This window comes from Polistes fuscatus, unplaced genomic scaffold, assembly GCF_010416935.1.
Source record: "Polistes fuscatus isolate 324 unplaced genomic scaffold, CU_Pfus_HIC Scaffold8, whole genome shotgun sequence".
NCBI lineage: Eukaryota > Metazoa > Arthropoda > Insecta > Hymenoptera > Vespidae > Polistes > Polistes fuscatus.
The window spans coordinates 3,050,280-3,114,792 of record NW_025113162.1 but is presented as its reverse complement, the minus strand read 5'-3'; the positions used below and the strand labels follow the sequence as shown (position 1 = coordinate 3,114,792).

At 31.0% G+C, this 64,513-nt stretch overlaps 3 protein-coding genes and 1 long non-coding RNA gene across 4 annotated transcripts in view; 2 read left to right on the top strand and 2 right to left on the bottom strand.

Annotated features, from left to right (window-relative positions):
- The window catches only part of LOC122524832 (ubiquitin-like protein 3), an 88,605-nt gene extending 67,513 nt beyond the window's left edge, over positions 1–21,092 (top strand). The window contains exons 2-4 of the mRNA XM_043647304.1: positions 18,811–18,919; positions 19,604–19,768; positions 20,802–21,092. Coding sequence (XP_043503239.1) covers positions 18,811–18,919; positions 19,604–19,768; positions 20,802–20,866 — 339 coding nt within the window. The 3' untranslated portion in view covers positions 20,867–21,092. The remainder of the gene's footprint in view (positions 1–18,810; positions 18,920–19,603; positions 19,769–20,801) is intronic.
- Positions 21,093–32,318: 11,226 nt separating this feature from the next.
- Positions 32,319–32,511, bottom strand: LOC122524831. Its single transcript, XR_006305638.1, has 2 exons — positions 32,428–32,511; positions 32,319–32,356 (listed from the first exon to the last, which is right to left on the bottom strand). It is a non-coding gene; the product is annotated as an uncharacterized LOC122524831 (long non-coding RNA).
- Positions 32,512–32,984: 473 nt separating this feature from the next.
- LOC122524829 lies at positions 32,985–49,786 on the top strand. The gene is made up of 5 exons (XM_043647303.1): positions 32,985–33,235; positions 46,311–46,414; positions 47,984–48,178; positions 48,834–49,039; positions 49,377–49,786. The coding sequence occupies exons 2-5, from the start codon at positions 46,321–46,323 to the stop codon at positions 49,533–49,535; spliced, it is 654 nt and encodes a 217-aa protein (XP_043503238.1). The 5' UTR covers positions 32,985–33,235; positions 46,311–46,320; the 3' UTR covers positions 49,536–49,786.
- A 266-nt stretch (positions 49,787–50,052) lies between these two features.
- Positions 50,053–52,023, bottom strand: LOC122525016. The gene is made up of 4 exons (XM_043647545.1): positions 51,978–52,023; positions 50,904–51,008; positions 50,435–50,771; positions 50,053–50,327 (listed from the first exon to the last, which is right to left on the bottom strand). Exons 2-4 carry the CDS (start codon positions 50,978–50,980, stop codon positions 50,118–50,120), a joined length of 624 nt encoding a protein of 207 aa, XP_043503480.1. The 5' UTR covers positions 50,981–51,008; positions 51,978–52,023; the 3' UTR covers positions 50,053–50,117.
- Positions 52,024–64,513: the final 12,490 nt, after the last annotated feature.

Sequence of the window (64,513 nt, the reverse complement as noted above, 5' to 3'; positions counted from 1 at the left end):
TTGGCAAGATCTCACCGCGTAACTTTTATTTCCTTTCCTACTTTTTTTTTTCTATTCATCGAGAAAGAACCAGGAGGATACTCTCGAATGTGTCGACTTTGGAGTCTCGAAGAAGTGGTTATCTTGGTGTGTCCCGGTGCGACGATAAACAGAAGATCGTGACGGATCCACAAGACTCGAATGAAAGAGACGAAGATCCTCTAGAGAGAGAGAGAGAGAGAAAGAAATAAAGAGAGTGAAGGAAGGAGATGGAAATAAGGGTTTCGTTCTTATCTCGAACTGTCAGTTCTTCTTTTTCTTAGCTTCCTTTCCTTTCTTTTTTCTACTTTTTATTATACTTTTTCCTCTTGACTTTCGTCTGAATAATTTTTCGTATCTCAATGACCTATCTTAGAAAATATGTAGGAGATGTGCGCGTGTGTGTGTGTCTTTGTACGTGTGTTTAGTAGTGTTCGGAGTTGTAGTAGTAGTAGTAGTAAAATTGCTGTCTCTTTCTTACGTACGTATCTTTATGTATGTAAAAGAGAAAGAGAGACAAGCCGCCATTCTGGCGTCTTCAAAACACCTTTAACTACTAAAGGAAAACGCGAGGTCACAAGTAGACAGACCTTCAACGTGTAAGCAACCTTTCCTATGTACTCCTCGACGAACCTCTCCTTTTTTTTCTTTTTTTCTTTTTTTATGAGGAAGAAGGACATTGAGATCAAATAGAATCTTTCTGAATAAACCTTTTTTGTTTGTTTGTTCGTTATAGTCAGTCTTTTCTTTTTTTTTTTAATTTATAAATATCAATCATCGTATATTATTATTATTATTATTATTATTATTATTAATTTATATTTATTATTGAGGTATATAATTAAAATTAATGATGTTTCCTTATCGTGAAATATTATCGTGTAAAATGTTATATGATTTTATAGAATTTTCACATGAGACTTTCGTTCGTGAATTAAACGAGACAATAATTACAGTTCTCTTTACAATTACCGGAAGTCCGTGTACATAAGAAGTAAAAACTTTAACGGATAGTGCAGTGCTGGCTGCAGTCAATGGCGAAAAGAAAGAGGATTTTAGAAAACGCGAATCATCCTTGAGAAACAAAAGAAAGAGGAAAAAAGAAAAATAATACGTTTTGTTTCTGGAAAGTTCAAGCCCAGCGTGGTGGAAATGCATAAAATTAATTATTCTACAATCGTAACGATCTATCTCACGCGAAAACTTGCGTAAGACGTTGGTAAACGATTATGTTCTACGGTTTACAATCAGTGAAAGTTTCTCTTTGCGTTTGTACATAAAAGGAACATGTTGCTTTTGTGAAACATTAATTTATTTTTTTTCTTTCTTTCTCTGTCTCTGTCTGTCTGTCTATCTCTCTCCTCTCTATTTTTTCTGTTTTTTTTTTGTTGAAAATTATCAGTGAAAATACTTGGATATAATCTCAAAGAACAATTGCATTTTCAACGTTATTAGAAAACGTTTGAATTTGAGATTTTTATTATATTTCAATATCTCAAAGGTAACAGAGTAAAATAAATTAAATAATATCGAATTAATATTCCGTTGATTGTTTATTTCTATTTTCGATTGATTCTAATACGATTTTCTATAGTTTAAAAGGAATACATGATCAAACAACTCGGTTTAGAGTTATTAGCAATGTATAGTATATCATTCATTCGCAAATAAAATATTGACTTGAAATAAACGGAAAACGGATCGTATTTATCGTTGTTTATTCATCATTCATTTTTCATTATCGGAATTTTTCTTTTTTTAATGAAAAATACACATTCCGATTAATTTGTTTTAATTGATATTTCTATAAAGAACATTTTGCAATGGTATTAATTCATTTTTCAATTTCCGTTCGTACCCAGAATCAGCTTATTTTATTTTTTCGCATCCTAATACTCTTTACCCGGTATAATGATATTCAACTATTGAAAAAGCTTTTGAAATTTCTTAACAAATTTGATCCGTTGGTACGTTGGAAAAATCTTTTTACCAAATATTTTTTTACCACGTTATTATCTTATGACACGTTAAAAGTTTTCACCGTTCTGTCATGCCTTTCATTCCTTTTTATCTATCCCTTTCTTTAACTCAATAACTTTTCTGCTCTTCGTTTTTTGGTTTCATATTTTTTCTCCCTTGAATTCTTCCTGATTGGATGATTCTGTCACAGGAAATATATGTGTGTATATATATATATAAGAGTAATTTTTCTGATAGGGTTGCGTCAGAAGTAATTACTCCCTCTCAGCACGAGTTATATATTTAAAAAAGAAAAAAAAACGAATAAAATTCGAGTATTTTTAACATTAACTAAATGTACGAAAATAGAGAAATATCATCTCTTAACAATTTGAAGTATATAATAAATAGAAAAAAAAGAAAGAAAACACACAAATACAAGAAGTGCATACATATGTTCATATATAACTAAATATTTATTATCATAATGTGCGTATGTTATCATCGCACGTTTAAAAATGTTTCTTTGTTCTAAAGATATGATTAAAAAATCATGTCATCTTCCTTTAATCCTTTCCCAATAGTGTAGTGTCGTCAATTTTTCATTGTCTTTCGTTTAGGCGAGCTTCGAAGTTCCCCAACGCACTTTTCTTGTGTATAATATGCAATATATATAAACGTATACACACGCATACATACACATACACGAACGGGGAAACAATGAGTCGCAATTTTGCATCGAAGTTTTGTCTTTAAACAGCTCGTATTTATGTATGTACGGTGTACGATGTCTTCCTTCGTTTTTATTCGTCGTTTACGGATGCTTGCGGCGTACTATCGACATCCGCATAGCATGTAAATAACCGCCAATAAATTCAACCGATTGATCGGTCCATCCTATGGCTACCCACCACCGTCATTGTTGCTGCTGGTTCCATCGCGATACTGATCATCGACTTCTCTTTAACGACGTTATTTATGCCCGTTTCAATCATTTATGAGCGAGCCCTCCTTCTTACGTGGCCTTGATCGGAACCCTTTTGGTAATGTCCCTGACAAAGCACGGGAAACAATTGTTATTTGCAACAACATTCTAAAGACTTTTACTTATCGTTACGATTAACTTTTACCAATCATTCGATTCTTCGCTTATCAAATTTATTCATTGTTAAATCACGTGACTCTTTCATTAGTCAACTAATTAATGTTAAAAAAAATCGAGGTATTTTTATGCACTTATATTGATATAAAAAAAAAAGAAGAAAAAGAAAAAAGAAAGTTAACAGATCTGTGCGTATATCAAAATATTTTTAAACATTTTTTTGTGAAAGTGTATATATGTATATTTATATGAATTTAGATTTAAAAAAAAATCTATTTCTTTTTCTATTTTCAAATGTAAAACTTATTATTTTTTGTCCATTTCATTTTTAGAATAGTTCGGTGTTAATAACTTACGTTTATTATTTGGGACAGGGAACACGGATTAGAAAGAGTTAGTATTTTTCGATGCAAGAAAATATTACTTTTGACGTAGGAATTTTTCTATTTTTCTTTCTTTCTTTCTTTCTTCCTTTCTTTCTTTTTCCCCTATTTTTCTTTTGCGTTCAGTAAATTTACTAGAGTTCACGTTACATTGAGACATACCGCGAAATATTTCAAAGCAATTCATGAATGTACGTACGCGTCACTTAAAATTTACCTCGTGAAATTTTATTCTTTTTCTCTCTTACACACACACTCTCTCTCTCTCTCTTTCTCTCTTTCTCTTTCGCTCTTTTCATTATTTTGTGATTATGTGACCACGTACATACTTGTTAGCGGTTTGGAATTAATGTAACATTTATTACTCTCTGTAGTCGGAATAATGGCATTAATTATATCGTAACGATATATATATATATATAAATGTATGTCTATGTAAATGTAGATTCGCGTTATTATCAATTATTTATTATTTTTTGGTTTATAAAAAATAAAATTAATATACTTTTATGTTGGTGTTTCACACACACAATATGGTAACGAATGATGAAAACTTAACGTTGATTACGTAAATTATGAACGTTAATACGAATCATCGTAGATTGTGTTATATAGTTCAAAGATAAGGTTAATTTGATGATCTCAGGAGAGAGGAAAAAAAAAGAAGTAATAGAAAATTTTAATAAATCAATTTGATGAGAGTTTGAAAATTGAAGTATATTGGTTTGGAGAAAAAGTTATTGTATCTTGAAAATGAATGAACAATGAAAAAGAAAAAATTCGATAGATTTGGAAATTTTGTTAGAAAAAAGGGAAAGAATGTGGGTCAAGTTGGTAACAAGATTTGTGATGTTTGTGAACGCGATAGCAGTATTAGTACGCGTGACATAAAGCTGGTCCAAAGGTTTTCAATTTAGAAATTTTGAATGTCAACGCGATATTCGATGCAATAGTGATGTAGGCAAGGAATTAAAAAAATCAATCACGAAACAATTGTATAATATATTTTGAGAATATGAAAAGAAAAATTTGTTTCGTTTTTGCATTAAAATAGGAGGATACTTTTTACTTTACCTAATATATATATATATATAGTTCGCGATAAAACGTACGAAAATAATCGGTAGGTAGGAACAATAGGACTCGCGTCCATCATGCAAAAATCAATTACGTTTCCCATTAAAAGGATGATTATTTTGTCGGTTCGCGAATACACGTCGACAGTTGCGAATACTACAGTTTGCTAATTTCCTTTTTAACGAGCCAAATGTATATATATATATATATGTATACATATATTTAATCGTATTTAATCGCTATACTTTATGGGCTTTATAATCATCGATACAGAGGATCAACTTGACCTGATTACGTGATATCAATTAGAATAGTTATTGAATATAATACAATTCTAAATAAAAAAAATATTACCCCTGATTCGTAATGCATTATTCTCAGTGAAAACAATGAAATATTGTTTTTAATAAACAACTCATCGATAGATTTATACTTAAGAAAAAAGAAAGAAATAAAATATAATACAATTTTACAAAATCTATAATAATAAGAAAATTTCACGAGTGGCATACAATTAAAATATGAACAAAAAGAAACGAAAATATTTAATATATTGTATTATTTCATATTATTTCTCTCTTCTCGTTTTCGAGATTAAAAGTGCAACGTCGTGCGTATAAAATATCAAACGTAATTTCAGTCAGACTACACCAACGTGTAGTCAATTTGATCCTACAATCATAATCTCAAAATTAACTACCATACATGTATTTGTCCGTAATTTTGCTCCTAAACAGCGTATAATTAAAGGCACAAAACACAAGAGTCGATCAGGACCACAAATAGCCGGTTGGTTCATTAGTATTCGCCAATTACAATCGGCCAAGCCGGTATCGCTCGTGTATCTCGACGAGACGGACATCGGACGGACGAAGATCAAAGGATTGTTCGTGTCAATTCTCTCTCTCTCTCTCTCTCTCTCTCGTGGGGAACGGGCAGAGAGAGGAGACAGGTTAAAACACGAACAAATTTGCATGGTTCGAATCGCTAGGATCATCGAATAAGTGAAACGAAACGATAGAATCAATGATCGTATATAAAAGGAACCAAACGTAAAAGTAATCGTCCATGTTCGTTCATTCTCCATACCGAATTCCTCTCTTTTTCTTCTTACACTTCCTCCTTTTTCGATTAGTTCGAAATTTATTCGAAGGGCGTTCGAAATTGCCAAAGTGGTATTTTATTTTTTCTTTTTTTAGATTCATTCGAAGGACACGAAGTAGGAAGAAAATTATTAACCGTTCGTTGTGTTGTATATATAAAATTTAAAATCGAAACGTCACACTAATCTTGATTTCATGACTTAAATTAACATAACTTTTCAAATTAGTATTAAAAGAATGATTGAATATTAGTAACAGTAATATATTAATAAATATTACTAATATATTAAAAATATTAATATATATATATATTATAAATTGAAAATTGTAGTAGTAATTTTTTCCTTTCCAATCGTACGAGAGTTAGATCCTTGGAATGAAAAACGATGCATTATTATTTTATTCGAAAATAAAATAAAGAAAAGAAATGTTATTTGTATGCGTGTAAACATGTACATACGACATGGGAATTCAAGTTCTGTGGAATTGAATTCGATTTTAGTCGCGTATACAACCTCTCTCTCTCTCTCTCTCTCTCTCTCTCTCTCTCTCTCTCTCTCTCTCTCTCTCTCTCTCTCTTTCTCTCTCGCAGAGGACGTATGGATGTAAGTGCGCACGAATGCACTCGGTTTTGCCGCCCGAATGCCCCAATGACCCGGTTAGTCGATCCCAACTCTCGTAGCCTCGACATCGTGACGCGCGTTCATGGTATCAAGGTAAAACTATCGCAAAGCTTAGCCCACTTCCGTTACATCTTTGCTTCCTTCGCCTACTCTTACTCCTTCTATCTTCCCTTTTTACGGACCACCGCTTCCGTTTTCGACGGTGGCACTAGCAATCAGTAATAAATAAAAGTTACTACGTGCTGTAAAGAATTTGTTCTCTTATTCCATTACAAAAAAAAAAAAAACACACATCCCACCAATACGATTCTTTCTTCAAACGTGTCTCTTTGTAATTCGAGGTATCGATTATGAATCATATAAAATGTATAACAATTCGAAGATGAGATCTAATACGATGTTATAATGGTTTACAATTAATTGGTAAATACTTCTCGACGTTGTCACTGTAATTTCAATTAAATCGAATATAATTCATTAATTGAACGAAACCGTAAATATAAAGAGCTCGAATGAAGATTATGAGAGAGAAAGAGAGAGAGAGAAAGAACCAAAATGTATAACTGCAAATGTACAGTGATTCACGGGAATATTCGTAACTGTCTCCACTGTAAATTTGAAATCATTTATATTTATTCGTAATGCAAACTTTCACAATTTCTATCCGCAGAAACCTATTTGAAGATTATTAAACTTTCATATTGATATCAATTTGATTTTAAAGAAATATTTTATTCTTATAATTAGAGAGAAATATAATTTTACATAATTATGCTTAGTTCTACTATTATAGAACTATTATACTTTTATTTATTATTTACTATTTTCTTTTTACATTTATCTACTTACTGTGCGTTACTACTAATATAATAATAAGTTTAATAATAATTACATAATTTTAATTTTTGTTTTGTTTTATCTATACATTACATTGTACTATACTGTAATTAATGGCCTTTAGGGAGCCTAGGCTCTAGGGTCAATAAAATATTATTAAATAAAAAAAAAAAATAAAATAAAAAAATAATGGATTCGCCACGACAACTGCTATCAGAAAATAAGTAATAAAATATGGCATTTCATTTAAAAAAAAACAAACTTGACATTTAAATCTCAGAAGTGACTACACCTAGCAGAAAAAAGAACTGACGTCATGTTATACTACCGAATTTTTAATGTAACTTTGATTCTATAAACTTTTCTGTTAACTATCATACTTTAGAAGCTAGTTTGATGGCAAGAATTAGTGAATCAGCCTGTATATAAGAACTAATTAAATACAATGAATAAAGTTATCTAATTACGAAGAAACATATTCGCATATTCACGTTCAAATCCATTGTAATAATGGGTACTTAGAATTGATCCTTTTCTCTCGTTTTCTATCTAATCTTCCTTTGTTTCGAACACTCATCGTGATAAATTACGAAAGATGTTCAAAGATCCTCGACATCTTAATCCACTTGTCTTTACGTTAAAAGACGACGACGACTTCCTCATTAAACTCGTCCGAAGATTATTCGAATTCTCGCTCGCCCGAGCGTGTTAGGAAGGGAAAATAATTTCAAATTCATTTCGAAGAGAGAACGATTCGTTACGACCTACGAACGTCACGCGTGATTACCAGTTAATTCTAATTATTAGGACATTAAGCATGAAACGTCTGATTATTCCGATTACTTTCAGTTCTAGCTCGGACATTTCATACTTAATTGTCTAATCTATTTACCTTAGTAAATCGTGAAGGAGGTCGTGTCATTTTGATTACCCAATCGAATTCTAGTCATTTTCTTAACGTTTTAAAACAGAGAAGAAAAAATGGGATAGGGGAATAGGGACACACTACTCGTCTCTTTTTCCGTGTAAATCTTATCGTTTAAATATATCTTTAGATACTGAGATATCAAATTACTATTACTACTCAGGATAAATATTCTCTTTAATTCGAGAACTCTAATCCTTTCTCCTGTAAGGTGAAAGTAGTGAAAGTATAATATGTATGAAGATATCTTGTCGTGAGATTATCGAAAGAATCGAATGTTGTTCTTCTCGCGAGATCGATTAAATAGAGAAAAGAAAAAACAAAATAATAATTATTGATATTATTATTATTATTATTATTATTATTTCATCGCCTTTCTTTAAACTTTCGCTGGTATGATCCTAATTTTTTGTCGATTGAAATTCATTAATTTATCGAAGCTTATCATTTCATATTTCGGATTGTTTCGTTAATATGACGACACGTAAAAATACTTATCGTCCATTCACTCGCCGGATGATGATGATGATGATGATAATTTATTTATAAGGAAGATTTTTTTTGAACCTAGTTATGAAAAGATAAATATATCGCTTGGACGGATAATATATACAATAACATTAATCTCGAAAAATTAATTGCAAGGAGAATGAGTTAATGAAATCATTCGTTATGGGAGAAAGAATTCTTTCTATTTCAAAGAAAATCAAGTTTTTTTGTTGTTGCTTTTTTTTCGGTATCGCTAGAAGACAAATTTTTCATCAAAATTATAATATTTTCTCCGAAATTGATTCATTTGCTGCTTACTTTTCACATGAAATATTTTTTTTCTTATCTCATTGATATGTCATATATTAAAAATTAAATTAATAACTTTGTAAATATGAAATGTATGAAAATATTTATATGGAAAATGTGATAAGACAAGTTTGATTGACGATACAAATTGTGAACAAATATTATTTTCATTTAAAGAAAAGCTACAACGATCGATGTTTCCTCTAATATTCGAAACAATATACCTTTTCAAAAAAAAAACAAAAAAAAACATTCAAATGCGTAGGTTCGCCCATCATCGTTACTTTAATTTCGAGAAGAAATAAAATATTAAACAATTCTATACGATATAAATGGAAAACAAAAACGTTTCCAATTTCGTATTAATTATTTCTCGCTTGAACAGAAAATTATCAAAATTATTCTGTCGATCAAATAATTGTATTGTTACATGCGCTTTAATCGTGACGTTGACGAGTGGTCGAATCATTTTTCCAATAATAAAAAGAAAGAGAAAGAGAGAAATAAATAAAGAAAGGAAAAATGTTGGAATGGAAAATAATTTTTTCTCGAAGGGACGTTAAATTAATGAGAAAAATCTTTATCATTATTTATATAGAAAGAGTAAAATCATAAAAGCCAAAGTGCGACAGCCTATAAGCTTTTATGTTCTATAAATGAACCGAGTTCCCTCTTCATATGAATTCTTAGAAAAGCAGCCGTTAAAGCGATCTCATTTTATTAGAGAAGACGATGATGATAACTGTGGTTTGCAACGGTGATAAGTAATCGTTAAAAAAGAAAAAAAAAGAAAATAATAGTATTCGTTTTTATTAGCGATACCGTTTAAGGCGAGTCGAGCAAATAAAATGCGATGAAATATATTTATTTCATACGAATTAATAATTTGAAAATACATTTTTTTACACAATTTATTATCTCATTTGTCCATTTGCATATTTTTAGAATAAAAACGGGTAACATTTTTATTTCGTATTTTGTATATCATATCGTACGACGATAAAATTATGAACAATTATTACTTCGAAATACTATTTTTATTTAATTTTATTTAATTGTTCTCTTTTTCTTTTTTCTTGTTTCATTTATCAAATAAATATCGATCTATCGATTTATCTTTTTATACTGTTATACATTTTCTCTACCTTATTTCGGTAGAGAAAGTCATTTTCTTCGTGAAAGATGATCGAAATATGAATTTTTCCCTTGAAGAGATCGGTTCGCGCCTACGCTTTAGCTTAGCTTGAAGCTTAAATGGAACAGCCACTTAAGCGATAGAAGAAGACGTGAAAAACCGCTTTTAGATTTACAGGAAGCGCCATCAACGTCGACTGCGATATAGCAGGAACAATGAATCGTTTCTTTGCTTTTACGATACTTCGATTTACAAAAAAAAATTAGAAAAATTTTGAAACTATTTATATATTTAGATAATGCATATCTACGAAATGGAACGCATCTCGTCAATGAACAGTTTTCATTAAAATTTTGTCTATAAATAAGAGAAATTTATAAAAGAAGAAAAAGAGAAAAGAACATAGGCTAATAAAGAAAAGAAAGTTATAATAATCAAATGTTAATACATTAATATTAATATTAATATTAGTATTATTAATAATAATAATAATAACGATGTTGATGATAACGATCATCGTGTGTGGGAAGAAGTGGAGTGTAACGTAACACGCATGTTAACAGAATTTATTTAACAATTAATCTCTATAACGGTTGCTAAGTAAATATCACGAAATCGTATGAGAAATAATTGTAATAATACAAGTGAGTTAGTCTTGTTATTCTTGTTTTATTAAATATATCAGAAACAATAGAGAATCGTATCTGTATAATATGTTCAATTAAAATTTGACGATATTCTAAGGTAAAATTTAATCAAATGAAAAATATATATTGTCGATAAATAATTGGTATATATGTATACCAATTATTTATACATATATATATGTATATATTATTAATAATTTGTTGAATGTGAGAAAATAATTATACGGAACGAGTGTTGTTTTTCTTTCTTTTTTTTTTTGGTTTCTTTTTTTTCTGATCATTTGCAATCGTCGGAATAAGAAATTTTTCAATCGAATCGATATCGACGTTGAACCTTCGGCTCATCCATACGGGATAGCACGAGATTCGATTCATTTTGCGTGCTCGGTAACTTGGCAACGCTCACCCACGCGTATACCAGCATCCATAAGCACGAGCTCGAAGTGACGATATTTGCGTACGAGAATGATCTGTCGTACGTCGCGTTCTCGAATAAACGTTTCAACGATTATTACGATTCGTCGGGAACATAGTATAGTAACAGGTGTACTTAACCTATTTGCATCGATAAACGTCTCGATGATGTGCTAGCTCTTTTAACCCTGGCCTTAATCAGAAGAATCGCCGTTGATATTAGACCCAACCAAGTTTCTTTCAGGGTGAGATTGTCCCGGAGTTTTTATCGAGATAACGCGAAACTGTTAATTAATTTGCTGATACACAAACCAATATAAAAGAAAAAAGAAAAAGAGATAGAGAGAAGAGGGGTGAGGGAGAACAAATTTTTCTTTTATACATACGAGATAGATAAGTGCTATCTATTATGAAGTGTGTTTATTTTTATAATACTATCTAATAGTTCCATTTAAATCGATAAAAAATAATGACGTTATTTATTCACGAGAGATAATTTCATGGTATAAAATGTAATAAGTTACTTAAAAGGTATTGGGGGGGGGGTGGAAATCGTTGTCCTAAATCAAAGAAGATCTGGTTAAATGGTCAATGAAGAGGGGAGGGGCAAAGAGGTGAGAAAGAGTATGTTCGCGTGTGTTTGTGTGTAACGAGCGTGTGCCTGCCGCCTCCGCGGTGCATCGAATTAATTCGTTCATTATTATATAGCAAATTTATTAGTCTAAAAAGCTTTTATACTCGTACGTAAATTCTAGTTCGCAACGACGACCATTTATCATCGGTGTTAATTAAGTTAAAGTGCGCATTGTTAAATTCGATGGAACTGTGCCAAGTATTTCTACCTAACGACCGAGACTGATCGATTCCTAGTAGAAGAGGTCAATGACTTCTTTAACTATACGATCAGTAACAAACAATGTCATTTGTCTAAAAGAAGATATCTTTAAAAGAAGTCATCCATCATTAACGTATTATAAGTAATCTCTAACACGATATTTCGTATAAAATTTGATAATCTTGTTAAATCCACAAATCTGATTTATTTGTTCAATTTAATTATATTTCATTAATTTTTTCAAACAAGAGGGATAAATCGCATTATTATCGTTTAACGAAAACGAAAGCTTTCTTCGGTCTCTATCAAATTGAAATATAGCCGAATAAAAATTGTACGACTAACACTTTTTTTCGTAGAAATGAATAATATAGAAAATATTAATCGAAATTTCGGTTAAAACCTCAAACGTGCGCTCGAAAATCCGAGGAAAACGGATTGCACGAGGAGATGATGCGAACTAGAGCAATTGGAAACGCGTTAGAGAACACATTGGGAAAAAGGGGTAGGAGGGAGAGAGGTCATATCGATCTTTTCGAATTCGGGACTTGGAACTTGGATCATGAACGAGATCGATCATTCTCGTTTGATCATTAACTATTTTATTTCTCTCTCTCTCTTTTTCTACTAAAGCTTCGTTCGTTCGTCGTTTCTCAGCGAATAGAAATGACCACCGGATACGGCATTAATTGTCGGTTTTAAATGGATTCACCCCCTAATCGTTGAATCATCAAGAGAACGGAACGCGTTGTTTTGCGTGTATTTTCGTGGTTTTGACTTCCCGAATTTGACAGATATTTCGAAAAAATTTTCTACCATTTCAAAAACCGATTTCAACGCGACAACATTAATTTACAATTTCCGATCTCAGAACCTTTTTGTCCCCCCTCTTTTTTTTTTTTTTTCTTTTTTTTCTCTTCCATCCTTCAAAATTTTTACATCGGAGATTTATTTGCGTCGATCGTCTATTGCAGCAAACGTAAATTTTGTAACATCGCTGACGCGTGAAACTTCCTTTGGTGGCGCATCAACGGATATATAAAAAGCGAGAAAGTGCTGTCGAGGTATATGTACGGTATAAACCTAATCTTCGAAATTATTATCAAAGGTTTCGCGTACTAGGGTCATCGTAAAGAGCCATATTCATAGTCAGCTTAGGGTTACCGGATGCGTTTCATGCTAATTTGAAGTTCGTCGCTTTAAACCAAAGTATCGCACCGTCACGAACAAAGCCCGTTCAAGCGAATCTACGTAAAAAGAAAAAAAAATAGTACTTGTTAACTTTTTTACGTAAATTTATTTTCACTTTTTTTTTTATTTTTACACTCGATATAACGAAAATTTATTAATACTTTACAAGAAACATTTGATATAATAATCTTTCATGAATGCAGCATACACGTAGACTTTACAACGGGGATTCTCTGGGATGATTCAAAGGTTAAGAGTAAAAAAAAAAAAAAAAAGAAAGAAAGAACCCCGTACACCCTTTTATCTCAACCCTATTGTACTTGAACGAAAGGGGGACTGACTAAATAACTAAAAAAAATATAACGACTCGAAGAAGAGGAGTTTATTATTCGGGGAAATGGGGGTAAAAGAGGAGAGACGCATTTATTTTACTACCATTCGGTTGATCTCAGTACTCAACTTTAACAAGTAGAAGGAAGAGTGCAGAAGAGAGAAAATAAAGAGTAAAAGAGTCCTGAACTCTTGGTTATCACCGAAAGGGGTAAACTCGATACGCGATGCAGGAAGCGTATAGAAGCGTTTCCAGGCCGAAAGAGTAGCTAGCTTGAAGGAAGGGTGAGAAGATAGGAGAATGAGAATGAGGCTGAAGCTGGAGCTGAAGCTGAGGTAGAGGAAAAGAGAGTTGTGTAGGAAGAGAGAGGCGGGGGAGGGATGAGAGAGTCAGAAGCAGTCAGTACCTCTTTTGAACATACGGTAGCCGACTCGAACGGAGAACACGACGATGCGTCGTGTAGTACGCGTTCGTTCAACGTGTTACTTCACTTGCCAAGAGCCATAAGAGAGGAACAGAAAGAGAGAGAAAGAGAGAGAGAGGGAGAGAAGATGGGTAGACTGATGGAGAAAAAGAAGAGTGAGAGTATCGAACGCTACCGCATGAATAAATCCCTTTGAAGTACGTGTTGGTCGACCGACTCTCCGAAAACTCTCTTTCCCTCTCTCTTTCTCTCTCTCACTCTCTCTTTCTCTTTCCCTTTCTCTCTGATTCTCTCTCTTGGACCATGAGGCAACGATACACCCTTTTCTCTTTCCACGGTTTCACGACTTCAAAACGAGAAGATAACGCGCTTCCCCGCAAACTTCGCCTTATACACGCAACATTGTACGCACGTTACCACAATTCAACGACTCTTAAGTCTCTCCGGGACTCTTGTAACCAGTACTCGTACGCACGCGTCTCATTTTTTTTTTCAAAGGAACCAAAAACAAAATTTCTATGGGAGGAACGAAGCGTGCTCGACGAGAGACAAGTGTCATAATAAGAAAATCAATTCGTTGATTTCAAGTTCGTTTATTAACTTCTTCTTCTTCTACTTCAAATTGTTTGTTTGTTTTTATTTCTTTGCTCACTATAATGGCAATTACGACAATGATATTTAAGTCACAATAATTGAAAAGTAAATTCATTTTTTATGATTTATTTTATGATTTATTTTATAATATAACGTGTCTTCTTTTTATCCTCCCTTTTTTTTTTCGAGTACGAGTCACTTCTCTACGAATATCTCACACTTATTCAATATTATCAAAGGGGTCGCGTCTTTTTACCGCCTCTGACTGGAGTCAACAGCACACGGTTTTTGTTTTCCCCGAACGTGTCACCCTTCCATTTTATTAACCGTGCCAACGTTGCTTGCCTTTGGTAATCTGACGTGTACTAGTAATCCAACGTAACCCGTTGACTAATTTATTTTATAATATAAATAATTGTAAAATATAAAATATAAAATAAACTTTTTAACTTGCATTAATACACAAGTAATAATTCACCGAGTATATATACCGAGTGTCATAAAACATAGACAACTAAACTACGAAAACCTTAATTAACATCTAAAAATAATATGTAATAAATAATACCTAAGAAAAGTTATCGAAAAGAAGAAGAAAAAAAGAAATATATATATATTACCGTGAAAGATCGAAATTGAAGACTGTCAAGATTCACGTTGTCGTTTGTCAACACACGCCAAATAAGTCGATGAAAGACTCAATATTTGAGTTCATTCTTATACATTAAATATTTCCAAAATAAACCAAGCGACCACGTGAATCTTGAAATTATCCAATTTCGATCTTTCACAGCAACGTATATACAAATGATGCTGCAAATCAACTGCAAATAAAACGTAAAAACATATGTATGTACTACGCATAACTTGGCCGTACCATAAATGTAGTTTACGAGACTACAGTTTGTCGATTTTAACAGTTAAGCTCGCAGCAAGATCGTTCAAGTATCGTCAAAGCGATCCCTCTTTATATCCTCGAAGAGCTATCGAAGGGAGGCCTGTCGACGACTAGACTTCCAAACTTTAAACATCGATCACCTTCCTCTTTCTGTCTGCCCTCTTTCCATCTCTCTCTCTAACTTACTCACTCACTCACTCACTCTTATAAATTCTCTCTCCCTTACTTTCTCATTTTCTCTTTCCCTCTCTCCCTCTCTGTTATACTCTTCTGGGCTTCCGAAGGGACGCTTTCGGTGTAACGAGCAAACGCTTAAAATTCGGCTCGTTCACGTCGAACGATAACGGTTAATCGTGAAAGCAACTCGCTTCCGTCTCCTTCAAGAGGAAACAAGCGCTCGATACTCTCGGGAGGACTTATCGTCTCTTCAGAAACGATCCTCTGTTGAAACTCTCTCTCTCTCTTTCTCTCTCTTCCTTTCTCTCTTTCTATCTTTTCTTCTCTCTCTATCTGTCCTCCTTCCTCTCGCAATCTCGATATCTCTTTCATCAGTTTACTCTCATCTCTATTCATCATTTGTAATTCCATAATTAATCCAACTAGTTTTCGCGTTCTTGAATTATTATTATTATTAATATTATTAATAATTCGTTATCATCAAAATGAACTTTTACTCGTTAATCTTTTTCTTATGTTTTTTTCGTGTTTTTTTACAAAATCCATATGTTTCGTTTCTAACTTACATACAATTACATACAGGAAAGGGGTTCTTAAACATTTACCTTATTCTCCCATTTTCTTCCTATTCCTTTCTCTCATCTTTATTCATGCAACTATATCGTTTTATCTGCACCATAAAAGAGAAATATTAGAATAAATCGAAACGTTAGTAGAAATTTCTTGTTGATTTAATATATAGACTTTGGCGTAGCGATACTTGCTGACTTTATTATTTGAATAAACGTTTCTCATGGCTTTTTATTCTTTCGTTCTCTCAACTCGATAACACTTTAACACGTATTACATGTACATATGTAATAATTTATGTAAAAATGTCCTTGACACTGAAATGACCGTTTAAGAAAAATATCCATCCATTTCTTTTTTCTTTTTTTTTTTTACTTTATCTGACTTTTGTATTATTCGAAGTAAAAAGTATGAATCAACGTTAAATGAATGATCGTGTTAAGGTGACATTATCAAATTCGTTAAAGGGTTGGCCAAGCGTTTGGCAGCATTTGCTGAGTGTGTGTGTGTGTGTGGGTGTGTGTGTGTGTGTGTGTACGCCTTTAGCATCGGCCGATAATTCGTGCGACGAGGACAATGATTTACGCTTTAGCGGCCGAACAACGGATTCTTGCGACCGCAAAGACCGCAAAGGGTCACGAGCTGGGCGTAGTAAAAGCCCTACCGCCCTCTTCCTTCTCCTCTCTACTCTCTTTCGACCTGAAGCCCCTCCAGACTACACCCTTTATCGAGTCTTCCTCTCCCTTTCCCTCTCTCTTTCCCTTTTCCACCTCCTGCTCTTCCTCCTCTTCCTCCTCCTCCTCCTCCCCTCTTTCCCCCTCTTTCTCTGTCTCTCCTACTCGACATCCGTGATTATTTATGCCGACTGCTTCTCGTTCGATAATTGAATTCGCATTCGCCAAAGTACATACCAACGAAAAACGTTCTTAATTTGAAAACTTTTCAATACGATTAAATAATAAGGAAAATAAAAAAAAATTATCCGTTGCACTAAGGATTAAGTTTTATCGATAAACATATATATGTTGTTACAAATATAAAATATAAATATGAATTAGAGAGATAAAACATTTCCTTAATATCGATCTTTATTTAATACTTTTTTGTACTTGCATTTTTTCCTCCTTTTTTTGTCTTTTTATTTTTTAGAAAAAATAATTCATAGATCAAAGGATATAAGATACAAACAAATGTAACGCGTTAATGTACATTGGATGTGACACCAGTGTTACATGCATGATTGTTTCATTGAACGGCTTGTTGTACCCTACTGGATGGTATAAACGTTTTATTCAAATCAATCATCGGTTTAATCGAAATAAAAAAAAAACAAGAAATAATAAAGTCGTCAAACGGAAGGAATGACATACGAAATACGATCCCGTCTCTCACGTGAACGCGTTAAACAACACTTTATCACAAAAGTAAAATAACCCGTTGGTTTTATTTCATCAGATATGCGCGTATGCATCATGAAATTACATATCACTTTCTTATGCCTAACACGTGATTGACCGATAAAGCATTTTTTTTTTTTTTTTTTTATAAAAAGAAATAGAAGCAAATGTCTCTTAAAATTATTAACAAGAACGTTAAACGTATTAATATATAAATATGATATCAACGGTATATAAAAGTAAATAATAAAAATCCAATTGAGAGAGAGAATCGTGTTTCAAATAGTTTTTCGACGAATTGACTTCTAGTAAGGATCATAAAGGGTTACGTGTAGAATGACGAAGAAATACGTACGAAAAAAAAAGTGTGGGATGTTGCGGGAGAAACTTCTTCCTCCACGTTGTGATCCACAAGTACACGGAGGAAGAAAAAGACTCGACGGATATGCGGTTAAGGAAAAATAAAGTCGGTTAAGAGCCCTGCGCCTTGTCCGAAAGCGCCAACTCGTTTGTCGCAGAAAAGGGATGGAAGTCATGGAAAGGGTGCTCGGGTCGATAGATTCGTGTTGAAGTGTCGCAGATAGTTGGTTAGATAGATAAACTGGTAGAGAGGCAGAAATAGAGAAAGAAAGAAAGAAAGACAGAGGGGGAGGATGGGGGAGAGAGGAGGGGGAGAGAAAGAACGTGTATATATATACTAGTAGTATACACCCTTCGGTCTTTTTATTATAGAGATCCGATCGTTCGTGAAGATTGAAAAAATTCATCCGACGTTGAAATGATATTGGGAAGGGAAAAAAGGAAAAGAAAAAAAAATATAACTTTTGCGAGATAGGTAGATATGAAATCGATAGTTTTGTTTTTTATTTTTCCGTCAAAGATTAAAAATAAAAAAAAAGGAACCGATAACAAATAAAAAAAATACAAATATTAAAGAACTTGCTTGCGTGTAGATATTAAAACCTTTGGCTACTACACGACTACCGGCATTGCTGACGCAAACGTCGGCGTTAGTTTTTATTTATGCTAATATAAAAATAAATATGTGTAAGTTATAACTTCGATTCGATTAATTTCACGTGTATATGATACGTGTTGTTTTTATTTTTTGTTATTTTTTTTTTTTTTTTTTTTTCTATAAATATCTAATAAAAATAAACAATTAATTTGATGTGTCTATCTGTTGTATCCAACATAATTAATCGAGGATATACGACAGAAAATGTTTACGGAATGGAAATTATTTAACACGTATGTCTACGTCGTACGTTAACTTAAAGAAAATATAGAAGTATACTATTTGTTAGTTTAATGTTCAAAAAATATTCCGAATTTTTGTAAGTATCCCCTTGTTGCTTTTGATATGTTACAGATAAATCTACGCCTCATCCTCGTCAGTGGTAAGACAAAAGAGTTCCTATTCAGTCCGAGCGACTCCGCGGGAGATATAGCGCACCATGTGTTTGAAAACTGGCCGGAAGGTAGGTTGTTATTGGATTTCGACATTCCGCAGATGCTTCTGTGTAGAACACACCGGATAGAGAGAACACCGGATAGGAAAGGCGGTCGTTAGTAGTCGGTTTAATTCAAACGGAACATAAGATTTATGAGACCGGGCTAAGCTACTGTCGATTATATTGCATCGAGAATCTTTCAAACAACTTCGGGGATTGAAAAATCATCGTTGATCCTCGTATATCACTAGCAAAGCAAAGAAGAAGAAGAAGAGAGTAGTAAAGCTGAAAGTCGTATGGTTTCTGAGTTTAAATATAACTCTCTTAAACGAAATGAAACCTTTTCGAAAGCTTTTCCTATCGACTATACGTAATTCTTATAATTATCAATCAATCTTCATTATAAAATTTGATAATCGGTGGTCAGATTTTAAGAGAGAGATAGAAAAAGAAAAAGAGAGCAAACAAACAAACAAGAAAACGGATCTGTAAATTCATTGAAAAGATGTTTTTCTTTTTTTTTTTTTCTAAATTAAAAGATTTTTTCTTTTTATTTTTTGAATAGTTTAGTAAGATTATCGAGTTTTTAGTCGAAGCATCTTTCAATTTCTCCATTCCACGTTTTAAAAGATTAAGTTTGTGAAAGCTCGAAAATGCGGATCACTAGAAAAAAGGTATTTCAGTGCTAAGAGGATACTTTTGTTTCTTCAGACTGGGCGGAAGAGGCTGTTGCCAAAGCGGAGATCCTGCGGCTAATCTACCAGGGTCGTTTTCTGCACAGCAATGTCACGCTCGGTGCACTTGGGCTTCCTTTCGGGAAAACCACGGTGATGCATTTGGTACCACGAGAAAATCTTCCCGAGCCTAATTCCCAAGGTAAGAGGAGAGAAATAAAAAAAAAACAAAAAAAGAAAACGACCTTGCACGTTTTTCTCGTCTCTTAATTTATTTTCCTTTTTTCCCCCTTCCTTATCCCCGAGATATATATCCTTTGTTACGTGAAATTTTAAACGTTTCATTAATAAAATTGCAATTAGTCACGATTGCAATTGTCTTTTTTTCGTCGAGAAGTATGCGTGCTCATAACTAAAAACCCCCGCGATTAATTTCGAGTAATTAAAACGTTGGTTTATAGCAGTTTAAAGCGACTAAAAAAAACATTATTCTCGTAATTTCGTCTACTATCATCTTGACTATCAAAAATAATGAGATATGTTCACAATCTCAAAGATTCTTTTCTCTTAACCTGTTGCTTCTGTTGGTCATGGAAATAGATAATTATGTTACACAATGCTAATGTTTCTTTCACGCGTTTTTAGATTACGTGCTTATTTATGGGATACATTTAAACAACGACAAACATTTCCATTCCTTGTAAGTTTCCTATCTAATGGTCAATACATGTACATCCAATCTGACTATCTTGACTATGACGACAACTAATTAAGATTATTCGATTCGATATATTATGAGTGAGTCCCAAATACCTTCCTGATTCAATCCTTCACAAATATCCTTATTCTCGTTTAAAAATATTTGAAATAATTTCTATAACATTTATTCGCGATGCAATACTGAAAATTGTGACCAATAGCAGTGACTGAATTAAAAATTCAATACATTCTGACTACTCGTTATATTTTTATTCAAACGCATTTTATTTCGGTCTTATTTATAATTTTTTATTTTATATAATATGTGTGCTGTCATTCTCGAACCGGTTTTTTGTTCCTCATTTAATATTCACGTTTATGTTCACGTAATGCGGTTTTCAATTAAAAAAATAAAAACCAACCAAAAATACAAGTGTCTAATTTATTTGTAATAACTAATATCATGTTGTATTATAAATCTAAAAAATATAAATGAAATATAAATATGAAAAATCATTTCTCCCTTTTCGTTTCAGATCAAAGGCAAAAAAGTAAAGGTGGTGGTAGCAGTTGCTGCTCAGCCTCTTGCTGCATACTTTAATCGGCTGCCCTGGATGTTCTGAGGTCGTGTTTAAATGTGAGCCCAGCACGAATAACTTCGAGCTGAGCCATGATTTCTAAGGTTTTATGCTGATGTATAAATGCTAGTGGCTGAGCTCATGAGCAATGTAGCACAAATTACTACAATTCTACTCGTTTACTTGTTGAGATCGGTAGAAGAAAATAAAATGAGGCAAAAGAAACGACAGTGAGAGGGTAAAAGGAAAGAAAAGAAATGTCAAAAAAAACATTAAAAAAGGAAAGAATTTAACATCCATAAGAAATAATTTGAAAGTGAGGAACAAGAAAATAACAAGCACATACACGTACACAAGCGTTTGACACGTTACTCGATATATAAAATTTCATGAGTTGAAAATAGAGAAGGATAGAATATAAAAAAAAGAAAGACAAATAATATTTCTTTGAATTTTAAATAATAATAAAAAAAAGACATTTTCATATGTGAAATTATTAGACGAATGAAGGTATATATGTATATATATCATATAATGATTATTGATAACAAGACAATGATTGATCTATAGCAACGAGCACGATGACATCCACCAAATAGAGGAAATTACTATTACTATTGGAAAGAGTAAGAAATACGATTCTGAAATTATAATAAATTCTATAATTTTTGTTTCCTATCGAGAACGTATATGCCATGTGTATAATTTATACAACGGGACATAGTTCATGTATACATATATATGTAAATTAATATATATACATACACACACACATCTCAAACACAAACATACACATATAAACACATACACGCGTACTCTTTGCTCGGTGTCTTTTGCACTGAATAAAAAATGCTTGTTTATAGTCTTTCGATGGAGCCAGCGTGTTGTGCTATAGCTGTTTTCGATCAGATTCTATCGATCAATGGATCATCGCGACTATGCATTGCTGTTGTGCAGTTAGAATGATCTAAAAATGTATAGATCTTGATCGTATCCTATGCTGTCGCCTTGTATGAGAAAAAGACACGAGAGAAAAAGTGAATAAGAAATAAGAAAAATGAAAAGAAAGAGAGAACTAGTTGTTCCAACACTTTCCCCCTGCAGTATGCATTTTGCGGTGAGAAACGTTTCGATCAAGATTAAAAAAAGATAGAGATAGAAATGAAGAGAAAGAGAGAGAGAAAGGGAGAGAGAAAAGAATTATTGTTATTATTATTTTCGTCTTTCATTTGATGAAAAAAAAAAAAAAATTAGCAAAGAAAAAAAAGTGAACATAGAGTTTCGATAATTAAAGATAAATAAAGCTCTCTTGAAAGACGCTACAATGCTTAAAAACTCAACCACTACTCGACTACCGCAGCGTTATAACAATTATGTAGATGGAAAAAGATAAATCATATGAGTGTGTTTGCGGTAAACACTGTACGAATGATATATGTCAATCGCGCGTATGGAAGAGAATTGAGTGTATGTTTAGTGTACATGAGTGTATCGTATGTCAGAAAGAAAACGAGGAAAAAAAAACTAGCGAAAGAAGGAAAAAAAGATAGGGGGAGAGAGGAAGAAAGGAGAAGGGAGAGAAAGTAAACGAGGGAGATAAAAAGAACGGGTGAATGAATGAGTGTGGGAGAGAGAGAGAGAGAGAAAGAGGAGAGAAAAAAATTTATGTTGTGATATGCAAGTAGTAAATATATTATATACAATACTATTATTAAAATTATATTATATATATAAAAATATATATATATGATGGTATGAGACACGTTGACACGCAGTTAAACTCTCATACGAATAGACTTTATTATCATGAATTTAAAGTAATATTATGACGCCACTTGAGAGTTTAGTATTCTGAATAAGATTACCAAGGAACGAGGTAAAAGAGATTAATAATAATAATAATAATAATAACAACAATAATAATAATAATAATAATAATAATAATAATAATAATAATAATATAAAAAACCGATAAAAAGAAAAAAAGATGAAAAAGAAGAAAGAACGAAAAGAGAAAAAAAAAGAAAACCACATTGGATCTCTAATGGTAGTTATGATAAAATAAAAACTCAAATATTCCTGTTAGACCCCCCCCCCCCTTCTTATCCTCCCTCCAAAGCTCTCATCGTCTCACCCTATCTTTGTCTCCTTTCCTCCCTTGAATATACATCCTCCCCCAACCCCTCCTCCTTCTTCGTGTACTCTGCCCCCGTCCATTATTACGAATCGGACCTAAAATCACCGGATGAACGACACCCGACCTACGCTCCCCCCCCTCCGACTCCACCCCCACCTCCTATCCCTCCAGTCGCGTCGGACTGGTGGACGCATTAAAGTATTGATTATTATAGTTAGGTCCAACCAAATCATTATATGTTGTAACAAACCTATTCTATGCATATTCTACTATAAAGAAGCGAAAAAAAAAACTGTACCCTACTATGACTTTCCAATGCATAACATGTGTATATATATATATGATGTTCTTATATAGTGAAATTCATCAAAATTAACATTTGTAAAGTTATTTTATTTATTCTCTTATAACTCCAACCGATCACGTTTATAGCTAAGGCAAATAAATGATGAGGTATTCGCTAAGCTCATAAACCTGAAACAACGTAATATTAACAATTCTGTTTTGCAGAGATACGCTCCGAATATTTTCATCGAGAGAGATATATATATTCGCTCGAATACCTACGTAATAGTTAAGACGTTGATTATTAATACGTGTAATTTATACATTTTAAGTGCTCGCCGATATCGTTTCTAACGACTTAGTTTTGTTCTTCTCGTGTTCTTCTTCTCTATAAAATATCAAAATTATATGGAAAAAAAAGAAGAAAAATGAAAAGAAAAAAAAATTAAAAAAAAAAAAAAAGAAAAAGGAAAAACGTAATAACGTTTTAAAGAACTATGTACAAAATACTGGTTTATGAGAATGGCCAGCAGATATTTTCGTTATAGCGATGGAATTAATTTCTTTTTTGCTATTTTTACCTGGCGACAACGTTCATTAGTCGCCGGGTGTCTTAAAAACGAAACAGCATTAATTTAATTAGTTCGCAACTTTTCTATTCATTTTTAATATAATGTTAAGACATAGATTAATCGTAGATGCTGTTTAAACACGATAAAAAGAAATTGTTTAGTATATAAGTTTTAAGATTGCGAATGAACACATCCCCAATGAATATACATAAATTATATTCATGATCTATCAAAAAAAAAAAAATGCAAAAAGAGGAAAAAAAAAGAAATATAAGAAAAATACAGAATGGAGAACGATACACTATCTCATCATGAATGTACTCCTAATGTCACCAAACAAAAGTTAAAGTATTCTTAAGATTCTGTTGATCTTCTCCCCGTTATATAATATATAATAGTTTAATAATACTTGAGCGATTAAACTATCGATTCGTATAATTTTCCCTACTGAAAATTGACTCCGAAGATATACGAAATTTTTACTTGAATTGTCGATAAACGTAATATATATATATATATTTAAACAAAAATTATTTCCGTTTCAGATACATTATAATAATGTGTGAAGAAAAACTTATGAAATCGTTTTTAAATGAAAAAAAAGGAAATATTTGAACTAATTGTTTATATCTGTTTCATGATATTGTTTAAATCTAATAATACGATAACGTATGGTTTTGAAATTTTTAAAACTCGTATCTTATTCATTATGCGTTGCCTTCAATTCAAGTAAAAGTATTACGTAAATATGAAATTTCATACACGGTAATCATTAAATTAAAAAATGACAATTTTGAAAGGAGAACAATACCACTCTAAGAACATATTGTGAAGCACCTTTGACGTTGCAATATTACTTTAAAACAATAAAAATGAATATAGATATTTCATCAACATCATCGTACGATGCTCTTCGTTCATATTTTTTTTCCAAACTTTTTTATAACATAATATTCTTTTTCCTTTTATAATTCTTATTATTATTATTATTATTATTATTATTATTATTGTCGTTTATTATTATTATTAGTATTATTATTATTATTATATTTTGTTTTTATTTCGTCGTGTGAAACACAAATAACGATAAACAAAGTATCGGAGAAAATTTTTATTTAAATAATTGTCTTAATAAATGATTTTTAATAATGACAGAATAAATATCAAAATGATTCTGTCAAATTTAACCTATTATTTGATATTTAAAATAATTTTGGAAATATCTAATCATATAAATAATCTCGAAAAATTAATTAATTAGCTGTGTTATATTCAAAAAAGGGATCCAGAATTAACGATTAGCGTTATATATATATATATATATATTGACATTTAAAATTTGATTAAATACGTAATATTATATTACATAATAATGCATAGTTAATCTCTTTAACTGTTTAAATAACATATAAAAAAAAAAATAATTGGAAATGATAACAAAATGATTGTGGTATTCTTAAATATGCAGGCAGATTATTAAGAATATTTACATGCATCAATCATATCAAGATCATAGCTAATAAGATCTAACGAAGAAAACATTGCTAGCTCATGTAAAAATACAATTGAATTTTTCATTGGCAAATATGATATTTATAAAAAATCATTTTTAATCGAACTTACGAAAGAGTTTGATCGTGCCTTTACGTAATTTCTATTGCTTTAGCACGATAAAAAGAAAGCAAGCAGTTACCTTTTCGATCATTTAAAGAAAAGAAAGAAAAAAGATATAACACGCTGATAACAAAGATTATAATTATTATTATTAATTTAAAAATGCATTAATGTTAATATTGTCAACGTTATAAAATTTTTTTATAATAATAATAATAATATTAATAATAATAATAAGAAGAAATCAATACTTTGATAACAGTATTCGTGGAAATAATGTTTTAATTTGATGACATTTACATATCGCTAATGAATATTATTACGCGAACAAGTCTGGACTTGTGAATTTAAAAATATCACCTTAGATTTTAAATAAATACCGGCAGAAAAAAAGGAACTTAAATAATTCATATTATCTTCTTTAATTTTCTAAACGAAACCAGATTTGCAGGTACGTTTTTTTTGTTTTGTTAAACCTAATTTTTTAATCAGCTAAGCGTCATTTAAATATTTCAAAAACGGTAGTATTGGTTGAATATAAAATTGACAGAATGCATAATAATCGTTAAAGATGACGAGACAATTATTGTCGAAAAAGAAAACTAGGGAAACATTATGCGTACGTTTCTTCAAACGAAAAATTAGAATGAACAGGTAGAAGGGATTCTATAGAAAAAAAAAAAACGTATTATACATTAAAATGATACTTGTAAAATTTTCTGATTAAAATGTTTTCTTTTCATTAGCGATATCGATCGGTGCCGATGAATAAATACGAATATGAACATTCGTTGAATGATTAATTAACTTGAATGTAGTAAATAGCTAATTTAATTGAAGCGTTGCCGTGTTCAATAAAAAAATTCGCGTAATTTGAAATTCTCATAATAAGATGTAAAATTTGAATCGACGAGTTTGTATTTGAATTTAAGAAAAAAAACTGTACAAAAAAGAAAAAAAAAGGAAAGATAGTTTTAAAAATGATCGATTTCAGCTCCTAATAGAAATTGCAATAGATTTCATTTGCTATTATTTTTTTGTTAATAATGAATATATATTTTTATAGATGATAAAACTATTTATAACAATGACCGTAATTCATAACGTGTTATACAAGTTCAAAAAGTACGAAAAATCGATTAAAATGGAGAAACATTTTGGAAATCGTTACTTTAGCGAAATATTTTATCGTTCGCACTTTGCAACTATAATCGAATCAATTAAAATTGATAAACGACCGTTTTGGTCATAATCGCTACGAATAAAATATTAATTTCATTTGTTCGTTTTCGTTCGTTAAAGATAAATGACAAAAAGAAAAGATGAAAAATAAAAAAAAATAAAATAAAAAATACTTATAAAAACGTATTTAACTGGCCGTCCCATAAAATGTGGAAATAAAATGTTATGAACACTGGAAAGTGTTGTTTCAAATTTTAACGACTTTTAGTTACGTTGTATCTATCGAAAAATTCGATTCTAAGAGATATTATAACATCACATTCAATCGGTGGAAAAAATTCTATTGAACAATCATTTAGAGATGCTTTTCATCAATACGAAATTTTATATTTTCATTGAAACGAGTAGCTGAATTTTAGTAAATCAACGTTCCTAATTATTCGTGTCGTTCTTGCGAACACTCGTAAAAATAAATTTTCAATTTTATTCGCTTTCCCCATACTTGTCATATTTTTAAATACAAACAAAATTTTCATTATCAACATATAAAAAGCATTTAAGATAATTATACGTTGTTATCCTTGATTTGGTATTATTATAATAAGAAAATATTTTGCAACGGCAAATGGCCTACGTTCAACCGGTTTTTTGTGCATACTTTAATATTTGTCACATATGTATAGTGAAGTAATAATAATCAATGTATAATTATACTACCTTGCATAAAAAAAAAAAAATAATAAATTGTCCAGATTACGCAGATAATTATCGAGAAAAAAAAAAAGAAAAAAAGAAAAGTATCATGTAATAATCAATCATTGCTTTGATTTGTGATGCCAGTAAAGAATTTTTAGATGAATGTGTATAGATCGATTTTACGGAGTTTTCTTGTTTAAGCCTTAATCGTTAAGGAATCATCGATTTTCATAAAAAAAAAAAAATCGCGATAACTTTTAGAATATTCTGTATTTTTGGCTTACACTATAATCCCTCTTATTAAACAAATCCAACAAAAATATATTACTTATTTCTCAGTGATATATTAAATACATTTGACATCACTACTAAAAGAAAGGAATCATTTCTTCTACGTTTTATCATTGAAAGAATAGAAATTAAACAACCCAAAAAAAAAATAATAATAATGAAACGTCATAGATACCGTTCACGTGTATATAGAATAATTAAACATTTCGATTTATATATTAGCGTAAAGAACAATTTTTCGATTGTTTTCACAGTGAATCGATCGAGAGTGAAACAAAATGAACATATACATTCATACATTTGTTATTATTTTCAAACTGTTATATAAAGCGAGAAAGGTAGAGAGAAAGAAAGAAAGAGAGAGAGAGAAAGAGAGAAAGAGAGAGTGAGTGAGTGAAAACGAAAGAGAAAGAGAATAATAAAAAGACATTGATTTATTATAATGGGGCATGGTACTGCAAAAGAGGATCCATGAAAACAGACTTCTCCTCGAAAAAAAAGGAGTATATTTTCGCAAATGTGGACTTCGTACTGCTGTCCGATACAACAATTGAATATTCTTTATAAATATATGTCACTAAGCTCTTGATCTTAATATACGTCATAAGCACTTTTCTGGAATATTAAAAGAATAAATAAAAAAAAAAGAATTAATTAATTAACATAAATAATTAAAAGATTCTTAAACTGTGTATAGCGTTTGTATACTGTGCCACTTTGTAATGAATATCAATCTGTCTAATCCTTGAAGAAGTTAATGATTAAGCTTACGTTACTCATCTCATTTGTACATATTAGATCATATTTTTGTCTTTAATGTTAAATCAACGAGGATTTTAACCGCAACTAATGGCTTAGTTCTTAGTACGAGAATAATAAAAAAAAAAAAATAAAAAAAATAAAGTTAAAGACATAATGGGACATGAAGAGTTGTTCTTATTCCCGTGAAATAAAAAAAATAGAAAATTTTCGTTATTTTTATGCATATGCAATTTGAGAAAGAAAACAAAAATTTAACTTTTAATGCAAACTTGTTAAAAAGATATAAAATAAAAATCGCATACATCGAAGATCATTTATAAAAGACTATAGTTTTCTTTCGGGCGTTAAAATTTGTCGAATTTAAATTCGGAACAATTTTTAAATATATAGTTCGTCGAAACTGTATTACAAAAAAAATTGATTTTTTACATTTAAATTTAGGTCATTGTTTTTACATATTCTTAAATTAATAATTATAAGATACGGTGTGTTAATGTTCAATAATTTTGTCTTTGGGCTGTTTTCAATAAATTTTTATTCTTTATTGGTGGTTTGCACGTGCTACCAACCAATCTTTATTGACCATTGGATATTGTTGACCAATAGTTTTCTGGTTTACTAAAAAACAGTTTGCGCCACGTATTAACTCGGCTTAAGTGTCTTTTACGCATGCGCAAAATACCAGATTGGCCAACTTAAACGGAGATTTTACCCTAGGCGATTTAGTTATAATAAAAAAAATAAGCAATTTTTGTAACTAACAGGCCTCATTTAAATGATGACGTAACATATTTTATTATTTAAAAATTTTATAATTCTTAAAAATGTTTATTATAATAAAGATATCAAATAACGTGAGAAATTTCTTAATGATTTTAACTTTTAAACATAAAATGATAATTCAAACAATATCAATAGCATAATTATTTTGTAATATCTTTTTTTTTATTAACAATATCTTATACATATAAAATATCTTTTTGAAAAAAGAAATATGTAAAATTGTTGTACACTACCTACTACTAAGCAATACACATAAATCAAATATATTTATCGATCGAATGAATTTCCCATAATACGACAGCTGAAAAATTCTCTTAGTTAAGTAAATGTCATTGATCGTTATCGATAAATTTTCTCGATAAATTTCATGTTAACTTTATGCGAAATATGTGAAGAAGTTATGAGAAAGTTGACGTTAGAGAAACGTGTTTAAAATGCAATGCATATGCAACATAACATACAATTTTTATAACACATTTTTATTTCTCGCATACACGTTAAAAGATGAGAAATCGTTTTTAAATGATTTCGTTTATATTATCGTTGCAAAAAATAAGATTTCAAGTTAGCTTATCGATTTCCTTTCTCCCTTTATTTGGTGTTGGCTCATTTGTATATGTTATAGTTTAATTCAAGATCATTTGAAAAATTGGATCATTCATTAGATTGCGTAAACTAAAGAAAGACATATCATCAAAATAGTTCATGTTATAAAAAAAATCTAAAAAGATTAGGTAATCGAATAAAAGGTAAACACTGTGTACTCGTCTAAGGTGCTTGTCTTTTGTAAACATTGCCACACTCTGTATTCTGCCGTCTTAACGAGCGAATGCGTTTTATACCTGTGATCTTTCCCTCTATCTTTCCAATACAAAATATTTTAAATTATTTAATAATTCATTATATATATATATATATCATTTAAATGAATAATCCTTATATTATATAACAAATTTTTACATACTTACACATTAACGAATTATTTTTCAATAAATTTCTCGGCAACAAATAACAAATACTAAATGTTTGGTTTTTTCGAGTTTAAGCTTTGCGATCGAATTAGCAATCATTTTCGTATTTAGCTGGATATTTAGAAGGATACAAAGCTGAAAGTATTTGTGGCAAACTCGTTTGAGACATTTTGCGTTAAAGCATGGCACTTTCGTGAGTTAAAACGCTGTCAAAGAAAAGGAGGAAGATAAAGGAAGAGGAGCATCTTGCAACAATGTTCGCAGAAAATTACCTTTTACTTGGATAGAATGGAAAAGATAGTATAGTTTGAAAAGAATTTCTTTTATTGTTCCTTTCTCTTCGTAATCAAGTTGTTATAGCTAGATTTTCATTAGTGTCAGAGGGATTCCATCTCTTAGACAAACATTTTCTATTATTATAACAATATAAATATAAATTACTATGAAACGTTTCGAAGATCTACTAACGAGTCAAGGAATTATCATAAATGAACTATCCTATAGACATTTCATTTTAACGGTAGACATATTTTATTTGATACATTAGAAATTGTAGAAAAAGATCGTTGCCCTTGGAAAACGCGAGTGTTTCGCTGCTAATGTTCTTCAAGATATTCTATAGACATTTCACTGACGTACGATTCCCTCTTCAAGAGAGTGAAATTTGTTTGACAATTTACGTCCAATCGTTTTTCCATAACGGGGAAGTGAAATAAATAGAAAAAAAAGTCCCGAATAAGGACAATTTCTTCTACGAATGAACGTCTATGTTATTATAAGAGATTAAGGAAAAAAAAAAGAAAAAGAGGAATAAAAACGAAAGGTTAATAAAAAGAGAGAGAGAGAGAACAAGATCTCGGGATTGTTCCATGCATAATAAAGTAAATGCGAAAAAAGGCATTCATCTAGCTCCAACAACGTGTTAAGCGAAGAAACGTATTCGTCTTTGGGCAAACGTAAACTGTTCTTATGAATATTCAATATGTAATCTTTTAGAGAGCGATTTGTGAAGATTAAAAAAAAGAAATACTACAAAAAAAAGGGGCAAATCAAAAGGATATATTTTGATAGGATAAACCATCAAGAATATGTTGTTTTAAATGTTAATTGCTTTTACCAATCTCTTTGCTTTTATGTTTGGTTAATGAGTTTATACGAAAGATAGATATTCAAGAAAGATCGAGGAAAAGGATGAGAAGAAAGAAGAGAAGGAAGAAAAGTTTCCTTCTTGAAGCTCCTTGCAAGATACTCGAGTTTAATCTTAGATAATCTGAAAGTTCGTTGGGTCTTTATTTTCTTTAGATTAATGATTTTCTTGAAAAATTATATTATACATTCTCAAAAGGCTTCTCAACTTCTTTATTATTTACGACTTCTTTTGAAAGAGAATATATTTTCGTCTTTTATTGAATTATTATTATTTTCTCTTTTTTAAGGAATAAGACAAGAAAATAGGAAGGGTCAAAGGAAAGAGATCCTTGACGCGATTGATCTAGATCAAGGATGTCGGGAACAAGGATGCCGTTGGGTCGGATGAGAAATTCAAGCTCGTAGTCTGGATCATGAGACTCGTGGTACGAAAATGGGAAAGCATGATCGCATTTGTATGAAAGAAAGAAAGAAAGGCAACGTGACGAATGCGATGAGCGTGGACGGTGAGATGAATCTCGAAAAGCGATGCAACACGCTTTAGCATTGAGAGAGCTTCTTCTTCTTCTTGTTTTTTTTCGGTCATCATAGTGATTGCAGAAGGTTCCTACATGTGTACATTAATCAGACGGAACGTGCGCTTTCGTTTTAAGGAATGGAGAAGCACTAAGAGCATCATCGAGATCGGCATGTGAAAATATGAAATTGCAATTTTGATGGTTTACGCTAAAGGTGAAAAGAAAATTGATAATCGTCTTTGATCGTTAATCGTTGAGTAATCGAAAAGTTGTAAAACTCGAATATATATATATAGTATATCTTTATTTAAAAGCCTGTTTCTCTTTGCTGGCTAATAATCCAAACGTCTGATGTTTTATCATAGTTCATTATGTGACATATTCTATAAATTTCAAAAGGCGAAAAGTCCATCGAAAGTACATTTATATAGAATGAATGATTGTGAAGGTATCCATCCATTGAATGAAGGAAGACATTTTTCATCAGTGAATTTACGCAATTAAAAGACATTATAAATGTACATGGTTATAGTGTATTTACAGATGCGTACACCTACAAGAAGAGATACTTATTGCATCGGGTAGCTATAAAAGATACAAAGTGCGTGCAATACTTCTCTATACCTTTCAACGACTTTTCCTTCGTTGCACAACAGAACATTTCTCATTTATTCCACGAAAGCTTCGTTACGGATCTTCGCGTTTTTTCTTATCTCTTTTTCTTTCTTCTTTTTCTTCTGACATCTCGTCCTCGCGACAAAAGGAAACGTCGTCTAGTGTCGTTGAAAAATAACGGCCCTCGCTACATAGTCGACTAATGTAAGTTACCTTTTGCAGTTGGGGCCATTTTTTGATTGGTACGAATTCGTTTTAGGTCATCCTTTTGAAAATGATTACATAAATTGGTATAATGGTCGAAAGGGTGAAAGGGGAAACCGGAGGTGATCGTCGTCTCGTCGTCGAGAACGGACGACTCCTACAGTTGGCTACCTAACACTAACATGTGATCAGTTTTAACGAGCGAGGAAAAGAAAAAGAAAGGGAGTGAGAGAAGAGGAGGACAGGTGGGGTTATTTCCCAGGTACACGCACGCGATGCCCCGGACTCGATGCCCAGCTTTAACGTTAAATGGTGGGGGAAATTTAGGTTACTCGTAGCACCAAGGGAATGTGGGCCGACTATATACTGGCTCATCACGATCCTCCGTCAGTTCATTCCTTCTTTGTATTTCCAATTCGTAAGACCGATCTTCTTTCTACCTCTCTTCCTCAACACTCTCGGCCTCTTTCTGCCAATCGCCGTTGGATTCTTCTCGCGTACGAGAAATCCTTTCCGATTTATACTGCCCGAGTTTATATCGGACAGGAAGAGAACAAAAATAAAAAGAAGAAAGGTGAAGAAAAAGGAAAGGTGTTTATTAGAAGTTTTTTAAGTGAGTACGATTTTTTCATTTTTCTTCTTTTCTTTTCTTTTTTTTTTTTCTTAAATAAGATGGTATATGAATTATTATAAGAAGTTTTAAGATATATTGGGCATGTGACATTTTATCGATGAAATTATTTCTTTCATTTTCCAATCTATTGTTTTAATCTTTTTATCATTTTGCTTGTTGTTGTTGTTTCATTTATTGTAAGATTGTTCATTTGACTTATACGCGAATTTAGCGATTCGTCTCTTGATAGCATTTTTTGTTCTTTTTTTTTCTTTTCATTCTTTAACATTATGGTCTATATGAGTTATTGGTCACGAAAAAATCTGCAATATTATATTCATATATGTACATAATTTTCGTTGGCATCTATTTTTGTCTAGATGCATACAGCACGTTTATTTTAAAGTATACGACGCATTATGACCTATGACGTCTTCCAAATACCTGTCTCTCTATCTGTTAAACAAAAAAAAAAATTTGCATATACAAATGTGTATTTAAAAAGGAACCAAAAACTAATTCCTTTAAAATACATTTATTTCCTTTTTTATAATTCAAAATTCTTCGAAGAAAATAATAAGAATAAATGATAAAATAATAGTTTAGTCATGTTATTACTATGTTGTTAAGAAGGTGTCGATAACCTTATAACTCGTTAGCTACGCGTCGATCAAATCCGGAATGCATGCTGAGATTCTGGTTCCGTACGCAATGACCCGCTTCAAATAATCTATGAAGACGATGCTATACCATAGGCTTTATTTCCATGTAAAATCAAAACCATTGAATTATTCCATGGAATTTTCATTTTGTTTATTATATATCTGCATACTTATAAAACCAAAACGTTCTTCAATCATTTTCTTTGAAAATATGTATAGGATATTGTTTTAATATATATATAGGATATATTTAAAATATATATTAATAATTTTAAGCAAATATATTGTGGTATTTAATATAATATAATGTTAATATTTTGTTAAATTTTGAATATGCTTATTATCGTTAAAAATTACATATGACAATACTTTATTTTTCAATTATCTAGACAAGTAAAATAATATAGAGAAGTTAAATCGTTGTATTGAAAACACGTTTGTATAAAAAGATATTTTTTATCATTGTTCACATATACATACGTTTCATCAATAGAAATGAATGATATTTTTAAACCGCAAGATTTAACGTGTACAGTATTTTTACATGTAATTGTTGATGAATATTCAAATTCGTTATACCACGAAGTAATCGTTATTGAATGTAATCTGAATGCGAGCATAAAAATCTCATTATAAATGATTCGTTGAAAGACGTATCGTTAATATTATCATCGTACACTCGCTAAACGTATAACTACTTTCTCTAGTATTCGCTGAAAAAAAATAGAAAAAAAAGAGTAATAAAATAAAAAACGTATTAAAAAAAATTTCCGTAACGCAAGACTAGTAGAAGAACGAGCTCCATTCTTGCGCAAGAATCTTTAGGTTCGTTGAGAACCGATTGCGTACGTATCTTCCTAACAGGGCAAGTACATAATCCATACTCTCATATGTTTCTTTTTCGTAGATGTATGTATACACTTAGGTAGATGCAATAAGTTTGCTTATAGCAACTTTCGAGAACAAGACTTTTGACCGTACGCTTCTTGCTTTTGCGAAATCAAATGCTTCTCTCGTTAAGCCTACTTAAACATCGACAACACCTGCATATATTATATATATATATATATATGTCTTTCTTTCTTTTCATCTTTCTACATACATGTACTTTCACGAAAGTAAACTCAATAAATGATATTGATTCCTTATTGCAATCTCTTACGAAAGAGATGTAGTTCAGTGTTTCTTCGTATAATCTTAAAATCATTATAAAAATGATTAAGAATTATTTACGTTTGTCAAAATTATTCTTTCATAATTTACTTCATTATTATTATTATTTGAAATATTGATTGAAAAGTGAATGAAATTTTATTTAAAATTTACAAGAGAAAATATTCATTTTATTTTCTTTTTTTCTTCTTTTAATATAACGTGATAGGGAAAAATTCATTCAATTCTTTTAATCGATTATTGAGAATTAAATATTGAAAAGCATTCTCGTGTTTCGGTATCGACAAAACCCTAGTTCCAGAGAAGCGTTCGCAACAGTAGTTTGAAATTACCGTCCTCTCGAATTAGTAGGGTGTTTCTAATTTATATACCACCGACTCTTTTGTTCTCCGCGTCTAATCTGCATACAATGTCAAAAGCTTGTCGTCAAAACAATTAGTCACGCAGTCTGTTGCGAGAGAAGCGCGATCGCTTTCCACACGGCGAGTGTTCATCACCGAAACGATTTGTCTGGGAACATTCACAAACTCAAACTGCCTGAGCGATTAATTAGCTCGAAGAATTCATTAATTTCTCTCTGAGATTAATTAATATCTCATTTCTAGTATTGGAGTGACGTATATTTCACAAGAATATAGAGTGACTTATTTAAATGATATATAATTTTCATTATATCATTAATTATTAACGTTTATTACTTTTTTTTAAGCATATTTAATTTTGTCATCAAATTTAAAATTTGAGATTTTCGTCGTAAATATATATTTGAATTTATTTCGAAGAAAAAAGTTTTCACCACGATTTTTTTTTCTGGAACGGAAATAAAAATGATTATATATTAGATGAAATTATTTATTAACTACTTGACGAACCATCAACAGTTGAATCGTTACTGCTTGCTGTACCGTTGTTTCTATGGTAAAAAACGGACCGCCGGCATCTCGGCGTTTATTCGGAACGCATCCGAGCCATTCTTCTTCGTTGCTTCGGGCAAAAAGTTTGAACCTCGAGCTCTTGGTCATCGTTACGCTTCCACTCGCCTTCGGTTACATCGGAATTCGCTTGAAAATTGTTCCCGAATGCCCGACCAACTCTCTAACCGAAGAAACACGTTCGCCCTATTAATTAAAAATCACTGATCAACGTGTAACGATCATTTAATGATCTAAATTTACACTCATATACATTTTCGTTTACGATATTTCGTTTTTAATTGACTATCAAACAAATATATTCAATTTATTTTTAATTTTTGATGACATTAATATTAATCAAATTCAAGATATTTAAGACAAAAATAAAATCTTTTCATATTTTTCTATTAATATTATATATGTCAATAATTATTAAATTGGGCTAATTGTAAGTTACGAAATTAAAAAAAAAAACAAAAAAATTGATTTTATAATTTATATCAACGTACAAATAATAATAAAATAATAAAATCAAGTTGCGTAATATTTTTTTTTATTAGAGTCTACTATTAAAATTATTGGCTTATATAATAAAATCTTGAATAACTTTAAACTTTCTATATGTTATAAGATTAATTATTTAAATTACTCGGATGAATTAGTTAAAATAAAAAAAAAAATTTGATCAAAATAACGAGATTAACCAACATAGAAAAGATACGCTAACGAAGTTAGAGACGACGCGTTAAATCGTTGAGAATAAAATGAAGAAATACGGTCTTAAATAGAGTTATCGCTTTAAACGAAACGAGTAAGCCCTTTTAATCGATTCGAGGAAGAAGAAGAAGCTTGCCTTAACTGCGAGTTTGTATACCTACGTTAAGTTCGTTTGGAATCGTTGCGTTGAACCAGGTATCAAAGTAGTAAACCGGCCAGCTAACGGTTACACCACTCATACAGGTACGCACACACAAGTTGTTACTAACACATAAAGCCAGGAACGATCGTGGTCGATCTCTCCTTCCGAGAGAGGAGGTGTCGTGTACGGTTATCATTCTCATTCAACGTTTGCAGTCACATTCTCATTCCCATTCTCATTGTCATAATCATTTTCCTGAAACGACAAAGTGACCCGCAAACTACGAATTCTAATAGATTTTATTAAACCATTATTTTTTTTCCTCCCCCTATTTTCTTTTCTTTTCTTTTTTTTTTCTTTTCTTTCCTCCGAAATGTTCCTTCAAGACATTTAGAAAAGCTTGTTAGAAAGAATAATAATAGTAGTAGAAGTAGTAGTACTCCCTCCTGTCCTTTACCGTTTACGATTCATTCCAAGTCCGCGAACGTGTCCGGTCTCTCTATCTGAATCCTCGAGAGGTAGAAAGGCGACCGAACGAGGTCGAAATTAAATGTCGTCGGTCGACCTTGTAAGGTGGGCCATCGAGAAAGACTCCAATGTTCTAGTTCGCGCTTACTTCGTTCAGAAAGTATGCGGATAGACCCTAATTTATCACTTAGATACTAATTATACTTACTAACAAATTCTAATTTACTCATCCTCCCTTACTCTTTTTTCTTCTTATTCTTCTTCTGCTTTTCTTTTTATTCGATCTGTTTTATTTTATTATTTATTCTTTTTCTTTTTGACATTATCATTCGCGACATTTTTCGAATTTAATTTATATTTCATTAATTTTGTAAAATAATTTACATACACTTTTTTTGAGCATACGAGGATCTCAAAACAGCATTGTAGAAGTTTACATTGTTCAGAAATTCGCAACGTTGGTAACGGTATTCGTTTCATGATCTTTTCTTTTTTCTTTTTTTACTTCTTTTGACGAAGAGAAGAATAAGAAGAGTAGGAGGAGGTGGAAGTGGAAGCCCGGGGCAATGCACGTGTCGTTTTGAGATCCATCGATCTTGAACCGAGAGAGAAGAGATATTCGAATTAATGAGCTGATTCTGGAACAACTTTCCTTTCTATTAATGTAGCGCATCGTTCGACGAACGAAAACAAAGTTTCGATCTTCCTGCTATTTCACGTTTTCGCTAGACTAGTAGTCTAACTCTTCTTTTTACCTCGTTGAAGGAGATCTTTCGATTCATTGAAACTTCGGGCTTCCTTTTTTCCCGTCTCTTCCTCCCTCTTTTATCGCGTGTCATCTTGCGAGAACAGGAAACAGGATGAAAGAAGAAGAAGAAGAAGAAGAGGGAAAAAAACAGCAACAAAAATCGTCCTATGTTTTCAGTCATTGGTCCTTTTTTTCTTTAGGTTTATTTTTTTTTTTTTTTTAAAAGCTCGAAAAGCTTTGAAAGACTTTAAAATTGAACTTCTATTCGAGGAGTCCGTTTAAATGCAAATTGTTAACTGCAAGGAAGACAAGAGGAGAAAAGAATAAAAAAAGAAAACAAAAAAAAAGAGAAAAAAGAAAGAAAGGAAAAAAGAAAAATAAAGGAGGAAATTGAAATTATTCAACATTTTAGAAGTCGTCACCTCGTTCCAGCTCGAAACTTTCCTTTTAAAAGTGTTTCGTGAGTGGTATAAGGTATAATTTTCGTTCTGTAAAGTTTTGTGTCGCTTCGTCGAACGAGATATCGTTTCTTAACGCTTTAGCCAACCCTTCTCGAGTTAAACTGAAGTTCAATTTTTTTATCCTTTTATTCTTTTATATATATATTTATTTTTTCTAATAATATGATGCACAAAATACAAAATGCTATCTCAACGAACATTCTCCAAATGATTCGAAGTTTTAAGAAACGACGTGGCGTAATTTTACAAATTATTTCTTGTTTTTTTTTCTTTTTACGGGAGAATCACTTAAAGAAAAAAAAAGAAGAAAAAAAAGATAATCTTATCGAAATTCAAGATCTTAGAGGAAACGGATGTTCACTCATATAACCGGTAACGAAAGTTCGTTGTAATACGCATTTTATTCGATCTCGTCGCATTTCCAGGTTGCAACGTTGTTGTAATCACTTTTTTTTTCTTTATGACGGTAATCAGGGTGAAAATTTCGCCATAAGTAGAAACGGAAGTCGCGTATTTTTCACCAAGTAATATAATATTTGTTTATAATTGTAATTACGAATTATGCAATTTAACGGGCAACCTTTATTTCCTATCTTTAAAGTATAGCTATAATATACCGTGCATAACATTCACACATCATCTCCGTACATTTGGTCGAATTCGATTGTAAAAGGAAAGGAAAATTGTTCGCATACCAATAAAGGTAAAAGAAAAAGAAAAAAAAAAAGAATCATAATTACACGTATGTATATGCTTACGTATCGAAGATTTCGTAGAAATAATTTCTATGATCTCTGTTATTAATAATGAACCTTAACAAGTTTGCGCAAGTACATACGGTAAGAACATTCGCAACATCGTTAATTTTTCTAACAAATTTTCCTTTCTAACGCGTCCTAAACATACATCTCTACAGATTATACTAAATTTTCTTTTCCTTTTTTTTTTCTTACGTAATCCAGTCTTATATAATATATAATGATCGTTGCACTGTCATCATTGTGATAGTATATTTCTGATAATCCGTCTCTATTATAACGGTCACTATTATTTTACACTTCTACCTGGATCATTATCGCATCCTTTCCGTTTCTTTCTATTATCTCGTATTTAACAATAAGCAAATGATATATCTCGTTATAATTCTTCGAATCTACTATTAATCCTTACTCTTTTCATTGTAATATTTCAAAAATATTCTTTTTCTCTGGATTTTCGTTCCTTTTCTCTTTCCTTTCTTTTAACATTATATAAATTTTGACACGAGGGCTAGGCGAAATACAATTTATTATTTTCACTTATTCCATTCGTTATAACGATAGCAATCATTTCCACCGCATAGATCTTCCAGTTTTATTAACGTGAAAGACAACAAAGGAAGCTTAAAACCGTTTTGCATGCTCGTTGGAGAACTAAAGGAAAATGAATTCACGCATGATGAAAGCAAATGTTATATTCTCTCGCAGAGACTCTTTCGAATTCATTCGTTCAAGAAAACGTCGTGTAAGAGGATTTTAACGCATGTCACGTATGCACACCTATCCACGTGAGATACTATGGTATATGATTAAGGTGGCTTTGCACCAAAGCGAATTGTTATTGTACTTGAGAAATATTTAATAAAAGAACAAAAAAACGCTATTGTGCGTGAGAAATTAATGGGGGGAGGAGGGAATACTTCGACTCTAGACCCTACCACTGATTTATTTGGTTCATCGTATAGAAGACAGAAGTACGCTTTTACTATCTCTTTAGTAATGCTTCGAAATAAGAAAGTTTTAATGATTCGTTCGTATAGATCCGTTATTTTCGTTTCACGAGGATGAAAGAAATGGAAAGGGAATTGGTGCGTTTGCGAAACTGTTCTTCTTTTCCTTTTCTTTTTTTTTTCTTTATCGATTCTCTTCGATATAATTTAAGATCAGCCGATCGAAGACATTATGACATATAAAAAAAAAAGTGATTATCTTCTTACTATATATAGAAAGTCGAGCGCAATATCTTCCAGAATGTTTCGCTTAACGATCCTTGACGCGAAGACAGTATATTTTCTTTAGAAAGATATTAATAATAATAATAATAATAAAATAATAATCTACTGAAATAAATTTTTCGTTCATAATTGGATCTCTATATTTCAATTTCTCTCTCTCTATCTCTTTCTGTGTATTAATACAAAAACGAACGTTGAAATGTTTCCAACGAATTTGATATCACGATTAGCTTATAGATATACAGCTACATATTGTTTTGTTTTTTCAATCGAATTTAATCGCTCGAAGGTTCTTCGAAGACAACGAGAATCCTCAGAGTCGAAAGATACTTCGATGAGTTAGGAGAAAGGCTCGAAAAAAGACAATAAAATTTCTATCGGAAGATCGTGATCTTACCAATATATAGTTATACTATCTTAAATCGCTCAACGTTGTTGAAACGAACAAAGTTGTCGATCCTAATCTTGATGATAGTATCTATATATATAACCTAAGATGCGCTTTGGAAAGGCAAGAAATCCTCATCGAAGATTCAAAAGAGTCAGGAGAGAAAGGCTTGATAGAACATTTGCCAAGAATCTTTTATTAGTGTCTTTCTTTTAAGCCGATCAGGCTACCTTCTCTTCGTTCTTCCTAGTCTCACGACTAAACTTCTAAACTCGAACGTCAACAACGACGACGAGTTGCTGCTTGCAGCTACTCGGACGCTCACCTAAGGCCACTAAACTTAACTCGCACGGTCTCTTCTTCGTGACACTCGTCGTATCACGAACGGTTTAGAAAGTTTCGTCCTCTCGTCCTCTCGTCACCTCCACCACGTATATATCCACCTAAGATACCTATATCTTTCTTATACCCATTTATGTAGAAAAGTACCGATTATGTTAGTGCATCCGAGTTCGAAGAAAGTCAACGATTTTTGCAACATCGTCGAAGTGAGAGGTAAACATTACAGAGGTAGAATACAAGAAAATACAAATAATAAGGTACAGAAATTTGTTTTAATGTCTATTTATACTAATTTCTATCTATATTACAAATATCTACTAATCATGTATATATGATTAGGAATATAAATAATGTCAGTTAATTTATGTTATATGCGAGTATATATGATTTTAAACATTTTTTTAATCACCTTTTGTATTTTTATATATATATATATAAATGATTTATTTTCAAACGAGGATTAAATATCTTTTCTAATGGACAAATTTGCAATTGGTAAAAGTTAAGATTCCGTTTGCAAAATCTACAGAATTTCATTACCATTAAATGTCCACAGGCGTACTATTTTTAAGTTTCAGATCGTCGTCAATGAGCCAATGATGGAAAGACCGAACACGGTGATGGATTATCGTCTCGCGTTCGGTTTTTCGAAGATACTTCGTCGTTTACTTCGGAATTTTTCTCAACGTTCGATCCGTGTTACAACGAAGTAGCGTCGTACTCGATAAATTTCCTTCTTCGGTTAAAACATATAGGACGAAGTTACGGTACAAAAAAAGCGCAAGTTTCCAACCCGTATATGTAGCCCTATTCCTAGTATGTAGATTAGTATTTCTACGTATGTGTGTTTTACTTACGCTTTCCGCGATTATATTAGTTTGTTATATCCCCGTCAACTTTTCGAATTGAGCAAGTTTCTCTTCTGTCGAGTTCGATGCTTCGTTCAATTTGTCCCTATAACGTTATCTTAGAAATTCATTTCTTTTTTCTTTTTTTTTTCTCTTTTTTAATTTAATTTAATTTCAACTTTTCAATTAAAATGAATTATACGACAAGTTAGAATCGTATAGGACGAATCGAATAAAAGGGGGATATTATTTCTTCCTTTTTTTTAAATTTTTTTTATCATTAATCAGAATGATCGGATCTGTACATAACGAATAACAAAAAGAATATTAAATCTAAATCGAAACGTAATTGAAATTAATTTGTCGTGCTAAATATTTTGTATAATAATGTACTTGTACTCATCGATTCGCTATGACACACCTATTTCTTACTTTTGTTCTCTTTACGTTTAGAATGTATGCATAATTAACGAGAACACATATACATCATTAACAAGTAATCTTTTCCTGACTGTGGACGTGCCACCATCAACGCGTTTTGCAATGGATAAACTTAAAACGACACCGAGATGTACGCATGCATTCCACGTACACGGTGTGCACGTGTACGTGTTCGTGAAAGAAAAAGAGAAAAAGAGAAAAAGAGAAAAAGAGATTAGAGAGAACTCTTACCTTATTCGTTCTTCCATGAGACAGTTCGTTTTAGCAGCTTTAATTTCCGTACAAACAGATTCGATCGAATTACAAGACGAAAATCGAGTCGAACAGTGGGGTATGAAATTTTATTTAGAGATTTTTCTCACTTTATTCAAAAAACTATGATAGTGAACAACGGATTTAATCGAAAAACGATTTATAAAATATTATTGAAACAATTTTCTATTGTTTAAATATAATTTCCATGATATCGATTAAAAAACTTAAATATATATTATATTTCATTCTAAAAAAAAAAAAATTTATTATATTAAAAACGATCGTAAGTGCAACAAGGTAGACTTTCGCGATAAGAAGTAGGTGAACGATAAAAGTATATCATATGTAATGTTCTCTAACGGTAGATTCAACTAATACCATACGTGCCTTGCTTCCTAGAGTTTCGAATTTAAAATAAATCAATTGGACACAAAATTCATTGAGACTTAGATAGAAAAAGAGAGGGAGAGAGAGAGAGAGAGAGATTTAATATCGTTTGTTTTTTCTCTTAGCAAAATGAAAGATCATTTGAAGATATTTTAAGATTTTATAATGTTGTGATTTTCACGATCGAAAATACGAAGTTGCAAACACAAAATTGTTAATGAGAATTTTCTCTTCCATTTTCTCACAAATTTTCACGTTTCGAGTCGATCTCACACGTCGCTGAAGTACGAGCATCCAATCTTTGATTGTCTCTCTCTCTCTCTCTGTTCCTCTCTCTTTCGAAGTGAATGCATCGTGAGAAAATAGCGAAAGATAAGAGCGAGTGAATTGAAGAGTTGTATCGGTTCGTAACACTCACGGAGAAAGCGCGAGTACCAAGCATCGTACTGTGATTAAAAGCAGACAGAGGAAGATAGAAAGAGGAAGAGAGAAGGATATATAAAGGATGAAGGAGACAAAAAGAGAGAGAGAGAAAGAGCAAGGTACGAAATTAATGAGACAAACCATCTCACTGCTCTTTCGTACCGAGGATTATAAAAGCGAGCGAGTGGATCGTTGAATGCGTGGGATTTTGCAACCTCGTCTGACAACTCTCTTCTTTGTTTTTCGCAGTTTATTGTCTGATATGAATAAGAAACATGATTTTTACGAATCAATTGAGAAAATCAAACTTGAGCATCGAAATATTTCTACGAGAGATTCGTAATTTACTTTTTTTTTTAATTCTAGATCGATATCATACGTAATACGAAGTGAAAGAAACTAAAATTGAAATTTTCCTCTCACAACGATCACTATAAATGGATTGAAAGAGAATGGGTCTTGGTTGATAGTCGAGTAAGAAACTTTTGGATGCTAAAGCAAATCCTATAGCTTATGTTAGTGTCGTTTTACGAATAAGGAAAGAAAGAAGTGTCGTTCCTTACGGTTCTTTAAACTATAAAATGTGTATGTGTGTATGAGAATTCTTCCTAAAGAGTATAAAGAGTACGGGGCGTTATATAACGCTCGATTTAATCACCAATTGTTTATGATTTACTCCTATTATGTGAACACGTCGTCTATAGTATAGCTATTACGGTTTTTAGCTCTTCATAAAGGGGATCTCGATTTAATAGAATAGTGATTAACGACCTCAAAATAATGAACTTTGGAGAGTTCTCATATTATGAGACTTCTTTCATACGGATAATGAATGAGTTTATTTTTATTGCACTGAAAAGAATTTATATATATATATAATAGATAATAGCTAACGATAATGCAGAAATTTGATTTATGTTGAATGGAAGAAAAATGTTTATAAAAAAAAAAAATCAATTAAAGTTATGTGCAAGGACGTTATTCGATGTCTGCTACGTGTTAACTTACGATACTGCAAGGAGTTTCATTTTTATAGTCTTCTTACGCGCAATTTAATGTTTCGACGCTGAGGTTAATGTACCTTTGCTTTCCAGACTGGTTTACGAGTACTGAGAACGTAAGGATACAGACGTACGTGATCATTTGAACCTGACATTTACGGTAACCGACGTGAGAGTGATCAGCCAGTACTTCGTGATTATTTCGAAATGCAAACTGCAACTTCCTTACGGTCACGTTCATCCTATAATTTGCGAGCTTAAGATACTACATTTACGGTTTGGTTTTATGAACCGCATGATAAATCTGATGATGAATTTCAAGAAACATGATAAATATACCAAACTTACGAACCGCAAAGAAAATACCTTACCGAACCGCATAATAAATCTGACGAATATCAAGAAATATGTTAATGTATTCAAATTATGAGCAAGTAAAATGAGACATTTGTATGAATCGCATGATAAATCTAAAGAATGGCCAAAAAGTCTTCATTAATATGTCGAAGCTTATTAACATTATCGTAATTAAGTATACACTTTATGCATAAATAAATCTAAGTTTTATTTTCTTCTTCTTATTTTATTGCTCTTTAAAAAGTTTTATAATAACGATAAATAACTGATTAATCGTACAGAAATATAATGAAACAACATTCTTATCAAATGATTGAAGAAATAACGACAGTCTTTATATCGAAGTAATTTTAAATAATATTTGTAGAATTTTATTTGAAATCAAAGTAAATAAGAAAATGTTAAAAAGGAAACAAACTATTTAAACGATTATAAAGGTTTTGCTATAAAAAGAATGATGGCGAGTCAAAGAAAATCTTTCTCAGTTTCTCATACGATAAAAGTTATTAGTAGAATGATCTGGTGTTATTTCGATTTATACGATGCGTGAAATCAAGCCTTGATCATCATGCTTTTTATTTTTTTTATTTTTCATTTCTAGCCTCGAGCTCGATTTTCATCATTACCCGACAGAATTATATTTTCAATCGTGTGTTATTTTCCTCGATCGAAATTGAAATTCTATCTATCTATTTATTTTCACTCATTTATCATAAACAAATATCACAATTCTTTTTTTTTTTTAATTACTTTATGACATATTACCGGAGTCATGTAATTCTAAAGTAATCTATCGGAAAAATACGAATAAACTTTTTCTTCAACAAATCAATATAATATATATTATATAAATTTATAATCTAATCAAATGTTATGTAAATGTTAAACATCGTATAAAACATCGAAAAGCAATTTATAATCGAAATGGATTTGTAAATCGACGAAATTAAAATTCGATGATGCAATTGAGTTATACATCGAGATGGAATTTCAATTTCGAATAAAATTCGAGACTAAAACCGGTAATATTACGAAAGATGGTAGACCGTTATCGATATGACGTAAAAGGAATACACCGATGAAATTTTTGTATTATTTTATCCATCATCGTTTGATCATTTAATTGTTTTTTAATAGATAAATTTAAATACTCGTATCATAATTTAAGAATTTCTAATGAGAGTAAAATGAAATTTATCCGTATAAAAATAAGTTCTATATCACAATTAATAAATTTTAATTTCTAATTTTACAACAAAATAATTTATCTTCGAACGGCAAATATAAATATTTGTATTTAATTTGTAATATTTAATTTTTGTCTTGATTTATTCATTCGACTTGTTTTATTTAAGGTTTGAGAGTATGAGGGTCGCCATCTGTTTGCTGTTCCTCGGCGTAATCGTCGTGAACGCTCAACGCCGATTATCCTTGCCGGATCCACGAAGTTGTTCAAATCGTGAGTATCTTTGATCAAATTTTACAATGGATTGTCAAAGAAATTACAAGTAAAGAACAAAAAAAGAAGTAATAAAAGCAAAAGTAAAAGAAATAAAGAAATAAATAAAAAAGATACTTTAGTTTCAGATAAAAAAATTAGTTACAAATGATATTAGTATTATAATTTAAGATGTTTTATAGATCATTATAGATCATTTATTCGTTTAATAGATAATTATAAAAAGAAAAGACAATGGCAAATAGAAAGTAACGTTTCGATCGATTAAAACGATTCGATACAACAACAATGATATGACAATCTTCACGACCTGAATCTTTCAGGTAATAGAAAAAAAAAAACTTTCACGAATCTAAAAGAAACTTCTTTTTTCGAAGGAAGAAACACGAATGTCTGTGATTTAGAACGGAGGTCCTTAAACGACGCTCGTCACGAAAGTACACGTTTGTAATTACGATTTAAGTATGCGTCGCGTTTCCCGGCTTTAATAATATTTCATTTGAGTTCGAGCACTTTGTTGTAGTTAAGTTAAATGTTTTGCGCTACGACTAAATAGACGTAGTTAACCCTAACCAACTGACCGTGGCTAATCGTAGGGATTTTGCTGCAGTCATTTTCTTTCTTCCCTTTCTCTCTCTCTCTCTCTCTCTCTCTCTCTCTCTCTCTCTCTCTCTCTCTCTCTCTCTCTTTCTATGTATATATACATATACATATATTTCTATCTTTTTCTCTGTTTCTTTATCTTCCTTTCAATTTTATTTCCGTTATAAAAAATGTTATTATGTGAGAAATAGGACAAGCTTTTGATAAAATGAACATCTAACGTCATCTAAGCATTTGTGTTGTGTGTTCATTTTTATAACTATTTTTCTAACAATGTGAATTTAATAAATGATCATCTCCTATAAATGATTTCAATTAAATGAATAATTTAACGATTCGTTTATGTTGTGATAGAAAAGTATTATCGATTTATATTACTCCATGAAATTCTACTGAACTCTTTCGTTACTCGAGCGTATAGTTTTAAGCATACTTAAATAAGAAACTAAAGATCATTGATGTACGAATAAGGTAATCAGACATCTCGTCCTTCTAAGTTTTCCTAATGAAACAAACCGACCCATTTATTGGTCATTAGCGCGATCGTCTTAAGAAAAAATGGTAGTATCAATGATTCATTTTAATAGAAAACAAAGTTAACGATCATGTTACTAAATGCAAGTGATTATAAAGGCTTACCATGTCGATATTTGTGCCGGTAATTACGAAAGTGGATTAAGTCAAAAAATTCATCTTATGACTTTGTTCATATTAATATTAATTATATTATAAAATAAATTGTTTTCATATTTTGGCTTACAATTAATCTACTGACATAATTACTTGTTTCATATACATAAAAAGTAGATCATCTATGTGATTATTATTAATTTGAAATAATGACATCGATGTTAAATGAAAAAAAAAGAATATAATAAAAAATAAATAAATAGATCGGAAAAGATATTGATTACTGTATTTAAAAGATCAATGTCAATTTGAATTAATTATTGTCACGAATTCCAGGCGTTCGTCACGCGAGTTACAGGGACGCAAGGGGCGTCTCTCATTCGTACTTCTTCAGTTGGGAACATTTACCAACTAGAAGCCTCGAAGTGGACTGGCTTGATGCTCGTAACATTTGCCGTCGTCATTGCATGGACGCGGTATCTCTCGAGACACCACAAGAGAATGAATTCATCAAGCAGAGAGTAGCCAGAGGTAAACTTACGTGAACGTTAAATAACTCACGGTTCGTATCTGATAAATGTTCTCACTTAAACTCTTATTTTAAACGTACACTTTTTTCTCCAAACGAATTTTGGCACGAATTATAATTACCAAAATTTCTTTCGTATCGTCCGATGCATTCGAAATTTCTAATAAATTATTTTACTCGTCCGTGTTGCAAGGATCAATTTCAAGTACGTGTTTCGTAAGTCATGTAACATGTATGCTATTATCGAAGACGCAGTCCACTTTCACTCGAGTGATGGAAAAATAAAATTAAAGGAACGAAAGATATTTCGCGTATGTTACTTCTTTGGTAACTTATTATATAATAATCATAAATAATAATCTCGAGAGATCTTTTTGAGGGAATAAATTTAAACCAGTTGCATAAAAAAAAAAAGAAGAAGAAAAGGGATTAGAAAATTACAAAAATCTATCTATATTTTTTTGACAGAGTTATAACTTGATTCGTCAGTTAATATTATTATACGTGCATATATTTTGCTGTTAACTCTTTCTGTAAATCAGTGCTTTCCGTAACATGAATTTGGAGTTAATACGTAAAAGAGATTAGATTTTCGAAGTGAAAATTAAATAATCCCGAATCAAGAGAAATATTATTTAACACGATTCCGTCGTTCAGGGAACGTGAGGTACATCTGGACTTCTGGACGTAAATGCAATTTTAACGGTTGCGACCGTCCCGATCTTCAACCGCAAAATGTCAACGGATGGTTCTGGTCTGGATCCGGTGCTAAAATCGGACCGACCAGCCAACGTAATTCCGGAGATTGGAGCCATACTGGTGGATACGGTCAGCCACAGCCAGACAACCGCGAGGCTGCTCAGGTACTGCGGTCTTTTCCATTCTCTCTTTACTTTCCCTTCGATTTCGTCCGTCTTTTTCCTTCGATTTTCCCATCTTCACTTATCCGATTCAATTTGATTGAAACTTCTAACAGTTCTTTTCTCTTTCTATTTTATTTTTTTCTTTACGATCTGTGTTCTAGTTCGTATTTCAAGAATTATTTCTAGATTTTTTTTTATTCTACTAATCAATTTTAATATCGTGACTTTTGACTTGTGTTCGAAAAAGAAAGAAAGAAAGAGAAAATAAAAAAAAAGATACGAAAATTTGATTGATCTTTTAAAAAAAATCTTGACTCAAACATTTATCATCACACAGGGCAACGATGAATCCTGCCTGTCCATTCTCAACAACTTCTACAACGACGGCATTAAATGGCACGACGTTGCCTGTCATCACGTAAAGCCATTCGTTTGCGAGGACAGCGACGAGCTCCTGAATTTCGTCGCCTCTCGAAACCCGGGAATCCGTTTGTAAAGGTGTAAACGCATTCATCGAGAGACAACCCAGACGAAATCCCACAACGGACGATAAACGCGATAATTAAGATGATATCGCTTCGCGGTTATCCAATATTGCCGTTTATTTATGATTTACTAACCGATTATTGTTTTAATACGAAATTTTGAGACTCGTTTAATTTTGTGCGATTCGTCGAGGAGACGGAAAAAATATCTGAACGATTGGTAGAGCACGTACACACGAAGTAAAGTGTTGTAGCAAAAGTATTATATATTATATATATGTCATCATTTTGTACCTTCTCTTTTTTCTTACATAAATATATAGTTTATAATAAATCCTTCGATTTGTATCATATCGTGAAAGGGAGTTTCTTTCCAGATGATCGGGGATAAATTTTCAACGATTTTTTAAGATACTAATGTTTCATTTTGATTACAAATGTATTTTATGTAAGTTTATATCTACATTAATATCTATAATTATTTGTTCGATATTATAGAAGTATTTTTTTAATGATAGACTTCCCTTATAGCAAATGTTATTTATTATTGGATTACGATTTAAATTCAAATATTGCAGTAATAACAGGAATATTTAGGATGCTGCGATAGTTTCAATCTCCAAAGCTGACACGCTGCTTTGTTTAAAAGGTAAATAAACGCCACCGAACACTTGCAGGCCAAACATCGTAATGTTTTCCACGTTCAAAGGTTCCCCATCGGGTATTTCTCTACCACGGTAGTAAGGCTTAAAACTATCTAACTTTAAGGAGATAGTTGAGAATTCTTCGTTCGACATCGGCGCCTGGATTAATGATATACCAAAAAAAAATATAAAAAATAAGTAAACATATTTACATATACAATTCCTCTAATTTCAATACTGCATAAATTGATTTGATTTAAACTTACGTCGAAAAATTGCTCGTAAGTCAAGTCTTTGTTAGAATCAAGCCCATTGTGTCTAAGAACAACCTTATAATGATTATTCTTGCCTTGTCCACGACAAGTAATGTCAATATTTTGGAAATCCTTCAAATTTAAATTTGTTGGAGTTCTCACGCCGGCAAATCCAGCTCCGTTTGGTTGAGGATTGAGAAGAGTAAAAAAGACGGCTCTTTGAAAGATTTGCGTTTTTTGCAAGACCAACGTGGCTTTTGATTTCCCGACTGTTCTTACGGTATCCGATATCTCTTGCCAATCGTCCACGTTATCCATCCTCGTAAAGTCGAACAATGTCATTTTCCTCCTACCATCAAACATCCCACTGGTTGGAGTATTATTGATGCGCAACGGCACGTAAAATGCCGCTTTCGCGGATCTTGTTTTATGCTTTTGTCAAGACTGAGATATCGATCTTACAAGTATATATGTATCTTACCCGTTCGCCGGTTGCAAGAACGTGAGACCCATGAAGAAAGCAACAACCAAGCGATTATTCAACTTTGGCATTATCATTATGTGTGAGATGCGTGAACTCAACGACCTGAAATATTAAGATGTAGATAATAGAATAGCAGGAAAATTGCATTAGCATACACGTTAATTTAAATCTTGATTATTCGCGAAGCTTATCTATGATATCTTGTTAAGAAATTAACTATTATATTAGACGAAAATTTGATTTACTCAATTTTATTTATCATAGTATAGAGAAAATTGCATTTTATAAAAAAAAAAAAGAATTATTTTCAATATTTCTATTCCACTCGAGAGGTTCGCAAAACGAGACTAAATTATTTCATGTTGCATGATATATGACGATCAAAGTTAGTTGTACTTTTCCAGAAGAAACATCGTACGTGTATTCACAGCCAGCTCTCAATCTATGACGTTCAAGTACAACCTAAATTGTCTTCCAACGTTTTTTTTGAGAAAAGTGTTCCTATATTATTCGTATTTAGTTTTAATTGTAAAATGTTTGATACGACATAACATGATTATTACCTCCTATAACGTGATTAATTCGTATCGCGTTATAAACTCTAAATCAGTGCAAATTAAATTAATTCGTACCGCATAATATGGAAACAACGTTACGAGAATAACGTATTATAGGAGGGTCTACTATACATGATAACCAATTAATGTTAAACATATTACCTATTACATTATCTATCTCTTTCTATTTTATACAAATTTTAAAGAAAAACAATAGATAAAATTTCAGTGTATCGTTGCTTAAAGTATTGCTTCTTAACCATTGTATACCTTTGCTTGATAAATTCGTCTTTAATAAGAGAAAGGTTAGATTAAAACAAATTTACTCGTAAATATTTTTTCAATTAAAGTAATTATTTTATTCATTTTTTTCCTAAAATTTTTTAAAATCACGAGTTCTTCTATAATTGTTTTTAACCAATGATATAAGATTCAAAATTCGCATTATACGGTTGACTGTATCTTACTTAGAAAATTAAAATGATAAATTTTAGGAAAAGCTTTCACAACTTACGGTATAATTAGCGCGAAAAAATTGGCATAGAACCTCAACAATTGAAAAAAATGAATATATGCATTTAATTGCTAGCTATTTGCTAATTCCAAATCTATAATTGCTAACTCTTTTAATTAATTATTTAATTAGTTATTAATAATTGAAAATGTGAAATTTTTTTTTATTTCTTAGTAATATAGAATTTTATATAATTATATTTAATTTTTAATATATAAACATGTGTTTGCCTTCAGAAATGCATTTATATATATATTTTAAAATGAAGCAATTTAAAGCACTCAAATAAAAAAGAATCCAGAAAGTTTGATGATAAATCCAACGATGATCACCTATAACAAGAAGAAAACTATATTAATCATACAATCAAGTGATACAATAGCCTGACATAGTAATCGTCCAATTCGTAGATGCACTTTTCTCAATAGAATTCTATATTTATTTTTATCAAATATCTAATTACCGTTGCAATAAAATTAAATTTAAACTCGTGATTTTACATTTATATAAAATAAATAAAAATAAAGAAATAGGAAAAATAAGAAGACAAAGTTACTAAAAAAATAATATCTATAAATTATTGTGAAATACTTTTAAACTGTATTACATAGAAAAGAGAAATTACTGTAATATTTACCGAACGTTATTTAAGCTTCATAATTTAATAATACAAAAATTTTAATATTTCTGACTCTGACTAAACACATATGCATCTTTTGGACGATATAGCACACAGATTTGATGTGTCGAAGAGATGGAATGGTCCATCATCTCCAATTACAATTACAAATTAATGACGAGCAAATAAATAATACAATAGAATATAAAATATGACTAAGGAGCTATTTGCGAAAAGTTCGAACTTATTGTTGAACCATAAAAAATAACTTCATAGTCTATGTAGTTGCCCTCTTCAGCCACAATTAAGTGGAGGCCTCTTTGGCATAATGCCTCTTCTTTTTTCATGCCCTAAACGCTGCTGTGTGATATTTGATCTAATCGATGAACCTATTATTAACACTTTGCGTTTAAAAAATTAAATAATATCGAACAAAAGCAGAAACTTTGTCATACATCTTATGGTCTTACTTTTTTACTCGACCATTTTTATCTTTTATCTTTGCTCTACTTTGTTATTACTATACATATATAACAAATGAAGTATTCAGTAAGAATTATTACATAGCAAAGCGTTAATATACTTAATATTAAGTAAGTATCCAACGTATTCAGCTATCTTCGCTTTTTCGAAAAAAAATTAATTTTTAAGAAAACGCAAAGACTTTTGAATCGTTTGATACTGATTTATCTCTCGCGGTACAGAGTATCAGCAATATATGGAAAAAAATACAAGAAATATTTAAATGAGATAAATGAATCTAAAGGTTGCTGAAACTTTGTATAATATCCGGAGAAGAAATTGTCCACTCCTGAGTGGAAATTACAATCGCGCGACTTCTCCGGTCTCTACCTACTTACAAATTAAATAAACATTCACACCTAAGTATGCTACCTGCCTGTATATTGGCAATATCTAAAAAGAGCAAACATACATACATACCCACCCACTCACTCCACGATTCTCTCACATACCACCAGGGTGCAAAAGCCTAAACTAGAGAGCATGCCCCGGAGCACCTCCGACACCCTAGTTCAAACGCGTGTTTTCTAAACTTATGGGAGTACGTACCAATTGCTGTAATCGTCTGCCAAGGCTAGTGATTATTGCATAAATGACTAATGCAAAAATACTAGTACATACTAGTATATATGCATACTAGTAATATACAAGTATATCAAAGTTTCCACAAATAAATGCGGTAACTCTACTATTAAAAACGATTTTATATATTACAAAAAAAAAATGAGAAAAATTTAATATAAATAGAAAAATACAACTATGTGTATTTTTCATATTACACCTAACTCTAGGTGTGCTATACTAAGTAGTATTCTAAGTAGTAGATAATGCATTAATTAAAAGCTATCGCGAAACGATGTACAAAACACTCTGCATAATACGAACACACAGGTGTAAAGTACATCGTGCAATCACTAGCACAATGACAGCCGCCAATAGGGGAAAAACTTAAAACTAAACCTATACCAACCGTTTCTCACCCATACGAGTAGCACCTGGGCACACGTATAGATGAGAACGCAGAAAGTATAGGGAGGAGAAACGGGAGATTAGTACATTATAAGCTGAAAATCCTGATCTAAAAAATATGATTAAAAACACATATATACATAACATGTAAATACATTTTTATAAAAATTCATCTAAGCGGCTAAGGACTCTACAATTTATTTAATAAATAATGACTTTGAATATCTTTTAATATCTTGTAATATATTTCAAAACCTCGGACGACTCCTTTCATTAAGTTGGTTCTAATAAAAGAACTGTGCTTTGAGCCACCACTTAACTGCTAGAATCTATCTGTCGCGAATGAGTTTGTCTTCTTGCTCATTTATTTATAATATCGAAGTATCGATATATTACAATTAATCGCGATTAGATAAACTAAGTACGAAGCAACGCATGTAAGACATTTATTACATGCTTTTCTGGACGAAAACGAGTAAATAAATGCTCGATTTCACCACTACTAACCACGAACAAAACACGCAATTAAAAAGAAAGTGCATTAATGAGTTGCATTATTAATTAAATGAATTTAACCGGTGAGACAAGAAAACCTATCCTGAACTAATAAAACATACAATATAACATACAATACAATATACAATTTTCATGAGTAATTCCAAAAGAAGAATTACTCATGTGCTCGTCCCTAATTTATTAAAATAATTACAACCAGTAACTCGTGCCGATTAGGACCTTTCATCCTCGACATGATTGAGCACCGGAGGGACTTTAAATTTTTTAACTCACTGCGTAAGAAGTTCTACGAAGGCTCCAAAACACTCCTACTTCGTAGCAAGTATTGTGGTCTGGCGATCGAAGAGTTCCTCGATTTGGTATTGAAGATGATACGTCGAAGATCCACCGCAAATCCATCGAAGATCCACCGAAGATCCATCGAAGAATTCATCCCACATCTTTGATAAGGTAAAAAGTCCGTCGTCATATCTGTAAAATAAAATAGAACAAAACGATAAGTTATTTGCAATATAATCCAAAATCATATAAAATAAAATCGAATAAAATGTAAATAAAAATAGATACTTACAATGCATTCCAATGGGATGAAATTCAATTGCACCATGGCGATGCACCTCGCGTGTATCTAAAAACGCGGTATAAACGAAAATAAGAAACTATAGATGAGTTTCTTATCGCGAAACCGAAATTAGATTATGCGACGAACAACACTGATTCTAATTCGCGTATGATTTTAATTTATTATGCGCCCGATCACTGATTCTACAACTGCTTCCAAAGACTGCTTTGCACGCAGTCAATGCAAGTACAAAAATTACACACACTTTACTTTAAGTCTACATTAATGCACTGAGTCTAATACGCGAACAGTTTGTGCGACTGTTTAAAGATAAAAATACAACTTTGATCGTACAAATTCTACTACAATTACTGCTTTGTTCGCAGTTAATTTAATATATAAATTTTAAAAATAATTCGCGAACGCGACGGAATTGAAATTAATGAACGAACGTGCTTCTAATCCGTGATTTTTATTATATTTAATCGATTGCAACACTCCCGTATATTGCTTCCCGCACGATTGCAATCTGAAACAGAAATAAAAAACAATACTATTAATATCGTTACTATTACTGAAAACAATTAAAATGTTTGTGGAATTATTGAATAGAAAAGTATACTCACTTCGAATATTCTTTGATGAATGCACGATGGGTATCCTACCCTTAGGATGACGATGAATAAAACTTTTTAAACTTTTTAACTTTTAAACTTGCGAGTTTATTAACCGAGCAAACGAAACTTTTACATGCGACGATCAACACTGATTCTCTCTACTTTCCGAATTTCTTATATTTTATTTTATCGATGCAACACACGAGTACTTCATTGCTTACGCGCTCGATTGCAATGATGTTCTGAAACAGAAAAAGAAAAAGAGCAATTAATATCATCTTCGCAATAAAAAAACCATTGAAATTATCATAGAAAGGTTTGATAGGAAAATATACTTACTTTTAGTCTTCATTGATGACTGCAGGATGGGTATCCTACCCTTAGGATGACGATGAATAAAATAAAATTAAATAAAACTCTGAAAAGCTGAAACATACTAAAAATTATATTACATACAATTAAATATTACAATATTTCCTGAAATCATTCCTGAAGGCATTGCACACTTTCAAAGATATTTTATCATAAAGAATCAATATAAATTCAAGCAATATTAATTGCCTTAATCTCACTACTTGTATAATATTACATACAAAGTATGTAATGTTATTTAAAATATTAATTGAAAATGTTTTAAGTTATAATATATAACTCTATAAAGAGTAATCTAAAAAATAAAACGTTTTTATACTAATCTATCTAATGAAAAACTTATTAAAGTATTTAATGTTAGAATGTAGAAGTATTAAGCGTTAGATAACGTTAGAAATAAAATCAATAAATAGTTTAGTACGTCACGTTCGTTAGATCTTTACTCGTTGAAAGACGGAAGGGGAATGGAGATCTCTGCGTATATCTCGTAGAGGTGTCGAATGCTCGGTGCTTGGCTGTTTACGTTTCGTTTCAACGGTTATTCTTCTGTTTTCAGCTCGAGAAATTCCTAGAAATATACACATACATTCATAATTGCCTGTAGGTCGAATGTTTTGTTTTCTTATTCCTTCTCTCTCTCACTCTCTTTTTCACTCTTTCTATACATTTCCATATGGCTTAAAAAAAGAATAACGCTTACCTCGATGAATTTGAAGATAAAAAACAGTAAACACAATTATTAGATGGGGTATATGTATTCGTTCTGGACTCTCAAATGCACGGTAACCTAAAAAAGGAAAAATAAAGATTACATTAGTATAATAGAAAGAAAATCAAATATATGAGTGTGTATGTGTGTGTGTGTGTGTCGAGCAACCTATACTTATGTATATATGCCTGTATGTGTGTGTATGTGATAAAAATCAAATTTAACACGAAGTACGATCTTTGAATGCATAATTATGAAAAATAATTAATTAGAGTATCATTAGAGATGGTAGTAATTATCGATACTACGAAAAAAGCTGGAAATTGGAAAAAACTATGGTTAAGAACATTGGTGAAATTGGCGGGATGCTGACATACACCGATGATTATATTTTCACAAATGTCTTTCGAACTTTTTAATATTTCGTTTTGAAAACACTCACGTATGAAAATCTTGTGTATAGCTATCATTTGATATATAATAGGAAGGTGTAAAATACTTTTTAATTACCTGAGATTAACGGGACCACGTAGTATACGTGCGATCTCCAGCACCGACGCCGCAGAAAAGAAAGAAAGAAAATTAGCAAAGTGCCCTGATTGGCTGATAATTATTTCGGCTGATAAGCTGATTGGCCGATAATTATTTACTCGTAAAGTAACCAATTATAAATTCTGAATAACCAATAGAAATGTATGTCACGCACACAAGCTTGCCCCGTCACACGTACTTGCTGTAGCTCGCCTTTCTTCATGACCACGCTAGTCAAGCTTGATATGATAATTTATTTATTAAATAAATAAAAAATTTATTCTATTTTACTATTTAATGTACACGTATCTTGTTAATATTTAAAAAATAACGAAAAGAATAAAGACAATATGCACTATTAACATCGAACAGAAAAAAATACATAATTTATTTATTAAATAAATCAAAAATCCATTTTATTATTAATTATAGTTATAACAACTTATAATTACTATTATCTATATCTAATTAATAATTATTATTATCCAATTTTTTTTTCTATTAGGTGTATACGTTCCTTGTTAATATTTAAAAAATAACGAGTAAAATAAAGACAATATAGACTAAAAACTTTATCACATCATAACGTTTTGATTTAAACATTCTATCAATTTTTATGTAATTGTTTAAACTAATGTACATTTGTTTTAACGTTCCTGTGCATTAAAGATTTTGCAAGGGAAAATTTTCATCTAATAAAACATTAGATCGAAAATAATTACTATTCAAAGTACGTTAATAGATATGTAATGCTTAGATCAATATATATGTGTTAAAAAATTTTAAATATAGGTAAAGTACAATAGAGTATTAAAATAATTGTTAATTAATCGATAGAAAAGTCTATTATTGTCTAAAAGCTAGGAATATACGATCAATGTACCGTCCCCTTTGAAATCCACCGTTGAAATGAGACGTTGTCCTCTATGAAAGTACTTTTATTAAATGTTGTTTATAAAACCTTCCGAACGTTACGCATGTGTATAAAGGGTGTCATACATCCAATACATAATCTTTAAGATTGTAACGTTCTTATTTTAGTATTTTTTTAATTTTTATGTAATTATTTTAATGCTCCTGCGCAGTGATGACTTCGAGGATAAAATTTAGCTGTAACATAAGAAAAGTGCATTAGTGCAATAAAATAATTGTTAATGTATACGTAATGTACACGTATATGGAAATGAAAAATGAGATTACATTTCTCTAAACAATTATACAACCAATATATTAAAACAATTAATAAACAATATACTAATGGAAAATGTGAATTATTAAAGTTTACCATTATGATAGAAGAAAGCTGAGGTGTTTGATCATTTAAATACCAAAAAAATTGCCTGGATTCATTTTAAAATCTTGTAAACTTTTCTTTTATGTATGTACTAGATACACAAAACAATAAGAAAGCCTAATAGATGCTGTGCTTTTCCAAATCTTCAAATACTTGCAAATCTGAAAATCATAAGATTACATTAGTAAAGTATCAAGCAAACTGAACGAGTCTATATATAACTATGTATGATATTTGTATAAGATATCACTCTCTCTCTCTTTCCCCTTCTCATACTTTTTATATTACTATTCTTTATGTTATAAAAGAAAAGAGATAAACTTACCACAGCTGATATCAATAAAAAAGTAAACACAATTATTATTTAGATAGAAAAGTAAACACAATTAGACTGACAATGAGTATGTGTATTCATGCTGTATTCTACCAATGTTTGGAAACCTAAAAAAAAGTATCAATTAACATAGCATTAGTATAATATAAAGAAAATTAAATATATAAGTGTTTATTATACGTGTAACACGTTCCTTGTTAATATGTAAAAACTAACGTGTAGAATAAAAACAATATACACTAAAAACTTTGTCCCATTGCACAGAAAAACACAATCCTATAGAAAAGAAACCACGTCGTTTTTTAAAACAATTGTCATCACATTGCACAGAGAAACATAATCGTATATATAAGAAACCACGTTATAGAAATCTTTAAAACAAATGACATAAAGCACTATAGCCATCCTTAAAGAATTAAAATAAATTGAAACAAACAATTGTCATATCTCATGCCAACCATGAAAGTATAAATTCCCATACTCTATATTGATATGGAAAAATTCTTGTTATTTTAATTCTTTAAGGATGGCTATAGTGCTTTATGTCATTTGTTTTAAAGATTTCTATAACGTGGTTTCTTATATACGATTATGTTTCTCTGTGCAATGTGATGACAATTGTTTTAAAAAACGACGTGGTTTCTTTTCTATAGGATTGTGTTTTTCTGTGCAATGGGACAAAGTTTTTAGTGTATATTGTTTTTATTCTACACGTTAGTTTTTACATATTAACAAGGAACGTGTTACACGTATAATAAACACTTATATATTTAATTTTCTTTATATTATACTAATGCTATGTTAATTGATACTTTTTTTAGGTTTCCAAACATTGGTAGAATACAGCATGAATACACATACTCATTGTCAGTCTAATTGTGTTTACTTTTCTATCTAAATAATAATTGTGTTTACTTTTTTATATTGATATCAGCTGTGGTAAGTTTATCTCTTTTCTTTTATAACATAAAGAATAGTAATATAAAAAGTATGAGAAGGGGAAAGAGAGAGAGAGTGATATCTTATACAAATATCATACATAGTTATATAGACTCGTTCAGTTTGCTTGATACTTTACTAATGTAATCTTATGATTTTCAGATTTGCAAGTATTTGAAGATTTGGAAAAGCACAGCATCTATTAGGCTTTCTTATTGTTTTGTGTATCTAGTACATACATAAAAGAAAAGTTTACAAGATTTTAAAATGAATCCAGGCAATTTTTTGGTATTTAAATGATCAAACACCTCAGCTTTCTTCTATCATAATGGTAAACTTTAATAATTCACATTTTCCATTAGTATATTGTTTATTAATTGTTTTAATATATTGGTTGTATAATTGTTTAGAGAAATGTAATCTCATTTTTCATTTCCATATACGTGTACATTACGTATACATTAACAATTATTTTATTGCACTAATGCACTTTTCTTATGTTACAGCTAAATTTTATCCTCGAAGTCATCACTGCACAGGAGCATTAAAATAATTACATAAAAATTAAAAAAATACTAAAATAAGAACGTTACAATCTTAAAGATTATGTATTAGAAGTATGACACCCTTTATACACATGCGTAACGTTCGGAAGGTCTTATAAACAACATTTAATAAAAGTACTTTCATAGAGGACAACGTCTCATTTCAACGGTGGATTTCAAAGGGGACGGTACATTGATCGTATATTCCTAGCTTTTAGACAATAATAGACATTTCTATCGATTAATTAACAATTATTTTAATACTCTATTGTACTTTACCTATATTTAAAATTTTTTAACACATATATATTGATCTAAGCATTACATATCTATTAACGTACTTTGAATAGTAATTATTTTCGATCTAATGTTTTATTAGATGAAAATTTTCCCTTGCAAAATCTTTAATGCACAGGAACGTTAAAACAAATGTACATTAGTTTAAACAATTACATAAAAATTGATAGAATGTTTAAATCAAAACGTTATGATGTGATAAAGTTTTTAGTCTATATTGTCTTTATTTTACTCGTTATTTTTTAAACATTAACAAGGAACGTATACACCTAATAGAAAAAAAAATTGGATAATAATAATTATTCATTAGATATAGATAATAGTAATTATAAGTTGTTATAACTATAATTAATAATAAAATGGATTTTTGATTTATTTAATAAATAAATTATGTATTTTTTTCTGTTCGATGTTAATAGTGCATATTGTCTTTATTCTTTTCGTTATTTTTTAAATATTAACAAGATACGTGTACATTAAATAGTAAAATAGAATAAATTTTTTATTTATTTAATAAATAAATTATCATATCAAGCTTGACTAGCGTGGTCATGAAGAAAGGCGAGCTACAGCAAGTACGTGTGACGGGGCAAGCTTGTGTGCGTGACATACATTTCTATTGGTTATTCAGAATTTATAATTGGTTACTTTACGAGTAAATAATTATCGGCCAATCAGCTTATCAGCCGAAATAATTATCAGCCAATCAGGGCACTTTGCTAATTTTCTTTCTTTCTTTTCTGCGGCGTCGGTGCTGGAGATCGCACGTATACTACGTTGTCCCGTTAATCTCAGGTAATTAAAAAGTATTTTACACCTTCCTATTATATATCAAATGATAGCTATACACAAGATTTTCATACGTGAGTGTTTTCAAAACGAAATATTAAAAAGTTCGAAAGACATTTGTGAAAATATAATCATCGGTGTATGTCAGCATCCCGCCAATTTCACCAATGTTCTTAACCATAGTTTTTTCCAATTTCCAGCTTTTTTCGTAGTATCGATAATTACTACCATCTCTAATGATGCTCTAATTAATTATTTTTCATAATTATGCATTCAAAGATCGTATTTCGTGTTAAATTTGATTTTTATCACATACACACACATACAGGCATATATACATAAGTGTAGGTTGCTCGACACACACACACACATACACACTCATATATTTGATTTTCTTTCTATTATACTAATGTAATCTTTATTTTTCCTTTTTTAGGTTACCGTGCATTGGAGAGTCCAGAACGAATACATATACCCCATCTAATAATTGTGTTTACTGTTTTTTATCTTCAAATTCATCGAGGTAAGCGTTATTCTTTTTTTAAGCCATATGGAAATGTATAGAAAGAGTGAAAAAGAGAGTGAGAGAGAGAAGGAATAAGAAAACAAAACATTCGACCTACAGGCAATTATGAATGTATGTGTATATTTCTAGGAATTTCTCGAGCTGAAAACAGAAGAATAACCGTCGAAACGAAACGTAAACAGCCAAGCACCGAGCATTCGACACCTCTACGAGATATACGCAGAGATCTCCATTCCCCTTCCGTCTTTCAACGAGTAAAGATCTAACGAACGTGACGTACTAAACTATTTATTGATTTTATTTCTAACGTTATCTAACGCTTAATACTTCTACATTCTAACATTAAATACTTTAATAAGTTTTTCATTAGATAGATTAGTATAAAAACGTTTTATTTTTTAGATTACTCTTTATAGAGTTATATATTATAACTTAAAACATTTTCAATTAATATTTTAAATAACATTACATACTTTGTATGTAATATTATACAAGAAGTGAGATTAAGGCAATTAATATTGCTTGAATTTATATTGATTCTTTATGATAAAATATCTTTGAAAGTGTGCAATGCCTTCAGGAATGATTTCAGGAAATATTGTAATATTTAATTGTATGTAATATAATTTTTAGTATGTTTCAGCTTTTCAGAGTTTTATTTAATTTTATTTTATTCATCGTCATCCTAAGGGTAGGATACCCATCCTGCAGTCATCAATGAAGACTAAAAGTAAGTATATTTTCCTATCAAACCTTTCTATGATAATTTCAATGGTTTTTTTATTGCGAAGATGATATTAATTGCTCTTTTTCTTTTTCTGTTTCAGAACATCATTGCAATCGAGCGCGTAAGCAATGAAGTACTCGTGTGTTGCATCGATAAAATAAAATATAAGAAATTCGGAAAGTAGAGAGAATCAGTGTTGATCGTCGCATGTAAAAGTTTCGTTTGCTCGGTTAATAAACTCGCAAGTTTAAAAGTTAAAAAGTTTAAAAAGTTTTATTCATCGTCATCCTAAGGGTAGGATACCCATCGTGCATTCATCAAAGAATATTCGAAGTGAGTATACTTTTCTATTCAATAATTCCACAAACATTTTAATTGTTTTCAGTAATAGTAACGATATTAATAGTATTGTTTTTTATTTCTGTTTCAGATTGCAATCGTGCGGGAAGCAATATACGGGAGTGTTGCAATCGATTAAATATAATAAAAATCACGGATTAGAAGCACGTTCGTTCATTAATTTCAATTCCGTCGCGTTCGCGAATTATTTTTAAAATTTATATATTAAATTAACTGCGAACAAAGCAGTAATTGTAGTAGAATTTGTACGATCAAAGTTGTATTTTTATCTTTAAACAGTCGCACAAACTGTTCGCGTATTAGACTCAGTGCATTAATGTAGACTTAAAGTAAAGTGTGTGTAATTTTTGTACTTGCATTGACTGCGTGCAAAGCAGTCTTTGGAAGCAGTTGTAGAATCAGTGATCGGGCGCATAATAAATTAAAATCATACGCGAATTAGAATCAGTGTTGTTCGTCGCATAATCTAATTTCGGTTTCGCGATAAGAAACTCATCTATAGTTTCTTATTTTCGTTTATACCGCGTTTTTAGATTCACGCGAGGTGCATCGCCATGGTGCAATTGAATTTCATCCCATTGGAATGCATTGTAAGTATCTATTTTTATTTACATTTTATTCGATTTTATTTTATATGATTTTGGATTATATTGCAAATAACTTATCGTTTTGTTCTATTTTATTTTACAGATATGACGACGGACTTTTTACCTTATCAAAGATGTGGGATGAATTCTTCGATGGATCTTCGGTGGATCTTCGATGGATTTGCGGTGGATCTTCGACGTATCATCTTCAATACCAAATCGAGGAACTCTTCGATCGCCAGACCACAATACTTGCTACGAAGTAGGAGTGTTTTGGAGCCTTCGTAGAACTTCTTACGCAGTGAGTTAAAAAATTTAAAGTCCCTCCGGTGCTCAATCATGTCGAGGATGAAAGGTCCTAATCGGCACGAGTTACTGGTTGTAATTATTTTAATAAATTAGGGACGAGCACATGAGTAATTCTTCTTTTGGAATTACTCATGAAAATTGTATATTGTATTGTATGTTATATTGTATGTTTTATTAGTTCAGGATAGGTTTTCTTGTCTCACCGGTTAAATTCATTTAATTAATAATGCAACTCATTAATGCACTTTCTTTTTAATTGCGTGTTTTGTTCGTGGTTAGTAGTGGTGAAATCGAGCATTTATTTACTCGTTTTCGTCCAGAAAAGCATGTAATAAATGTCTTACATGCGTTGCTTCGTACTTAGTTTATCTAATCGCGATTAATTGTAATATATCGATACTTCGATATTATA

Bases quoted from the DNA above. Each gene is read 5' to 3' on its own strand.
- LOC122525016 (XM_043647545.1), bottom strand. From the start codon at position 50,980: ATGATAATGCCAAAGTTGAATAATCGCTTGGTTGTTGCTTTCTTCATG. The intron at 50,772-50,903 runs GTAAGATACATA...GTTTGATGGTAG, and splicing joins TTCTTGCAACCGGCGAACGG to GAGGAAAATGACATTGTTCG. The intron at 50,328-50,434 runs GTAAGTTTAAAT...TCATTAATCCAG, and splicing joins CTTACGAGCAATTTTTCGAC to GCGCCGATGTCGAACGAAGA.
- LOC122524829 (XM_043647303.1), top strand. From the start codon at position 46,321: ATGAGGGTCGCCATCTGTTTGCTGTTCCTCGGCGTAATCGTCGTGAAC. The intron at 48,179-48,833 runs GTAAACTTACGT...TCCGTCGTTCAG, and splicing joins CAAGCAGAGAGTAGCCAGAG to GGAACGTGAGGTACATCTGG. The intron at 49,040-49,376 runs GTACTGCGGTCT...ATCATCACACAG, and splicing joins ACAACCGCGAGGCTGCTCAG to GGCAACGATGAATCCTGCCT.